Source organism: Uloborus diversus, chromosome 4 (assembly GCF_026930045.1).
Source record: "Uloborus diversus isolate 005 chromosome 4, Udiv.v.3.1, whole genome shotgun sequence".
Lineage (NCBI taxonomy): Eukaryota > Metazoa > Arthropoda > Arachnida > Araneae > Uloboridae > Uloborus > Uloborus diversus.
This window is the reverse complement of record NC_072734.1, coordinates 116,966,997-117,039,085: the sequence shown is the minus strand read 5'-3', so window position 1 is coordinate 117,039,085 and position 72,089 is coordinate 116,966,997. Positions and strand designations below refer to the sequence as shown.

Here is a 72,089-nt window from a genome sequence, read left to right as displayed (position 1 = left end):
AGTTACAGACTGCTTGGTTTACAAGCATCAGTAATGCTAAAAAAAACTCATCTTTTTTTTCTAGCACATTGCATCGGATAAAGAAAGGTTACATTATTATGTCAACATCAGAAGTTGTAACTCACTTTTTAAAGAGTATAATTATAAGGGGAACGAAACTTGCATCATGAGAATTGACCATGTCGTATCTTCGCGCAAAAAAGCAATCGTTTTTAATAGAATTTTTTTTTTCACTTTAATTTTAGTGTAATTTTTGCATAATTTTTTCGGTTTGAGGGGAAGAAATTTTCCCACGTTTGTTGATTTTCCTACAAATCGAAAGTTTTTTTTTTTCATCTTAAGATACGAACGTCATATGTTAATCGCACGTAATTACCGTTCTAAGAATTTGAAGAAACGAATATCTACAGTATTTTGTTGTTCCTCGGAAACCATTTTGGGTCTTTTTGCTCAAAAAATAAAGACAAGCTTCAGTTTTTAAACTTTTAAAAAGTATTTTAGTTAGTCCCCCTCCCCCCAATCCATGCAATTCATTAGTCATTCGCCCCTGCCAAAGAGATGGTCTGGATTCACCACTAAATGTTATCTTGACTAGTTTCATTAGGTATAAATGAACGGAGGAAGAATAAATGTGTACTGAATTACAGAAATAAAATAAATAAATAACCGTATCACTTAATATCAATATTGAGTTGGGCAAAAGCAATGTAATAGATACAGCTATGCATTAAAAATATGGGGTGAGTCAGAAGTCACACAAACCATTAAAAAATATTTCATTTAAAAGCTACAATTAATTTTGAACACAAATTATTTACCTTTGTGGCAACATTATACATTTCTGAACGACACGTCATTTTTACGTTAATTTTACAAACACATAGACAATTTCAGTAGTTTTTTGTTTGTAGCGTTGTCTAGATGGATTTTTTCCCAAGATTAAGAACTTTCACCGAATGCAAAATCTTTTCATGATTATGACGTATGGATTTGCGGTGGCCCAAATTCCAGCATTCTAACTACTAACAAAGCTTGTGATATGAAGTTTTCAGAATTAACTCAGAGTTTTTAGTTCCTTAATACTATGAACACGATCAGCGTAAAACTCGAATTTCTCTAGAGCTTACTGAGAAGTTCAAAATGATAAATCCATCAGTGATGTAAGTTTTATGAGACTCTTTGTATTCGAGCTCAACATTTTTTCTTTACATGATCCATTTCGTGCTGGTCCAGTAAAGATGGGCGTTAACTTTTCCGGTCTCAACATTTCCACTTTCCCGGAAAATAGACATTTATCGAAAGATTTTATCTTTTTAGGTGCAGATATATTCGAAAGTTGCTTTTTCAAAGCCTATGTAACAGCTTCAAACGAATGAATAGCAAAATTTTGCTCAATATTAAAAACTAGAAAATCGCCCGTTAAGATATGACGTGTGAAAATTGCTTCTACATTTGAACGAAGCCATTGCTTGTTTGATGATATTTTGATAGTTGAAATTTTAACCCTAACTCCAGTGGATGAACCCTAAACTCCAGTAGCTAGCGTTCTTCATTGTTGACCACTTTTTCGTTTCTCCCTGAATGACACGTCCTACCACTAAAACAGTCAAGTTACCGAACCCAGTTTAGTCTTGCCACAACAAAGCCTTTCCCTGCATGTTAAACCTTACCAAAACGTATTATCAAATTATAAAGTCGTGGCGCGAGTTCCATTGTTGATGACGTCAGAAGCGTTATCGATCATTGACTATTATATAGTATATGAGGATGCTTGAATCTTCAGGGGGAGCTCGATTATACGGAAAGCTTAAAATATCATTGCGTTTGGAATATGGAAATTAAAATGTGTGTAACACTGAAAAGTATAGTGCAACCAGCAAGCAAAATAATTTGCATTTAAAATTAAAACTTTGAACTCTTCCATGACAGGCATCTGTGTGACTACTGCGGTTGTTGTTCTAATGAGCTTAAAGCCGAGCAACCTTTAACTTAATAGATTTTTTTTTAAAGGTAAAACAAAACATATTTGCTAAGGTATCGAGAAAAAAATTGTTAAGTTCATGTCAGCGATTAAGTTCATTGCAAATTAGTAGAGACCGATATTGATCCTTGAATACACAAGAAAGATACTTTGTTCCGGGCGATATGGTCATGGTCATCTATCTCACGCATGAAAAGCGGGAAACCCAATAAATATTTATTATTGATATGAAGTGAATACTTTGCTCTCCCACATACGTATAATTATGGATATAAAGTCAGACCTTCACTCCAAACGTAAAAGTTATTGCTATCATTACATAAGAGTTATTGCTAAGCCTTGAGCTATTTCATTTGTGGTGTCTCTTTAGCATGGTAGTTTCATTTGCAGTTGCAATATGAGCATATATTGTGTAAATAATCAGAAACAAAAAAATAAAAAATAATAATAATAATTTGAACTTTGACATCTTGAATTCAAATTATGTTTTTCTTAATCATGAGTGAGCGAGTGTGTGTATGTAGGCGTGTGTGTTTGTGTGTTGGGGGTATGTGTATGTGTTTAGGCGTGTGTGTGGGGGATATGTGTATGTGTGGGTAGTTGTGTATATGTGTAGGTGTGTGCATGTGTTTGTGTGTATGTGTAGGTGTTTGTATGCGTGTGTGTATATGTTTGTGTGTGTAGGTGTATGTGTGTGTTGTGTGTGTATGTGTTTATCTGCGTGTATGTGTAGGTGTCTGTATGGGTGTGTATAGGTGTATGTGTGTAGGCAAGTAAGTGACGCAACCTGGAGATGGCTTTTACTAAGGAGCAGCATCGTGAGGCGGCCGGCCGACGGTGGTGCTGCAGAGGGAGGAAAGGGAAATAAAATTATAGAACTTCAAAACTGTAGAGTGAGAACAATAAGCAATCGTGATTGCTCAAAAAAACTCTCAAAATATGCTTTGATGAATATGTACTACTATTTTGGGTTTAGTTCAGTGCTATGCAAACTTTTCGCCTCCTCTCTCCGAGGAACCTTGAAGTCTTCAAAAGGGTGCCGCGAAAATTAATTACGATTTTTTTTCCTGTGTTAGCGGATGCAAGAAAAAACTCGTGATTTTCACTAATCAAACGATAATAGTGTCATGTATTAAGAGTTGTATCAGATCAATAATCAAACTGAATAATGTTAATAATGATCTGTATTCAACACATTATCCGAGGATTATACCCATCACTAATAAAATGCATTTTTTTTTTTTTTTTTTTTTGCAAGTTTTATAGAAAGCATGAAAACACAACACAATGTAACTACAAAAATAAATAAATAAGTTTCCCAATCGTCATGCTAGCCTTGTTTGTGGCAAAAAGTAAGTTTCGGAAGGTTGATTACGATAAGATGGAAGGATTTCAATATGCAAATTTTTGAAGACGTGATTAGGGGAAACCAGTGGCCTATGAGAGTGGAAAAGGTCGTCCAAACTGATAAGTTTCAGGAAGACTGTACTGTAGAACCGTCCTTTCCTGACTAAATTCTCGTATCATAATTCTTTGGAGAGTTGTGTGGATGATTTTAAAAGGTTGTGTAAGGTACAGTCACAGATTTAAAAAAAAATAATTTGAATTTTGACCTCTTGAATTCAAATTATGTTTTTCACAATCACGAGTGTATGTGTGTATGTAGGCGTGTGTGTTTATGTGTGCGTGGGGGGGGGGGGGTATGCGTATGTGTGTGTAGGCATGTGTGTTTATGTCTGTGTGCAGGTATGAGTGTGTGGGTAGTTGTGTGTATGAGTGTTTGTGTGTGGGGGTATGCGTATGTGTGTGTAGGCATTTGTGTTTATATCTGTGTGCAGGTATGAGTGTGTGGGTAGTTGTGTGTAGGTGTATGTATGTGTGTGTTTGTTTGTACGTGCGTGTATGTATGCGTGTAAGTGCAGGATATGGACGCAACCTGGAGATGGCTTTCGCTAGAGGAGCAGCATCGTGAGGAGCCGGTCGATGGTGATGCTGCAGAGGGTGCTGGCGGGAAAATAAAATGATAGTACATCAAAACAGTCAAGTGAGAACAATAAGCAATCGTGATTGCTCAAAAAAAAAAAAAAAAAAACGATAAGTTTGTAGAGCTTATTTTTTTAGGTAGCTACTAGTGAATTTTTGCTACAAGCTCTCTTTGTTCTGTGTCGCAAGCTCTGATGTTCGCGTGTTTTTGTTGTTGTAAATGTGAAAGAAATTAAGAGAATTCCAGAGTGAAAATAAAGTGGTGTTTATGCGATGTGTGCATTTTTCTTAGAAGATATAAACATACTGCAACATTTTTAATCATTCAAGTGTCATACGAAGCAGTGAGAAGCAAAGGGATGAAAGCGGACTTTTTAAAGTTTCGAGTAAAACGCGTTTAAAGTTCAGGTCCTGGGTAGGCTTTCATTGATTTTCCCCTAATTCATGCTGTATAGATTCACTGACCAGGATTACCAGTACAATCTCTTGCCCCAAAGCAGAGGAGAGGGTCCCCTATTTTTTACACTGGTTATCTCCAAAAATTTAATTTTGGCACTTACATTCCTTTGCTTCTCACTGCCCAATATTCTTCGATACACTGAACTGCCTGTGAAATCTAGTCTTGCGCTTCCCTTTTATTGCTATGTAGCAATTTTAAGCTCATTGTTGTCGGGAGGGGGGGATAGAAAAGTACTAACGCGTTGTTCAAATGTATGCTGGAATTGCTCAAAAAAAAAGTCTAATCTCAAATATTTGTTTTTCGTTTTAAAATCTTTGTTTGTGAAAATGTTAATTTTTGTGCCCCAAATAAGGAATATATCTTTCTCTAATCCCTCCCATTTTTTTTTTAAATTTACCTACAAAATGTAAAGATTTTTTTCCTCAACATCTAGGAATGTAATTGCTCCAAGTTCTTAACCTGTTGTCCATGGACTTCTGGGGATCCGTGTAGCTCCCCTTGGTTTCCAGGAACTAATTTTTATAAAGCTTCAAATTTCCCAAGGGGTCACTTTTATTGAAAAAGCTCATTTTATAAAAATTTTACATGGGCAAGATTGTTTGAGGTTATTGTAAAATATAACTAAACAATAATTTTAATACTTCTATTATTTCTATTCAACAGCTAAATCTGACTCTCGCTGATGAGATAAATTTACTTTATCTATCAATTTGTTGGCATTCTCAGCTTCAATGAGTCTGCCCCCAGATAGGTTATTCCTTATCCTAGACTGATGAGTCCATAACAAGGACAAAACTGCAGTCTCTGGTCGGGATAACCCGGCTGCTGGTTTATTGCATGCGGATTTTCTACAGTGTCACTCATGAAATTAAGTAGAGAAGTAAACTCAATGCGGAGAGTCGAATAACATTTCCCAGCATGTAGCCCAACAGTGCGATTCCGGTTTCAACACAGCAATTGGACCCACATCAATTTGTAAAAACTAATTATAGAAAACAATGTAACAAAATGTATTTTAACCAATGCTTTACCATGAAAAGTTTCTAATCATTTAATATAAATAAATTATGATTTATTCTTTTTAGTGTTAGTTTTACTCATTTTACTTTCTTTTTTCTACACTGCAATGAAAATGTCCATCTTTAAAACTGTGTAGACCTGTTACATAAAATAACCGTTGACATATTTTTACAAATATTTATCACAACGTAGTGCCTATGAGATTAATGAACCGAAAATTATATGAAATATCTTGTTTTAGAATGAAGCCTACAACAAGAAAAGGGTTTACGATTGAGTCCTCAGACTATTTAAGTTTGAAAAGCCCTCCTCTTAATATATATGGTTAAGTACTTCTCGAACTATTTTATATTATTAGAAAAATATATTTTTTTTCTCACTATCATAAAAAATTAAAAGTTTCTAAAATCTAAGTCTAGAATGTACATTAATGAAATTTTAAAGCAAAACTACTTGCACATTATGGCTCTTTGAAACTGACAAAGAGAATGCTGGTTTAAAAGAAATGGTTATATACACTACCTGTTGGTATAAAATAAACTATCTGCAAAATGATTGTCCAATACGTCTGGAATCTTGACAGGCTCCAATATGTCGCAAAAAGATAAAGCTGTCAGACGTTTGGAAATTCGATAGAAGCATCCAAACCCCTTCGCCGACATACAGCTCCAAACTGAAAGAACTACCCTGCCCCTACGACGCATTTTTTTTCCTTTTTGTGTCTCTCACTTTGCAACAAGACGATGTTGGTCAATACACACAGGCAGACGATTGCACTGCATTTTTCAGAATGATTGCACACAACTCTCATCTGTGATCGCACGGATCTCCAGGATGCAGGCCGCCAATTCACATACCTATGGGCATACATCCCAAACCTATAATTTCAAACAATAATCAAAACCTAAATAAAATTTCTACGTAATAAATAACAGCAAAATTGACAATAATTCGATGTAAGACTTACATTGAAATCACGGCTTTGTTTAATCGTTGACGAAGTCATCATTTTATGACTAGACAGGGTAGTCTAGTCATAAAATGATCACAATTTGCCACAGCAACTACTTTGAATACAGAATTCTGGCTCAAAGCATGGAAGTCAACCACAGTCACTTTAGCGACTGACATTTCCTCATCTAGACTTTGATGCATTGAAAATTATTCAAACACTTTGCAATCAAATAATTCTCAAAAATCAGCAAAATTCAAAATTTATGCATAATTTAGCATTTATTTTTCTTTTTACTCACTGATCTATCATCAAAATACTCCTTTACCTAGGACTCGTACAAGTATTTATCATATAAATAAAAAACATATTTTATTGACATTCTTCTTACTTTAAAACAGTGCCCCATTCATTACCAATAGTGACCCATTCATCCGCGTAGGTAATTCATGAATCGGACAAATGGATTCCTTAATTTTTTCCATTAATGGGCATTACAGGCGAGTTGTTTTCACGTTTTGGAAATGTTTTCTTCGTTTCTGAATGAGTATGGAGCTTATTCTGAGAATTTGAAAAAGGTCTGATTAATAGAAAAGAAATACAAAAATAAGCACAAAAAATGTCCCATTTATTACCACTCTTTCCTAAATGGCCTGAATTCCCTCTGATATGTGAAAATTCTCAATAAGTTAAAAATAAATAGAGGAGCTGTACGCCCGTTGGCTCCTATAAAAATTATTGCATATCCAAAATATCTATGCCAGGGGTTCTCAAGCTTTGCTGACTCGCGGCACCCTTTGAGGAATTAGAATTTTCTCACGGTACCCTAGTCCATCTCCATTTTTTGAGAAAAGTGCCTAAGTATGCCAAATAAGGCTATCCTAAGGTTCAAAACCTAATATATCGATCTTATACAGGGTGCGGAGAAAGTTCCCACAATTTTGTTTAACACGTTTTTTTTTTTTTTTTTTTTTTTTTTTTTATGGCGTTAAAATCGTATGTTGGCGATTTGTCTGGCACATATTGTTTATTGGCATTAAAAGTATTTGAGGTTTAATGATTTGTTCTTTATTAGTTCATTGAATTAATGAGCTATGAATCGTGAAAATGTGCGTGTTACCGTCGTTGAATTACACAAGAAGGGAATGAAAACAACCGATATTATTCGAACGACTGGATTCAAGAGTAAAACAGTCTATGACGCTGTGAAACGCTACAAGGAGACTGGAGGGACTGCCGACCGTCCACGGAGTGGTCATCCAACCACTGCAACGACTCCAGCGAATGTGCAGAAGATCCGCTGTCGCATCCGTCGCAATCCAGAGCGCTCAATGCGAAAGATGACCAAAAAACTGGAGATCAGCAAAAAAAGCGCCCGAACCACTGTGAAAAAGCAAGTTGGGACTTCGTTCTTACAAGATCAATCGCCTCCACTGCCTCAATGACACAATGAAGCAGAAAAGATTGATAAAAGCTCGACGGAGGCTTCGCTTGACCGCTGGTGATCGCCTTTCGATTTTTCTCTTTACCGATGAGAAGATCTTCACCATTGAGCTCACACATAGCCGTCAAAATCATCGCCAACTACTTAAGAAGGGTCAGAAGGAGACTGCTGCTGCAAAAATCATCGGGCACAGTCGATTTCCAGCCTCCGTAATGGTCTGGGCTGGCATTTGTGCCACTGGGAAGACGCCACTTGTTTTCATTAACAGAAACGTCAAAATTAATGCTGCGAGCTATCAGCAGCGGGTTCTATGCGATGTACTGAGGCCATGGGAAACAGAACACTTTGACCAAGATGGATTCACATTCCAACAAAGCTGGGCTCCTGCGCATTCGGCCCGATCGACGATTACCATCTGCGAAGATCTATTCCCAGGTTTTGGGGCAAGGATGTTTGGCCCCCAACTCACCGGACCTCAATCCGATGGATTACTCGGTGTGGTCCATCTTGGAGGGAAAAAATCTCGGGAAAACGATACGCCACGGTCGACATGCTCAAAACGGCTCTGAGGCGTGCCTGGAATGAGATAACAATGGATGCGTGCGCGAGCATCGTTGGCAATTTCAAACTGCGGCTCCGTAAATGACTGAAGGGCAAGGAGTCAATTTTGAACAATTGTTATAATTTTTTGTTTAATGTTATTTTTATTGTTTCAATAAAGAGTTTTTATAGCTTTAACTTGTTGATTTGTTGAATTATGTGTTAGCTACAGCCTATTGAAATATCTACTAAACTTGTGGGAATTTTCTCCGCACCCTGTATGATTGAATTGCTCCGGCTTTTGCATATTCATCTAATGAGTTATTAAAACAAAGACAAATATAAAACCAAGTGAATATTTAAGATTCAACTGTGTTTTTCAGAAGTTTTAGCAGAGAAAACGATCTACCCTTATTAGGAACACGGGCCTTAAAAAGAAAAACTCTGGGCAAAGGTTACTTCACTCAGAATTAAGGACAAAATTGGCAAAAAATACTATAAAATGAAATAAACTGAAAGAGTCATTGATATCAGTACATATATTTAACCACATTTCATAATCTGAAAAACATTATAAAAAATTTCATGTTTACTTCCCTTCCATGGAAATGAGAAAGAGCAATCGTCATATTCGGGGCAAATTTCGTTATTTTCTGGATTTTCTTTTTTTAATCCACTCATGCGTACAACTCGTCCTTATGTGTGAAACTTATGCAGCACATTATCATATCCTCCACCCGATACTACGGTGTTTCATTATAAGGACATTGGAGTGCTAAGAAAGCTAACCAATGCCTTAACGGTCACCAATATACTTTTCCAGGTTATCAAATCACAGGAAAAAATGACGGGTTGCAGTGACATTTATCTTTGTGAATTCAACAACTACATAAACTAGGCTACAAGAAAAATAAACAACATTTTTAATACTAATCACCTGCAATGAACCATGTATAAGCAAAAATCACAGCAAACTAAGATCAGGTAGTGAGTAAAAACTTTTGCCTCGTTTTTAAAACTGCTTGTTGATAACGCTTTATCATAACTTAGGATCTCTAATGACGATGAAGTCACGAACTAGCGAATTTTGCCTGATGGTTTATATGAACTTATTTGGCAAATCCACCTAGCATATATACACTCAGGATCATTGAAAATAGTTCCCCAAGAAAAAAGAAAGGTACAATCGCGAAATTTTGCACATAAGAAGAGTGACATCTGATATGCAAATGATCCAAGTTGTCAATGCGCATGACCATTTACCCTACAGTATCACGAAAATCGGGGGAAAAGTGCTATAAAAACCAGTGCATAATTTAAGATTTATGAATGTTAAAATTACATCCAGATTGTCGGAGAACCTTAATAAATGAAAGATGCCAGGTAGACGAGTTGGAAAGCGTTTCTCACAGTTAAGCAAGTTTGAGGGAGGTTTGATAATCAGCATGAAAATTGCAGGCTGGTCGACGAGCCGTGTTACATATTAGGTGAACCGTTCAGAGTGTTTGTTAGAAACTGTTGGAGGCAGTGGACATGAGATGGTACACATGTGCAAAAAAAAAACGAGTCTGGAGCGACCGGGAAGACCACGCGGAGAAAGGATGGAAGGATCGTCCGACAAGCGCTCGTGGATCCCACAGTGACTCCTTTCACCATACCAACAGACGTAGGGGTAGCAGTTGTTCCCCAAAGCATTTCTAAACGTCTTGCGGAAGTAAGTCTTCAGTCCAATCCCCCTTTTAGAGCACTCTCTTAACACCAAAACATGGTAACTCCGTCTGTAGTGCGATGCCAGAACGGTGTGGGGTGTCGCTGATTGGCAAAAGGTGGTGCTCAGTGATGAATTCCGATTCTTTTTGGGGTCAGATAGTATCCGCGCACTAATGTGGAGGCACCCTGGAGAAAGGTAACACTCCACCAATTCTATCGCACGACACACTGCTCGCACAGCTGGCATAGTGATCTTAGAGGCTATAGTTTATCATAGCCGGTCCACTCTAGTTGTGGTACGTGGAACCTTAACGGGCCGGCGTTATGTTAATGACATTCTCCAACCACATCTAGGACCGTTCCTAAATGGCCTCCCAAGAGCAATTTTCCAACAAGATAATGCTCGTCCGAATACAGCTAGAGTTGTTCAAGACTTCTTACGTCCTTTTGAAACTCTTCAATGGCCAGCCCGCTCCCCCGACTTATCCCCAAAAGAGCATATACGGAATTAGCTGAAACGCCAGATGTCGCCGTGCTACTCTGTGCAAGATTTAGAAGTGGCTGTACAAAATTTGGGGGCCCATCTGCCTCAGGACAACATCAGAAGTTTAATTAGCTCAATGTCGAGCCGTATTGCGGCATGTATTGCAGCAAAAAGTGGCCCAACACGCTATTGAGCAGTACGGTATTTAGCTCATTTCTTAGCCTGTATTTGTTTAATTGTTTAGATTTTGGGATCAAGTGTATCTCTCATCTGTATTATTCTGTACATTAAATTTCACTTCAATCCAATGCATCCTTCTTAGGGCGCTATTTTCAATGTTCCTGAGTATATTGATAACATGAACACTTCGCGTTCGTGGCACCCTTCACCTCTTTCTACACCACCACAGGGTGTCGCGGCACCAAGTTTGAGAACCTCTGATCTATGCCTATGATTGGTTGCAAATCTATCTATTACTTACTCATTACGGGTGGGTAAGAAAAACAACCACCTTAAAGGTGACCTGATTATTTTTTTTAAATGATTTTAATTTTTTAGTGCGTGACAAAAAAATACAATATTTTTCGTACGTACAGCATATTTACTTAATAATACTAATAGCAATTAGACTAAAAACGATTTCAACCCTAGTTAGGAAGAAAAAAAGCATCACGCTTTAAATATTTCCTACAAATAATTAATCATTGAAATGTTTAAAAAAAGGGGGCAAGTAGGACATTATTGGTCACAAAAACAAAGCATTTACGTATTTTATCACACACTTAAGACATTAACAAGATAACAAACATGAGCATGACTAATAATTCGAGTAACCTTACAGTCCAAACTACTCCCAATTAGTTCTTATTAAGGGTATTTTATAGTATTGGGCGCATTCTGTTAATAACATCATTTTATTCAATTTGCCCCGTATCAGATTTAAAAGAGTTACGCATAATCAGAAAATTAAAACTTATGTTTATGCATAATCAACTTTCAACGTCAACGTGCTCTGAAGAATCAGGGGATTGTTTACCGCTTACATTGGACTGAAGATATCCCAAAGAATAATTCAGTTTGAATTTACGTTCCTTGTTGATGAACATATTTTGTTTTTACCCTATTTATACTTTCTCGCTTCTAGCAGTTTCTCACAATTCTTCCAACTTAAGATATCTAGTTATCTGTGAGAAATTCCATGACTGAAAAGAACTGAATAGTCCACCTTATTCATCGACGGATTATTGCTAAAGAAGTTACGATATTAACATAGTACTAGCCGTTAAGCGTCTAGAATAGCCATCTTCGGCGGGTTGTGCAACATGCCTGCGGCAACTGGTGTACACTTCCATTTCCCCGCAGAACGGAAGTACACCGTCGGTGTACTTTGGGAGCTTCGCCCCCATCTTGCCACTTGAGGTGAACGAAAGTACGCATCTTACCGCCTGCGGTGAAGCATAACTTAATCAGGACAGGAATGCCCATTCCTCTAAAGAGCAATGGCGCACACTCCTTCAAATATCATGAAGCCCCATCCCCAAATGTGAGAGAAATATCCCAAGCAAATATCCCTTTGAGAATTTCAATGACACGCTCTGAGTCAGCTGTACATTAACTAATTACATTTTATCCACGCCCACGCGTCAAACTTATCACTTGAACCAGGAACTATTGCTTTAAGGTCGAGCATTCTGTTGGTTCATTACCTTGCATACATCTTTCTCACGATTCCAGCTGCAGACAATCGGTGATTTCAAAGCTAATGAAACGTCCGTCGCTGAGAATTGACGGTTTAATGAATATCTCCGCTAGTTAAAACGTAGAAAAGCGAAAACTGCCTAAACATGATGTATAAAAATTGCGAAGTTTAGAACACACATACATAAATGGAAAGATAGGTAGATACAAAGATGCCCTCAGTTTTTAATACATAGTATAAGATAAATGAAGTATAGTATTTCTTATAGATTTTATTTACTCTTTCAACAAATTCCTCTTCAGTTTGCAAGTGTTACTCTCATGTGTGAATTCAGGGGGTGGATCTTGGAGATTATTTCTCCAACGCTAGACAAAAATAGCATTTAAGGACGTCAGTTTTAAGAAATCACCACAGGATAGTCCCAGACCCCTTACTTGTGCCTCCGTACTGACTCAATACCCTACGATTCCTTCTTCCTATTTGTGGGCTCATATTTTAATAATTACTTTAATAATGGCCCTGTCAAGACCAGAAGCTGAATCTGCTCTTGGTTACTCAATATTGTAGAGTATTACATGATGCGTTGGGAAAAAAAAGTGCCTGTCCATTCTTCTTCGTAAATGCTGATGAGTGAATGGATTAAAAAGGTTTATTATATCTTTTTTATGCTAAAATAAATGAAAACTGTCGTAATCTGCTGAAAAAATCATTTGACACACTCAGTAACATGTTTCTTTTTTATCCATCTTGTTATAAAAGATAGAGAAATTATTCAAACTCTCCCTTTATGAAGTCCCTGCTCATTCTCCTCAACGTATACAACCCTGGCATTTCCAATCACACAACTCGCTCATAAGTGGTTAGAAGTGGTCACAAGTCGCCAGCTGGGTGTCTGCTTTCTGCCCAGGAATTCATATTTACATATAATAAGAGCTGGTTAATGACAAAGTCAACTCTGTAATGTCTTCTTCGTTGTCTTATGCTGTGCTTCGGGGCATAAAGTTGAATAACCATCTAATTCTCGTAATAGACATCTGTGCATAATATCGTCTCTAATGAAAGATGACACACAAACGGGTCATTGAAATGTGTCATAGGGTCAATTGTCGGGCAGAAGACGATGGCGAACACCATGACCATTTCGGATTTTAAGAAATACCTTCAATACTATTTCTGTAGCAGAGAAGAAAGATTTTAAAAGTTTATTATTAATCGTCTTCCGTCAAGCAGTCATGCATTTGCAAGTAAGAAGTGAAGCATTAGCAATACCCACGAAAAAAATACATCTAAAAATATTTTTATGAATAAAAACATACTCCAACGATTTCAGGATTTTTAAGTAAAAATTTTGAAGCAATTAAAATAGGTTACAATAGGAACGCCCGAGTAAAGTTTGATGACACTGGTAAGAAGTTCAATTAACAGCAACGCGTTAGCAAAAAACAAAAGAAAATAGCTTTATGAATAGTAGCATGTAAATACTTTTACGTTGCTTGAGCGGAGAATTCGAAGTAATGCAATAATGTTAAAATAGAAACAACTCAATTCAAGTTTGATGACAACAGACCGATTTCAAGTAAACGCAATGTTCATTGAAGAAATACAACAAACTACATGTTTATAAATAGCAACATATACCAACAACTTCAGGGACAGTTAAGTAAAAATTTGCTTTGTATGCTCATGATGCAAACTCATCTGGTTCTTGAACCTCGCGAGCATGTCCCTCATCTTGGTCGGTGACGTCCATGTCTCCTGCAATCGATTTATTTTTATCCTCGACTTACACAACCGTTTTTAGACAAAAACTGCGTCCAACACACAACAACCAGCATCCAGCTTCTAGCATTCGCATTCGAATACTGACCTCTTGAATTCAATTTATGTTTTTCGCAAATGTGATTGCGATAGGAGCCATTTGTAGAAACAAGAAACCCAACGAGTAGGGTCCTATCGTAGTCCGTGAATACGAAAACATAATTTGAATTCAAGACGTCAAAATTTAAATAAATGCCAGTGAATGCATTTTTTTCCCATCTTTGCTTTCTTTGATTTATTTGCATTTTTCAATGAACACAATTCTTTTTTGCAATAAAAGACATTAAAACAATAAACGAAGTTTAGCCCCGTCATGAATTTATTTCTTCGTAGTGTCCGGTGCGTCTCACACAAGCATAAATAACGTGTCTCTTTTGAAAGTCCACTTAGGTCCGAAGCACGTCATGGCGTGTGACGAAAGTGGGACGTGCCCTCGGACCTCAATACACTAAAGCACGCAAAGTCGGCTGTTCCCGGGCGAAATCTTCAATCGATATAAGTATCATCCGCTGAATATCGATTCAGCAGAGTTCCACATTCTGAAGAAAAAATTTCTATCAATAGACAATTGCAGGAAACAAGAGTTGGAATAGGACCCCCCCCCCTCCTCTCTACACACACATACACACGACAGATATATGTAAAAAAATAGAGTTCAATTACTAGAGATTAAATGTTTGGGCAAAATGCCATATTTGTCCATTTTTACCTCGCTCAGAAAAGATTTTCCTGTGATGCAGGTCTGTTATTTTGCACATTTTCCAAGAAAATGCATTTGCAATATTATCAAAAACGAAGACTTTTTTTAACGCACATCTCACCTTAAAAAATAATAAAGCACTCTTTAAACTAAGAATTCGCAGGGCACATCTAGTTTAAAAAATTACTTCGAACTATTGCTCTTTGAACTCAAAATCTTTGATTGTGAATAATTCAGTTGATGCGCGTTGATTTTTTTTCTTTGTTAAAGATAATGAAAATATGAACTGTCATTAACTTGTTTTTTTAAAGCAATACTTTAAAAAGAACATAATTTAAAAAATGTAGTTTTAGAATACTTTTTGAACACTGTTTTACAATTATGTCCTTTACACACGAAGAAAAAAAAATACTTCTCACTTTTAGAACATGTTAAACAAAATACACAAAAGAATTTTCGTGATTTTTGACGCAATTAACCTCAGAATATTTTCTATCAAATATACAAATCAAACGAAGTCGCTGATTTGCAACGTTGATTATTGTAATCATTTAGCACAAAAAGTTTTGAAAATATGTGCACAAATAAAAATAAGTCTGGATATTTTAACGAAAGAAAATTTATTTGTTTTTTTTTAACTTCAAAAAAAAGAAAAAATAGACAAAATAAATTTATTTAAAAATTTTATAAAATATATTATTTCATATAGTAATATTTGAAAGTAATTTTAATGTTTGAAATTTTAATATTTGGAAAGTAATTATTATAAATAATTGTTACAAGTGATACAACGGTTTAAAATATAATTTATTTTACTTAAATTAAAAAAAAAGTGATTAGGACAATGAGACCCATTAAGCCTGTCAGATTTGGAGTCAAATGTTAAAACTGTACTGTCAAACCATCAAAATCACCCTTGTCGTTAAAAATACATTTTTCGTATACGTTTTTTACAGAACAATATTACGAGATTTACTTTTCGTGCTATATTAATAATAAACGTATGAGTAAAAAAAGTTACGTTTTTTCTTTCAAAAATGTGCTTGAAAATATTGATTGTTTAAATTTCTAATTTATCCCGTATTATTTCTATGAATCCTACTTTCGTCTGATATTTTTAGAACACCACGGGTGAAACTTACCATCGGGTTCATTTTGTTTTGGACGCACGAATATAATTTCTAATTTTGGGAAGAAGATCTACGAAAAGCAGAAAAAATTAGCATAGGGTACGCTGAACAAAAATGTTTTGGAACCTCTGTGAAAGACGAACTTCCTGTTTAACATCAACGCATTTTCCTTTCTTGCTTTCAAACATTAAGGTTTTCCTTTTTTTTTATTTCAAGATTAACATGTTCCAATTTTTAGTAATCCAATTATTTTCCAATTATAGAGTAGGAGAATTTTATCCCAATAATTTTTTTTTTGTTATATTTATAAGCGTTTGGGCTGCAATGGAACCTCATTCATTTAATTGTATTCTTTCTTTCTTAATTTGCAAATTTTTCACATGACATAAAAACGACATATAAAGAAAAACAAATTTATGAAAAGTATTCCTTTTTGTTGACCTTGATTTGTCGGATATAGTACATTAATTAATTCTTTTAAACAAACCTGCCTGTGGCAAATTTTCAATTTTTGTTTTCCGATTTATTCTTGTTCTTCTAGAATTAGAATCGTTTTGGATAAATTTATATTTTGCACTCTGTATCAGGAACGAGTTCAATAAAGAAGATCCGGATCAAACTGTTACGGCACAGAATAATACCGAACTAAGCAGATCTTGGTGGTGGGGCGGGGGTGTGATTTTGCTTTTCCTATACGAATGTATTCTTTGTAAATAAGTAATTTTAAGACTGTTTTCCTTTTTTTTCTGGGTTGCATAAAAATTTATCTATACTTTCTTCATAAACCTATATTCAGAATCTTTTTATCCTATTATGCATTTATTCCGTCTATAAAAAGGTATTTTGTTTCTTGTTAGCCTATATTCGTGTAAAAGTTTTTAAAAATATATTTATTCAAAAGATCATTGTTCAGAAGCTCATTTTACAACACTAAAAAACTGAAAAAAGTGAAGAGGTTCCAAATATGTTTTTTTTTTTTTTTTTTTTTCAGTAAATAAAATTAATTACTTGATTTTTTTTTATAATTTGTACAGAAAACATGCTTCACATTCGTAGTCGGCTGCGTACAAAGCTGCTTGCTTACGGATACACACAGGAAAGGCTTACAACACGAGAAGAAAATAGCACTCAGAGCACCGGCGGGAATCGAACCCACGACGTTCTGTTCAGGAGACGAAACTTCTACCACAGAATCACGGAGGTTCCTTATTGAAATTTGTATTTAGTTATTTCTTTATCCAGAAGCTAAACAGTTTCACACACATAGAGGAATACGTACAAGGTGCCTTTCCTCCGAACACAAACAGGGCAGATTTACAACATAAGAGAGAGAAATAATAACCATAGCACTGATGGGAATCGAGCCCACGACCTCCGGCTTAGACGGCAAAGCCTCTACCACAGAGCCACGAAGCCCTTAATTGAAATTGAAACGCATTTTCCGTAGACTAATACATTGAAGGAAGTAAAAGAATGATCGATTGAATGTGTTAGTTCACTTAACTATTTATCTCTGCTTTAGCTACTATTATTTGAATAAATTGCTATAAAATTTATTTATCAAGTAGAATGCAAAACCTTTAGCTAGGGGTGCCCAGTCCCTAGAGTCATGCTCCTCCCCTTTTCCCGTAATTTTACGAAGCCATCCCCTCCCTTCCCTGAAATGCAACCCCCATAATGAGACTAAAATCCTTTTAAAACAACTTCTCTAAACCATTTTCTCTCTTTAAAAAAAAATCGTAAAACTAATTCTAAATTAAGTAACTTTTTCTATTTTACGATGAATTTAAAATTTTAGACAGCATATTTTAACACATGTTATACTTCCACAGCCTGAAACAATTTAGAAGCAGTTTTAGTATGTTTTTTTTTCCCTTCCGCTCATACCGTCTCACCTAGTAAACCAATTTTTTTTTTTTTTTTTTTCATAAATAGGGGATGCGCTAACTTAGTTCCCATATCTTTCATCGAAAATATTTGTCCTCCAGAAAAATAGTTATGGTCAAAATAAGTAAATTTCATGTAATTTTCCTATTAAATAATTAAATACAAAACCCAATGTTACAAAAATTCGTTCATCAATAAGCTCCAGTTTCGGTATTGTTATCTCATGCCAACAATAAATAACTGGTCAAAATTAGAAGACATGGGATTTTTATCACGAGTAACTTGTATTGCTGTGAAATATAAATTAGTTGGGGAAGTCATTCATATTTAAATGGTTTTAGATGCATCGATAATTTTTTTTTTAATATTGGGTATTTGTATGACATTTCGTGATGGTAACATCAAATTTTATTCATAGAACATCACCGACACTTTTGAACATATATTTTGAAGTCGGAGCAAAAACAATCGATAAAATCATGCGTAAGCAAAATTAAATAGCAGCTGTAAATTGTAATGGATCTAGGTTCTTCAATAGAATTCGCATGCGTTACTTTGATAATAACCTATCTGTAAAGCGGTATAATTTTTTTTTCTTAATTTTGATTGGCTTTCAAGAAAAGTGCAAATAAATTATGGTTATACATCATTTTTCCTTTCGATTTAGCGCCGAATTAAAAACAATGTTTAAAAGTAGTATTGATGGTGTTCAAAGAACAAAATTATTTTTTACCTTTTAGAGCAATTTCCAGCTACAGTTTTGAAGTCGTTTCTATTTTGTTTTTTATTTTTATTCCTTTATTTTTCAAAATTATTTTTTTTAAATGAGGAACAGTAATAAGCTAAAAACCGGTTTTTTACAGATCAGTGCTTCTTCACTGAAACAGGGCAAATAAATATCGATTGAAAACATATTTATTTCGTAACTTTGGATTTCAGAGTCTTTGCATTTTATACAAGACTATTGAAAATAAGCATTAAAGTTCATGCTATAAAATGGAAATTTCGTTGATAACTGTTTGATACCGAAAACAGCATAAAGTGAGTTCGGGGTAAGTGCATAACCTAATTTTCGAAGATCAGTTTCTGAAAGACGGTGTTCTGTTGAAAAATCTTGTACATTTATCAAATTCTCAAGGTTCATTTTCAGGGTCTGTCTGAAAGTTTTCAAACATATATTATATCAATAAAACCACTAGCAGAAGCTTTAAGATCTCTTTTAAGGCACTTCTTCTAAGTGTCGCACTTGCCCCACTTGGCTGGGTAAGTCACCACCTCCTATTTGGTTGCTTAGCGCTCTCAACACTCGCCAACATTATTTTTAGTTCTTCGAATGCACTCTCTATTTACAGATTGACTTGATATCTCTTATACATATTTTGATTTGCCCATTTTATAGAAGATATGGTTCAAATCTCCTTTCTTGATTTTGTAAATTAATTTCTTCATTTTTCTGATTTATTTAGTCAGTAAACTCATTTCTGTCAAATAATCATCGTTTTCATCTAACCCCTCTGCGATCTTTCTACCAGCTGAAGAATCGCAGTAACTCTACCAAACGAAGATATCCAACCTTGCTTAACTTTTAAATGGTTCAAAATTCTTTTCAAAGTTCTTTTAATAGTAACAAAAGTTCATTTTCGAATGCCAAATTGCTTAAATGCTGCTTTGAAATTACTTAATTAAAACTTTATTTTTCAGTTTTTACAAAGACTGACGTTACTTACAGGTTATCGTTCAAACGTGATTTGTCTTGATCCATTCATTTGACATGGGTTCTCTGAATTTTCCAAATTAAATGCGCAATTGGAATTTATTAGAAGCTGTTGAAAAAGCTAAATAAAGAGTGGAATGAAAATAGGAATTATAAGCAAAATTAAAGGAAAATTATATGGGTCGCACTTCCCCTACAATATGGAATGCATTTACCCCATCTTACGTTTAAGAAAGGGAAAGTGCGACCCCTCGTATAAACAAAGCATGTTAACAGTAAATAATCAAAACATGCCATCTATGTTCGTAGTAACCAGAGTTGGGCAAATTTTAATTGCATTGACAATTATAGATTAACAATTGATTAATTGGTAAACGTAACCACAACAACTAACAATTGATCAATTGTAGTTGTGGAAAATTACAATTAACAATTAATTAATTGTTAATTGTAGTTTACTACAGTTAACAATTAATTAATTGTTAATTGTAATTTACTACAATTAACAATTGTCGATTGTTCTGTGAATTTTAATTAAAACTAACTCATAAAAAAAATTACTGGTTTTGTACAATATATTCTACAAACGACAGGTCTACCTGGGACGTGGACGTTAGATGGGTACCACATTACTATCTAACTATTTAAATACACATGTTAGCAACAAATAAAATATCAATAAAATATCAGTAACTTTCAGTAAATTACCGCCCAATAGCCAGGGCTAAAGCAGAAACATATGAAATACTCGAGTTGAATCGAACCATTGCTTCGGTCACTCGTCTAGTCTGCGCTAATTCTATATTGGCTACCAGTTTGTTCGGCACTCTTGGCTTCCTTAAGAAGTTTTCCATCTCCACCTCATTCACTTTCTTACGCCGATCTGATGAGTGCTAATAAGCACGAAAATGCAGTTCTCGGCTGAAAATGACTGAGCTGGCGGTGTATTTCATGTATCAGTAACTTTATTACGAGCAATAAATTACTTACTTCAGCATATGACTTTTCTCAAAAAATCTTATGGCTCCAGCAAAATAACCCCCAAAAAAAGTATATTTCAATTAATTTTTTTTTCCGTACTAGTAAAAGTCTGAAGAACATCTAAGGAAAATTACAGAAATACATCTTAATTACACGATAAAAAAATAAAATAAAATAAGCAGAGCGGTCTCTGAGATCTTACGTCCTCTGTTATGTCCTTCTTTCTGATTTTCCCTGTTACAGGTTAAACTATAAAACAATGATTTGCACAATTTTAAAACACTTAATTAAAACACAAACATTTACGTGTAGAAAAAACCTGCCAAGACGAGAATAGTTCACGCGGCGAGCGAGCAATCAACACTGAACGAAAATACGAACTCGAATAATACTTTGAACTCTGTACGCTGCGCTGTACTTATTTGATACATTAAGTTAATTGTTAGTTTTAATTGTTTCATAAAACAATTAAAAAAATTAATTGCAATTATTTTAGTTGTGAAAAACGATTAACGTACATTAATCTAATTAAATTAATTGCAAAGTACAATTAATAGTTTGATTGCAATTACTTTTTTAATCAATTAACAAGGCAATTGAAAAAATAATTGATTAATATTCAGTAAATTACCACCCATTAGCCAGGGCTAAAGCAGAAATATGTGAAATACACCGCCTGCTCAGTCATTTCCAGCACACTGGTAGTAACTTTCTATTTCTATTTCTATTCAAGAGTCACAACTGACTACAACTGTATTTATGTCGAGGTCTGCATACTAGTGCCTTGCCTCCATTATTTTATATACCGATAGATGGCAGCACCATCACCGGATCGAACAGTTAATGAGAATTTAGAACTAGTCCAAGAGCTAATAGCTACCTGGTACTAGCACCCCCAGAGGTATCGTTTCACTTGGAGAACATTGAGACCACGAGCATATTTAACGTCGCCCAGTCCCCTTTAATGACGACGGTGGGTCTTCGACCAGCGGGGATCGAACCCGAGCCCCTCCGGCCCCGAGTCCAATGCCCTACCGATCAGGCTACCACGGCCCCTGGTAGTAACTTATTACTAAAAAATACAACTAACATTTACTGATTGTTGCTTGATCTGACAACAAAATAAACTCACTCTTCACATTAGAGCTCTGTACAAGACATGTAAGTCATAACTGATTGTGTTTTATGTATTCAAACCAGTGCCAATGTCTACTTATAAGAATTATCACTAGACATTCTCCCAACATGTTCAATGTATGGCAGAAGTCTCTTCAGGTCAGCATTCCCAAAATTCTCAGGCGACGCACTTACCCCGTGGACGCACTTATCCGAACTCACCTTAAGGGAAATTCATCATTTATCAATTAAACATAAGGGAAAAAAAGTTGATAATAGCCTATTTAAAATATTTTTATGGCTTTCTGAAACCACTTGAAACTTTATTGACTTGAGTGAAGGATACTTTTAACCAAACATGAAGAGTCACCGAACAGCGAGTTAAAATTTGTATCCGATACATGTAATATTCCTCAAAACACAAAAATTATTCCAGTCTGCAATTTTGGATGATACATTTTTCAATTCCCTGCACATTTGCTTACTTCCTAGATATATAATTCCAACATTTATAATATTCTTCCTGCACTTGAGGTTTTCCCCGGTCATTCGAATATTGTTTCGAAAAAAATGGGGAAATAAGTACAAAAAAGTCTAGTAGCAGGAGACACCTTTTTTTGTTTTCTTCATTATCTCAAGAAATGCTCTGAGTGGACGGTCGGGAAAAGAGAGGAAAGAATTCCGCAGAAGGCACATAAATAATCCACGGGCCGGGTCGCGATTTCGCCACGAGAATTCCGAGTTATCTCTCTGGACCGGTTAAAGCTTTCGAAACTGCCCCCCCCCCCCCCCCCCCCGAAACAGATCTATAAGCAGCGAAGGTACAGATCTTCCTGGGTCACGGCGAGGAATTGTTCGACTTTGGGGGGTGACTGTCAAGTTCGAAGTTCACTGCCCTACCAAGCGAATCGTTCCGATGGCACGAGCTGGTTTTTCGAAGCCGAACAATCGGTTATTACATAAATACTACCTTACACGTGTGTTCCCTTGAAGAGCGCAGATAGCGGAAATCAAAGCAGACACACTAGAAGTTCCATCATTGAGGTTGTTTGAAGTGACGCACCAATGCGGGAGAAAAAACGTTTGTTGTTTTCCTGGCTATATAACGCCCACACACACAGTGGCGTAGTCAAGGGAAGGGGGGTATTTGGGAATATGTACCTCCACCCCTCCCATGAAAGTACAAAATTCCCCAATTTTTGACCGTAGGAAAGGACTGAACCCTCCAAAAATATAAACTATATCCTCCTCCGGATTTTTTTTTTTTTTTTTGGCTACGTTACTGCTTACACACAGCACACACACACATACATATACATTAGAATTGATAGGTTTTCCCATGTGATGGTTTATCCATCTTAAACAATGTTTTTATGCCTTATATCAAAAATGTTTTCATCAAAGGTTTCAAAAACTTGTTCAATTAGTGTTACTTGCTATTACAATAAAATTTGGCAGCAGTAACTCATTCACTTTTGTACACTAATTATTGAACTTTCAAATATTTCTCGAAAGAAATATTTTACTATGGGCTATCTACTAATATTTAATAATTAATTTTTATATTACTAATTAGCTGTTATTTATTAATTGTTTGCTAAAGACAATCGAGTTAAATATATATTTTAATGTTTTAAACCATACTTCGTTTAAACTTTTTTTTTTTAATTCATGCTCATATATAATGTGATATAATGATTAAAAAACACATTAAAGTTTCACATTTGCAATAAAAATATTTCGTACTCATCTTTTAGAAACTTTAAATTTTTATATTGAAACTGAAAACCAATTGTGTTCTGAGATGTACTACTAATTGTACTCGACATTTAAAGTTCAATTAATAGTTACTGATTAATTTAAATGCAGTAGGCCTTAGTCCTTCAGTTATACAACTTTTTATTGCACGTCATACTTGGGCCAGTTTCCTTAACATAATGTCAGAACCAATCCGGCTCACGTTTTTCTTAACTGACTCTTATAGCTGTTGATAGCCTTCCGTGACCAAAAAAGCCGACAGACCTATAATTGATAAAGCATGCATTCGACGTAGTTTAAGAGCCAGAGTGATATTAGTTGATGAATACCCTACAGAGGGGTACCGTAGGGTTACATTAAGAATTTGTATCGCTCCTTACCTACCCGGAAAATTTTGGCTTATCATGACTCCCCATTCAACCAAGAGAAAGTTCTGGTTGTTCTAGCGGCACAACTACAATATTTGTGATGAAATAGCTGTGAGTGATCAAGATTTAGTTGATTTGTTGAAGAAAATTTCACATTTAAAATATGTAGGTGGTTATTGTATCCATTCTGTAGTGAAGAGAATAAAATGGACGTATTGATTGCGTTAAAAGACTCATTGATTACAGATCAAACTAATTCCTAATAAAAAATATAAACACATTTTCATTGCGACGCAGGTGGCTCAAAATATTGTGTCAACGTCGCTACAATGATGAGTAGTATCTTCTCTTGGATAAATAAAGTTACTTTACGAAGACCGTCTCACAGCTCCAGTATTACTCCAGAAGTTCCAGTAACAGCAAATGAAATTACTCTGAAAAAAATCAGAGACCATCGGGAAAATGTTGCTAAGCCGCAGCGCATAAAACGTACTAAACATATTGAATTCTGTAGAAGATGTTTATCTGCCGGCGCATGTTTGATGCAGAAAAAACAACCAGTCCTTGCGGAAAAATCCAGCGATCAAATTAATTAATTTCTTAGATTTCAGTAATACAATAAACTATTTAATTTCAAATTAAAAATTTTACTTTTACCAAACTGCAATCAGAAAAATAGTATTATAAATATCCTTAAAAATAGGCTGCGTACAAAAAATGCATTTTGACATTTATATCGATGGATGTAATTAGTTAACGATGCGTTTATTTAAGAAAACACAGCAAAAAAAATATGAAAATAGAGACGGATGTCGTAAAAATAACAGTAAAGTAAAAAATTCGAATAAATTAGCGATAAAGTTGATGACCCTTGTGTGAGAAGAGTAATAAAATATAAAAAAGGTTTTTTAGTTCTAAAGACTTTTTCTAAAAGCTTTGTCCGTATTAAAAATTATGAAATAAAATAAGTTAATGATTTCTTGATTAAAACACTAAAGCACGTAACACATTGCAGTTTATTTTTAATATCTTTATATTTAGGGTAATTCTACAGCAGCCAATAAAATTTAAATTAAAAATTTAAAGAAATAGAAGGCATACAGCTTTTTGCGAATAGTTTTTATTATACCGCTGCTATTTCTTCTTCTCTCAATTTTAGATTAACTTTTATATGTTGCTGAAGATTTACCCCAAATATAAAGATATTAAAGATAAACTGCAATTTTTAGTGTTTTAGTCAAGAAATCATATGCTCATTTTATTTCATACCATTTAATGCGAAACAAGCTTTTAGAAATAGTCTTTAGAACTAAAAAAAAAGTTTACATTTTATTTTAAAGTTTTTTTTTTTTTTTTTTTTTGATTTTTTTGAGGTGAAACTTTAAGGTTCACCTCAAAATATTTATACCTACCCTTATTAAAACGGGGAAAAAACGACATTGACTTTATAGTTAATATGAATGTATTAAGCTTAAAAAGAATATCTTATGTTTACCATTATTTTTTTCAGTACTAATGGCTTGTATATGCGAATTCAAAAGCAATTTTGAACAAGTTGAATGAAATAAAAAAGGTTTAAAAAACGCCTACAAGTAATGCTTGCTAAGTTCAACCTTGAAATTACTTTGTCAAAATTAATTACAATTTATTTGTTCATTTTTTTATTGTTTGTGGCAACAATTAAGTAACGGAAGTATTTTAACGTTATAATTACTATTATTTTTCATTGTTTCTGACAAAAATTTAAAACCGGAAGCAAAACGCAGAGATCATGATAGATAATGTAAGCTAAGAAATAGTTTAAATAATAATAATAGTGATAGTAGTAGTAATAATAATAATTAATAATAACCATAATAATAATGATAATAATATAATAGTAATGATAATGGCAATAATGACAATGATAGTAATAATAATTATTATAATTATTATTATTATTATTATTATTATTATTATTATTATTATATTAATAAGAATAGCAATAGTAGTTTTAGTAGTAGTAGTAGAAATAATAATAATAATCATCATCAAGTAATGTAAGAGCAATTTCTATACATTGCATTTTCAAATAAGCCTAATTTTAGCGAGGTATAATGTTAAAAATCAAATTATTTTTTTACTTTAATTTTTAAACAAAAAAAAAAAAAAAAAATAAGTGAAATATTTCATTTTCAATTCAAATAAATTCTAAGAGGCCCTGTATTATTTGACTACTGGGGTCTGAAAGAGGTAAAATAAAGACCAATCAACTTACGTCCAATGAGCTATCTGCCTTATCCGCGCATAATTGAAATGTTTAACTTTTTTGGCTATTTCTCCAATCACCGCTAAATGGCATGTTAAAACCCTAGAACTTTGAATCCTTAACGATCCCTCAAAATTTATTACGAAAACAAAGATACACGTCAGAAATGTGTAATTAACTTTTTTTTTTTCGATTCCTTGATTCAGAAACGATAAAATAATCGCAAAATTTGCAATTTTTCGAATTTTTAAAGTATAAAAAATGTTTATATTATTTAATGTTGGCGTTTTACATAAAAAGGTTTGAAATTTTCCCTTAGACATTAATGTCAAAATGTTTTTCAATTGCTCAAAATGTACTATCCAAATCAAAGTGAAGTGAATTAAAAACGTAAATAATGTTGATGTTTATATAAATGATCGATAATGTGATTTTTTTCAATTTTTATTTTTAAGTTTCAAGTTGAATTCGTTATTTTTGATAACAGAAAAGAATGGAAGTTAGAAATGCTTTATCTGTCACTCGAAAGAAAATGCTGTAAAACATTATATTTATTTATATTTATTAAGTACAGTGAAGCACCATTTATACGTTTCTCTTTCATGCGTTTTCATCAATTATACGTTTCTAAAATTGTTCCCTGCAAAGTCAAATGCACATTAACCTATACCTATTTATACGTTTTTTCGTTTGTACGCTTTTTTCATACAGTCCCTTCAAAAACGTATAAACGGTGCTTCACTGTAATTTATTTATTTGATATTTATATTCTTTTAGCAAAGGCCAAAAAATAAATTGATTAATTTAATTTAATTTAAAAAACTTTAAATCACTTAGAAAATGTTAAAGTTTTCACAATCAAGAGCTGCAACCAGGGGTTTACGCTTCAAAAAGTAAAACTTTTTCTTTTTTTCAGATATTTTATTCTTACTAAATGTGATACTGAGAAACAAAAAAAAAAAAAAAACCACATAAGAGTAAGGGTGGAGCTATGCATGATTTACTCGCCACTGACGAGTGCTTTTTCTGACTTAGCGAGTGCATTTTAAGTTAATCAGATTTTTTTTTCTATCTACACAATCAGCATACAAACTACAACTGCCATATTCGGCAGTAAGTAACAAAAATAGCGGAATTTAACCCAAACAGATTAATAAAAAGTAGAATGATGTATGATTTCCGAAAACGGAAGCAAAACTAACTTTCCGACTTTTAACTTGAAACACGAAAAATTTGATCAATGTTAGGCAGAATTAATGATTCAAAATATTTTTTAAGTAGGCAGAGTTACGGAAATGTAGACGTGGGAGGTTTTTAAAAACCTTGGTGCATCATCCATTTCAAAATTTCAGGTAAAAATGTAAAAATTTCGTCAAACTGAAAAAATTCGCAAAAAAATTAAAATTTCCATTCAATTTCAAAATATCTACTAAATCAAAACATTTAATGATAAACATTAAATTTCATTTTAAGTTCCATTGCATTGACTTCTCTAGCAACAGAAGTTACAGAAGGTTGCATTTTATTTCCAACATAACTTTTAAACCGGGTGTCCTCTAAAAGTAAAAAATAAAAAGAAAGAAAGGAGCATAAAGGGCTTTGTGCATGGTAAAAGTATCTTTAAAAATAATAAGAAGAAAAGGCGAACATGAATTAGATAATAATTACGATTGAAAAAAATAAAATTTGAAAGTAGAGTTGTCTTTTGGAAATCTCTTGGTGAGAAAAAGTGTCTGTTGGTAGGAAAAAAAGAGTCTGTGGATCTGTTCCCTGTGTGTCCCTTCTAATAACATTTGAGAGAAGATTCTGATTCGAAAAAACTTTTTTTTTTTTTTTTTTTTGGTTCTTGAAATCTCAAGCGAAAAACTTCATTCGCATATTTAATTTCTTTGTTTGAGCTTTTTTCCCTTGAATTTTGAACAGATCAAAAAAATCTTAACTTTAGGGTATACAGAGAAGTTTAAATCAAATATAAATCCCGAACTAAAAAATCACTCTTCAAAATTTGTTAGAAAAAGTTCTTTATGAAGAATATGAACAAAAAATATTTTTTGATTTGGCTATTTAGGATATTTTTTGAACAATTCAAAAGAAAAAAAGGATCATTAACGAAAACGAAGAAATCGCAGATCTTTTTATTTAAAACACCAACAACACTAAAATTTATTTTTTAGCACCAAAAAATAAAAAAAATTGTCTTAGTTCTGAATGCATTCTTACTTGTCGGTTTCAAGAAATAAGCTAGACTTACCATTATTGACTGACTGAATCAAATTGAAGTGAATTCAACTCACAAATGATTTCTTTGTGTTCATAAAAGTAATTGTTTATATGTTTTTTTTTTTTTTTCAATGTGACACTTTAATTTAACGTTTACTTTTAGCAGCGTAAAATGAAAGCAAATTATTTTTCATCCAAAAGGAAGAACTGCAAACGGTTTTTTTTTAAATAAAAGCAAATTAATTTAGATAGACTATTAATTTTCATTTTATTTTGTTCATTTTTAAATATTTATTTATGTATGTTTTGTGAGGGGGCGAGAGAGAGCAACCAAAAAAATAGAAAACCGAGTTTTTTGATATTTATTTTTTGCCCAAAAGAAAGAATTGTAAACGACGAAAAAATTTTTTAATTTGATGTACTTTTTACTTTTATGCATTTGTTTTGTTTTGCAAACAATTAAAGATTCTTTTTCAGTATTTCCTTATAGAAAATCTATCATGTTAGATGCCTTCGTGTTGTAGAAATGTATAGGGTAAATGACTGGTTATGGCTACCCAACCATCAGTATCGGACAGGTTTGTTTTGTATTATCAATATCAAGTTCATAACAGATATTCCAGGGACACCATTAATGGATTCTAAAAATAGTATCTTTCAAGAACACCCCTATCACATTTTTTTTTCTAAACATAAGTTTTTATCTACAGTGTGATTTATAATGTTAATGCTTCTCAGTCACCAATAGTGAATTTTCTTTGCATTTAAGTTTGTGAAGAATTTCTTTCTCAAGGACCTGCGATTGCTTTTTATTAGCAGATCGCAGTTTTATTGCTACATACTGATTCTTTAGCTTTTTTTGCCATCATATAGGTTTATTTTTACCATTAATTTAGGCATTTAATATCCTTTTCAGCTAATGTGTCCAAGTGGTCGGAGAAGTCTGACTGCACATGGTGAGGTTCTGGATTCGAACCCCTGCTCGGGAATGGATGTACTTTCTATCTTGTCCTTGTCCGTTCTTTGTGTGAATGTGTTGTTATGATGTGAATAGATGCGTACCCTGTAAACGGGTCCGTATGGCATGGGTGTTCTGTGGAAGTTGGACTTCACACCAAATAACCGTACAATTGGAAAAGTGAAGTAGTGAACCCCAAATTGCCAGCCTAACAGGCACAAGACAAACACAACGAAAATTTAGTTAAAAGTAAGTATTTCACTTAAGGGTACATTATCTTTTGGACATTTTTACCTCAAATAATTATTTAGAATCGATGATAAGACAAAAGCATTGCTAGTTTTTAGTATTCCGACAACAATGCGAGTGTGACCATAACTGGTCAAACCAGTGTATTCTAATTTATATCTAAAACTGAATATCTAGAACTGAACCTTGATGAAAATTGATGAAAATTTCACAGCTGCAAAAGTGCAAAAATTCAAACACCGCACCGTGAGAATTAGTTTTTTCCATGAACTACGAGTATAACTAACTCATGAACTATAACAACAAAACACATTTGAAAACCTCTTTACCAGGCCCATAATAGGGAAGTTGCAACCTATTAAATGTTCATATTTTGGCTATTGGATATTGTTAATTGACCCTCAAAACTAAAAAATTCACCATCGCCGAATTTTAAAACACCGTGGTTGATTTTTAATGAATTTTTAAAAATCCACGCGCAAAAGTGCGCGCTTCTGAAACGTCAAGAGCCTACGTCACAGGGCGCGAATGGGCAGCCTTCCGCCGAAGATCCCTTGCTTTCGCTAGGAACATTTTGAGCGCGCTGATATTTTTATTTTTTAGAAATTCAATAATCCTTTTGAACACACTATGGAGGCCGGATTCGTTAAAGCACAATCTAAATAATCTTCCTAAGTAACACCGATGAGATATTCGAATATTTTCGAGAGGATGAGAGGTTTAATGTTCCAGAAACACGAGGAGTTAAATGCGAGGAGAAAGCCTTTTACGTTTCGTCTTCGAAGTCGAATGCGTGACCTTCGCTTCTCCTCTATCGGAAGAGGGGATGACGTCACTTCCTATGCCTTTTGACGTCACAAGAGCTTGAACTTTAAAAATTAATTTAGAAAAGACTACTTATCGTATCGCAAAATTTTTTTCACCTATGATGTTCATACATGTTACTCTATCATATAAAAATAAAATTGAAAAATCGAAAACTTCCCTATTAGTCATTTACCCTACTTAATTTATTCGATTATTTATTTGTTTTTTACTTGTTCAAATTCGAAATTGCATGTTGTGAGAAAATTTTTTTGTGTATTTCTTTTCTTCAGTTTGACTTTGATAAAATCGAGTGCTTAAATATTAAGACAAAATTGCAGAATTTAAAATCTTCATAAAAGAAAGATCATGAATGAGAGAAATTTAGCAAAAAATGATGGTAAGTAGTGAAACCCCGATTTTACGCTCTCTGAATCTATCTATTTTCCGCATTGCACGTTTTTTCCATCTAGTCCCAGTTTTTCCGTTTACTAATAACGTTAATTTAACCCGGATGAAAAGTTTGTTACTTATATAAAGAAACAAAAAATGTTCTAAAATAAGCAATATGTTTCCTTTGTGCTTTTGTAAAGATAAACCACATTGTTGAAAGTTAATCTATGGAAGCATAAATGCTACTGCTCTATCCGTAGCCGTCTTTATTTACTCTTTGTCCATCAATGAAAACAAGAAGAACTGGAAGCACAGCTCATCCCTTCTTTCAATATAGCGTTTAAGAGGTTACAAATAGTGAAAGGCTTTTCGTTCTCATTAATATTAGGAAAAAACTTGCTAACTACTTCAACCCTGGAAGATGCTGCGTTTAATTTTAACTCAATGACTGAAAAACAATCCACTATTACTTACTATTTTCAACCTAAATACCCGGATTCGCAACTAAATGTGTCAAAATGATCTAAAATTTCGTGTGTAATAATGTTCACTTCGTAAAATGTAGATATTATACTTTAGTAGTAAACTACGTTACTACCTTTAGTTTTTTGAGCAATCACGATTGCTTATTGTTCTCATTTGACTGTTTTGAATTCCTATCATTTTATTTTCCCGCCAGTCCCCTCTGCCAGCACCACCGTCGCGTTTATCGGCCTCACGATGCTGCTCCTCTCGCGAAAATCGTCTCCAGGTTACGTCCATATCCAACACACACACACGCATACACACACTCATGCCTGCGCACAGACACAAACATACACTCCTACACACACACATACTCATGCCTGCACACAGTCACAAACACTTATGCCTACATACACAAGCATGAACGCCTACACACACAGCACTGCATACACAACACGCACACATATGCATACATACACACACACATGCACCCACACACAAGCACATACACAAACATACACGCGCATTCATACACACACACACTCGTGGTTGCGAAGAACATAATTTGAATTTAAGATGCCAAAAATTCAAATTAAATATTTCTTTCTTCTTTTTTTTTTTTTCTATTTCACTTTTGTTTTCTATGTAGTATTTTGTATATTCGTATTTTACTTTTTTTTTAACCTGGTCCTTTGAGAAACGTAAAATTGGGGTTTTACTATATTTTTGCCAAAAGAAAACTTTTTTGTTGTTTTGTTTCGAATAAAAAATAAAGCATTTCGAATTTACGTTTTTTTTTTTTCGTTGCCGAAAACAAAATTAATTAATTACATATTTAGAAGGAGATTTTGACAAAAATCATCTCAGAAACAATAAAATCACTTGCGCTTCATTTCATTTTGAATTGATCAATCAGTAACTTATGTAATGTAAACGTTAAGTCGATGAGAAATGGTATTTTGATTCTTATTAATAATTTTTTCCTGTATCTTCACACCAAAGGGCACAATTTTCTCAATTTTTGGTATCAATCAAAATGTTTTACTGTTGCTGGTACTTCAAATGAAAAGGTTTGAAATTCTCTTGCAAGGATTCATTCTAAAAACTTTTTTAATTGTTCAAAAAATATCACAAAAGTAGCCAAAGCAAAACTTTTTTGTACATGTTCTTCATCAAGAGCTTTCTTCCAACAAATCTTTTTGGTAGCAAAACCGACTTAATATTTCTTTAAATTTCTCCGTGTGTTGTTGAAAATTAAATAAAAAATTGATCAAATCAAAAAATGAAATACGAGAATAAAGTGTCCAACTAACTTGTGCGAAAACAAGTAATGTTCCTCAAAAGCTATCGGGGAATTTTTGAGTTTCAAAGAACTTTTGTGTGATCTTATTTTGATTAAAAGTCATCCGACAAGAAAAGTCAGATGGCTTTTATGGTTGGCTGAGTTCTCAGAAATCAGTGATTATAAACTTTAATGAAAAAATCGGATTCAGGCGAAAAACTATGGGATTCTAGTTAATCTCAAGAATGAAAGGAAAAATCATAAAAAAACTTTTTAAGTTTGTCACGTGTACTTAGGAGGATGGTTACCTGCCAAGTCAGATACCTTTTGAAACAATAAAGAATAATATACTACTACAATTCTACTTTTAGAAACGTTTTCTTTGTTCTCTCGATTTTCCGCCTTCGTTAACATGTTTTGCATATTTATTTAAATATAAATCAATTTTTGTCATTTATGTGCCTAAATTTTCAAAGCTTTTATTTTCTCGTTCCGATTTCTTACAAAGTTCGTAGCTCACACCCTCAAATTCAACGAAGCAGAAACCTAAAAACGAGAGTCTAAAAGAAGGGATAAAAACCCTTTGAAGCAAAAACCCCTAAAAACTTCAATAGTGCAGCTAGTGACAGAAACTCTCTTTCTTTGTGGGCACCCTGTTTTTCTTAAAGTTTTTTTGAGCGAAACTAAGAAACAAAAATAGTTAATACTTTCAGTCTTAAACTGTGTTAAATTTGAAGAATAATCATCATCACTTATCAGAAAAAAAGTTTCATAAATTCAATACGTATAAGGTTACCTATACATTCGAAATTTTGAAGGTGAAAAAGATATATTTGATTCAGTCAAATTTATTTCTATATTTTTTATGCATATAAGGATGTATGTTTGCACAAATGTATTTCTGCATAAACAATTTTGTCTACGTTAAGTTACACACTAACCCGTCCTGGAAATATAAGCTCTAACTGCGTGAGGTATTGCTTAATAATTACAGGATTCAAAATATAAAATCAGAATTTCTATTTTTACTCATTTCCTAAAATAGAAAGAAACAAAAACCAAACATTACGAGTGTCTGAAATGAGAGAGACAGCGAAAAAAGAAATCTTTTGCGCAACAAACCCGCAAATTCATCCCCAGTATCCAGATCGCACACACTTCAAAGACAACCGTCACGCAAAGGTCGACCGCCAGGCGGCGCTCCGTCCAGGACCGCGGGCGGGAGTGGAAAAGGGGGAGGAGATCGAAGGGTATGAGAACCCCCGCACCGCGCGCTGAGCCCTCAAACTCCTCTCTTCATCTGATCCGTTTGCATCATCCGAAATTTTCCGTCCAAACTCAGAGAAAGATGAAGTTCGTAGCTATATGCTTTCTTGCCGTGGCCGTGACTGGGGCTTTCGCAGCGCCCCGGCACCTCAGGAGGAGAGAAGTCAAATCGGAAGAGGTGCTGGCCGAAAAGGCGCAGGAGGCCGTGCCCCAGGTGCCCCAAGATGCGAAGGCCGAAGAGCCATCCTCAACTGTCGTAGCTGCCGTTGAAGAAGACAAACCTGCTCCTGGTCAGTTCAATACTTTATTTTTCTGTCTTAAAATATTTTCCCCATTCGTTGTTAAACTCCTAGGCGTAAAATATAAAATGCCTTTTATATGAAAACTTCTAAAGCATTTCAAATTTTTTTTTTTACTACTAGCAGTCGTTCTACATGAACTAAAAATTATTTCATTGATTTTAAATGAAATTTTAACTACGAAAAATTTATGGATAGTTCTATTTTAGTCATACGTTTTATTTTGAAAAATTTAATCGAAGCTTTTGATCAGTTGTGATTGGGAACATTTTTTAGTGAGTGACATTGTGAACAATTATTTTTTCAGTAACATTATGAACATTAGTTCAACGTTAGTTCAATTACGTTATGAGCACTTGTTCAGTTATGAGTAAAAATGCTATGAAAAGATGCAATTCTCTGTCACACTCAGCAAAATATTTCGGACATCAAAATTGTTGATTTTGAAATGTTTTCTCTGTTTTAATATTTTTCAAATATCACGTTAATAATTATTTTATAACAGAAATGTGTCGACCGTGAGGAAATTTGTACGTCTATGACGTAAATATGTCGTTCTTCATTGAAATTAATTTCATGCATACATTTTAATGCTTACTAAAAGGGTTGGTTTGTCATAAAATGTTTTTTAAAACAATGTAAAATCATATTATTTTTTTCAATCCCAACGAATGGGTATATGATGGTCGTTCTTTTACTATTTTAAATAGAATTTATTTATATAAAAGAACAACATTAGAGAATTTAATGAATTTTTATTTATTAAAATTATTTTCAACCCAATTTGAATAAATGGTTCGCAATTGAAAAGTGTTTTTGAGATACAATTTTTGCTAAGATATTTTCCTTCAAGAAACAGTTTCTTTTCTATGCGTCACCCAATTATTAGCAAGTGAATTGCAGCACACAAATATAATCAATTATATTAAGTTTAAAGACATTAAGAAATAAAAAACGTGAGTTAAAATGGCTTTCTTTCCTTAATTTTTTGAAAATAAAAATATCTCAAAAGTTTTAACATAAGTTTCCCATGAGGCTAAAGACTCCTATCTTTATGTGCAATACGCGCAATGTTTTGCGCATAAATTTCAATTCGAGACTTTTTTCTTTTTCTGGTAAGATATTATGTAGCTTTAATCTTCAGGTTATGTCTCGCTTAAACTAAAACCATCTACCGGCATCTAGTCATCTCTTGAAAGGCGCTGAATTAGATGTTTCAGGTTCTTATCAAATATGCTTTGTGTGTGTGTGTGAATTTTTTCCTGAACCTGAATAATTAAAATTAATCTAATTCATACTTCCAAAACATCAAAATTTAGTTTTTAATTAAAATTTCCCCAATTTGAATGAACCGTAGGAACAACATTTGTTTAAAATAACATCGTCAAATTATATTCTTAATGGATTGTTCTGGTACTTTTTTTTTGCAAGCGAAATAACCACCCATCTTGTACAAGTGTATTGGCCAAACAGGGAATACAGAGGGGCCCTATAAATCTTCGTGGGACACTAGTTCTAGCTGGTAGGATATAATAGAAAGATATTGAGGATTGATTACATCTACATATTTTTCAGCAGATGAACCCTGGTCCCCGGGTATTGGTAAAGCCTCCTGCTCTGCCTATTACGCTACTAAATGATCAACAGTTCTCCTTTTAAATAAAATTAGTGTATCATCTAACATTTTAAGTACATCTTCAAGCAATAGCGAAGCCATTCTGCTTCCCTAGATTAGTAACATTACCTTACATAATTTAATATGCAGAAATACCTTATCACATTATTTCATTCATTTAATGATAGCAAAAAATATTTTCTCACAGAAAAAGAGTTCAGACCTTTGCAATAATTGAACCTTGTAAAAAAAATATCATTTGCCACAAAAAAGGGTTCCAAAAATAATGACGCCGACTTGAAGAATAACTAACCTTGACGATCTATTGTAGCGAAATTTCTTTTTCCCCTCAAGATAATTGTATTCTTCATAGATAAACCAGAACGAATGTATTTGAATTTAGTTCTCGGCCAAACGAAAGTTTTCTCTGCACTATCAGTTCAATGTAATGCACATTATCAGTTTCAGTAAAGTTAGATTTTATTTTCCGAACTATATCATGATCAATTATTTTTCACAAGTGGTTTTGTAGCTACAGCAATCAATTTTTCAGCCAAACCGTGTGAATTTTATCACTTGCTTTCCATTGAACTTACTCTGTTGAAGCTATTTTTGAGAAGCTACCTGTCCTTCACTGTAATTATAGTATTGTAATCGATCCTGTTTTGCTGCAGAATTTGATTTAGCGCCATATTTCAGTGGATTTTCTAGCAACATTTTTTTTCTTTATCAATAAGCTCTTGACAACTTTTATGAAAATAGATAGCATTTCTGAATCTTTAAAGCAGTGATCGATAAGCTAATCTAAATTGAAAAGAAAAAAAAATACTTGCTTTTATAAATGCGAATGTCTTATAGTTTAAATAGTTACTTGGTATTTTTTGAGGAATTTTCATCATCTATATGAGGTCCTGGAAACAAAACTAGCTTTTTTACTTTAAATACCAATTACTCAAATGACAAGCAAAATATATCAGTTCATAAGAAAAGACGTGCCCAATAAAATTGCATTAATATATATATATTAGAAGTTATCTTTATGTGAGGACATGAGCCTTAACTTTTAAATTTCCAATAACAACGATACATTTTAATCTCAGCACCAAAATTCACAGTATGTCAATTTTCGTTTACGTTGACTCAACAGATGATTAGTTATTAAACTGAAAATAATTATTTTTAAGACTTTTTTTGCATGATATTAAATTACCGTATGGCGCGATTGATGTTTTTTATTTTGACCCATGAACAAACCCAAAAATGAAAACGTGATTTAAATAGTTTAAACTACAAATGTAATTTCTTTTTTTCAAGTTTAAGAAAATAAAACCTAAAAAAAATATGATCTCCAACCATCATAATATCTTTCGACAGTTATTTCTTTTATGTGGATGCCCCAAATTTGCTCAAATCATTCAATAGATCTATGGTAATTCTCAGAAATACATTTGACTGCGGTTTAATAAGCCGTATAGCAATGTTAAATCAAATAACGATGGCAAGTTTTACTACATAGAATTGAACTTAAAAAATACAATAAGTAGCGCAAAATTTATCTTTTTCCTAAATTACTTTGAAACGTTGCATTACGAATGAAATATAAAACTCACATTTTGAAGTAATACTTTTCTCAAAAAGAAACCTCATTTAGAACCACAAGCAGAATATTTCTAAATTTATTTCCTTGTATATAAGGAGAGAAAATTCGCGATCAATACTAAAGAAGTTGCATGAATCTAATTAAGATGTTCTATTAAAAAACCTTTATTTCTGTTTCTTTAATTCTTAAAAATATTGCTTTTAAATAAGCAAAACAAAATAATTTAAAATTAGGAAAATGAAAAATATTTTGCAAATCATCTAATTTCGTTTTTATAAATAACGTTTGTTTAAAAAGGGCATTATTAGTAGAACATTTTTCTGAACTTTAAAAATATGTAATCAGTCTTCTAATATTTGTACCTCAGAGCCAGATTTAGTCGAAAATTTTCAATTTTCTGATTTGTATGTAGAATCTTATCACGCGTTGATCCATAACAATGTCATTCCGTTAAAAAAAAAAATCCTTCTCAATTATTTACCAGTGTTAAAAAATCGTGAATCCCAGCCTTTGTTTGCACCAGACAAATGTTTTTACTCTCACCTGCCAAGTGGTGATAATTTGACTTATGTTATTTTGATTCTGTAGAACAGATATATGCATTTAATATTATTCATTTGGTTGATTGTCAAGAAAACGAAATGTTTAGATGAAAGATGGAAATGTAGGCTAACTGACAATCAGTCTTTCTCTTTATTCCAATGTATCTTGAAGGACTAAGAGTTACAAGAAATAAGTTTCAAAATAACAACCTTGAACACGAACAAGAAGGAACTTTTATTTTAAAAAAATATTCACTGATCTTTTCTGCTTCATTGACAGCATTTGCACTCTTAATATCCTAAAAGGCGCGTTTTAAATGCAAACATATTCAATTAAGAATACAGGGAAGCCAGATAAAAGATGTTACAAGTTTGAGATGCGTAAAATAATGAATTATTTATGTAAGCGTCAAAACTTTCTGAAACAAATTTCATAAATATGTATTTAAATGAAAGTTTTAATGCTGAAAATGGGTAGTTACGTCATGACATAGAACCAAGTCTCTCTCTCTCTCTCTCTTTTCTGAGGCTGCACTGGAAAGCGCTTTCCTCACTTGAAAGCTTATTCATTGATGCTGAACTTATTGTTGTTTTTATTGAATAAGATATCTTATAACGCTTGAAAAGAGAGGAGAAATTCTTGGAAGAGATTAAGCTTATTTTACGCGAAAAAAATATGAATTCTACTAAGCATTTTTCAATATTTTGCTTTTTGAATATTTCTACAAATTCTTTTAAAAGGTAACAGCTCGTACATACAATGCACTAATAAACGAAAAATCGCAATTTTTGGACTTAGTCAGTCTATCTCTGGGGTACAGAAAGTGGTCAATTTTCCGTTCGGCAGAAAAATGCGCGATCGCATGACCTGCCTCCGACAAACCCGGGCGCCGGGACGACAAAAACTATTTCTTTGGTGACTAATTTGACGTTATCAATCTTCGTATAGCTTTTATGACTTTTGAGATGATTTAATTTTTAACGATGAAACTTATTTTTAAAAATGGGATCGTTCAAGTCCATAATGGTCATGGACAGTTACTGAGAAAAGTTTTTAAAAAATCTTAGGATCCTTTTTTTTTTTTTTTTTTTTTGCTAAAGATAAGTTGCTCCTCAGAACCAAGAAAAAAACTCGGTGTAGCATCGGCTTCTGAAGGACTCTAGTCCTGAAAAAATTAGTCACCAAGGAAATAGTTTTAGTCGTCCCGGCGCCCGGGTTGTAGGTCGCTGGTCATGAAATTGCTCATTTTTCTGCCAAACGGAAAGTAGTACATTTTTATTCTTTTTCAAAAAATCCTTTTCAATTTTTTACCAGGGTTAAAAGAGCGTACGTTCTATCCCTTGCGATGCGCCAGAAAAATATTTTTCCACCCTCCTGTAAAATAACCATAATGTGACTTACTTACTTCTAGTTCTGAGGTACAGATGTGTCAGTTACATTTTTGAAATCACTGAAATAAAATTTTACAAAAACTACTTAAGTGAGAAAAAAATATTTTTATTTTCGTTTGATATTGTTTGGTTGAAAATGTTTTTCAGACGCTAAAATAACATTGCAAGAAGAAATCCATTTTGTACTTTCTTGAAAAAAAAAAAAAAAAGAAAACAATTTCCTGCAATTTATTAATTTTTCATCAGCAAAAATTCTGCTTAATACCAGTTAAAGTTTTGAAAAAATCAATAAAACAATTGCTTACTAAATTATATGCTTGAATGAAAAATATTTCTAATAACTGTTAGTGTTTTTAAAAAATTCAAAGTCCGAAAAATATGCAAAATATGCGTTTGGAAATAATGCTTTAAAATCACTAAACAAATTTGCATAAATTTTTACCCACCAATTTTTAATCATTGTTTTCTAAGTCAGCATTTTAACTAAAACTAATCAAATAATAAATTAAATTTTCATAAACTAAATTATTCATATATAAAGGCCACCCTCAAAAGTATTTGTTGAAAATAAGTCTGTCAGTCAATGTTAATAAATGCTACTTATCTGTCTGAGACAAGAATAACTTCTTAGTTATTACTTTCGTCCTCTCATTTCTATATGTAAAACATTTCTCAAAATGCTTAGTTACCGTTGCTTATAAAAAGCCGTTTTCTCTCCATCATTGGTAACCGAAACTTTTTTCTTTTTTTTTTATAAGCAGGTGAATCCACCTGAAACTTGTTTTTTGTATTATCAACCAAATGAGATTTAAAACCTGCAATAACCTTGTCTGGGTTTCAGTGTTTTTATTACCATTTCCATAATGAGATTTTTTTTTTACGTCTCATTTCGGCAAAACTTAAGAGGTTTCGATCATGTCATCCGTAAACGTGAGTCTTTTTATTTAGTGGATGGTTTATTTATTTCCTGTCACAGATGAACGGTTCGTAGAAATCACTTGGTTATCAGATACAAGGAATAAGATTAGTTTCAAGTACAAGAAATATTTTTATAAAAATGGGATTTATGATTTGGTATCAAAGATTTTGGGGGGGAAAAACTAGTTAAAAGTAGGAAAATGAACTAAAATCAGCCATGAAAGCAGAAGAACATTTTTCAAAATACGTATTCTCAGTACGTTGAAACGGGCATCAATTTTTCAATTTTGCAAAATATGACCAATTTTTACAGCGAAATAATCTTATTTTTACTACAAATTTGTTGAAAAATTGTTGTGTTTCTTTCGGTTCTCGACAGAAAGTATTTTTTCAATTCTAGTGTCTTTTGGATTGATCAATCTCAGAGAAGAACAGTTTAATTCAAAATAAGGTGCTTTAATGGCTGGAGAGTATGTTAAATGTAACTTTTGGAAAGGATATTTTTACGAAACGAGATTATTGAAGAGCAATTCATATGCAATGTTTCCTTGGTTGCTTTAATTTCCTTTTGCAGAGGGGTATTTTTAATGTGAACGCAAGCACATTGTTTCTTCCGCTTTTCTTCAATCATTTTTTTCCATGGGCTATTTTCTGCAGCAGCAAATCCCTTTTGATTAATACAGGAAAACTAAACATTAGTTTCAAACTAAATTGTTAGTTACAATCGTTACTAAGATAAACATGTTCTCTTTTTTTTAAAGTAAATAAAAGTATTACAATTTGAGTAAATTAATTTATCTTGATTCCTATGAACAGCAAGTTACGTTTTCGTACTTTTTGTCAGAAATATTATTTGCAGCAATTTCCTTTTAATGTATGCTCTGGCCATCAACCTTCAAGGTATTTTAATAGACTTTTAATCTTAAAAACATAGTTTATTACTTGCAATAAAATATTCAAGTGTTAAAAAACTCTCAGTTAATTTCTTCACCACCATTGGTATTATTTTTCTGGAAGGAAATTGATAAAATTGTATGGCACAAGGTATTTTTTTAGTTTATTTGCGGATTACTCATTGTAAGCCTGAAGAGCAGAATCTAAAACAGGCTACAGCATCCCTAAAATTGGCAACCTGCTCTTAAATTTGCATGGTATGCATTCTTGAACAAGAATGCAAAATTTCTTTCCGTAACCACTCGTAAAATGCTTGCACAAGTATCACTTTTGCGTATGATATTGGTTTCAGGTGATAGATTGCCTTGGAAAATGTCAATTAAAATAAAAACTTGTGCGGTTAAAAATAGTTTCTGCTTCTTGCAGAATATTTTCAGTGGATTGTAAAAAAATAATTTGAATGGGCAACACGTATATTTTGTTTTGAGAAACGAAAGAATTTTTGTTTGTACAAGCATGCACAACCTTGCCACACTCCCACTGTGTTGTTTTTGCATGATTAAAATTTAATCTATCTTCAAACTTCTTGGATAAGCATCTTACTTGAGCAAAGGTATCTTGCAGGTGCAAGCATGCACATCGTGTGACTTAAATGTGTTTTGAAAGCTTTGAAGGGAGTTTCGTGAATCAGATGTAATTAAAACAAACCGGTGATTTAACTAAATGATGTGAAAGAGATAGAAAGAAATCGTGTTTTTTTAATAGCAAATATCACGCTGAGTATTACGCAAACACCTCTCTCTTTTTTTTTAACGCTATTAAACTAGAAGAAAAATTGAAATACTTAGTTTCTCCCTATCGCCACTGAAATCTTTCTTTTTAAATGAAATCATTCAAATGCAGTCATACAAGGCTATTTCGTTGCTTGTTTTCCGATTATGCCTCATAAGCAGGGTTGGCCGGATTGGACCCAATTGGGTTGGACCCAATGGGTTTTTTTGAAAAAACCCATTTAAAAAAACCCATTATTTAACCCACTTTTGGGTTTTTTAAAAATTTTCTGAGAAGTTTCTTAAAAAAATTAATTAATTTAAATACTTTCACAATTTAAACTTTTTTATTTGTTCTTACCACAGACAATGGACATAAAAAATGAATTTTGAGCTTGAATAGTATTTCTTAACTCTTAACGGCATTAAAAAATAATTCAAAGATTTTAAACAAATATGTTTTAACTTTTTTTCTTTAACTGGTCAATAAATAACTCAAATTATCTTGACTAAGTCCTGTCACGTCTGATTTTCTCAATATTTGTAGAGGGTACAGAGGAAACTACTCTAGCTAATAGGTTTTCATGTGAATTATTTTCTGCAAATCAACACATCACAAATCTCGAATAAACAAGGTATATTTTTTAGACATTAACAGGTTTTACAAACGGCAGGACAGAAAACAGAATAAGATGTACAGTATTTTCATTATCTTACGACGAAAAAATTCAATATTTCTCTCTATACACAGAAATAGAAAAACAGGCAACATAAAATTCAAAGAAATGTCTTGATTAAGCTGGAATTCAGTAAAAAAGGGATTTAAACTACTTGAGGTTCTACAGTAGTTTTGCATGACAAAATGAAATACAATAATGTAAAATGCAAAAAAAAAAAGAAAAGAAAAATGTAATTAAAAACGAACAAACGAACAATAGATTTTATCACTCGAGGAGTAACTTTGCCCTAACTGTTGGTAATCATGGAAACTAAAAAATCTGAAACTTCACCATTCTTGGGTTTCGTCCTCTTTTTTACTTTTCTTCAGAAAACGCTGGATTTTCCAGCTTTTTTTACCCCAAAACAATTTTTGTGCTTTGTCCATAAACTTACGCTACAGTATGCTCCAGCACCCCACATTTTCCATAAAAAAAGACAAAAAAAAACCAACATTTCTTTTAAAAAACCCAGCTTTAGTTGGGTTTTTTTGGGTTTTATTTAAAAAAACCCAAAAAAACCCTGGGTCCATGGGCTTTTTTAAAAAAACCCGGGTTTTGGCCAACCCTGCTCATAAGTCTTCTGAACATTTTTCGAGCAGACCATAGCATCATTTAAGGGAGATGAAGGGTGACAAAATAAAAATTAAGCGGCAGTTTTAAAATGATAAGAGAGAGAACTCAATTTTTAAAAACATAATACTTTAATGAGTATCAAGAAGAGGTGGATTTTAAACTTTACTCGTAGATTTATAAATTAAAATCAAACTTTAAATTATCACTTAATTTCTCTACACCCACTGATGTGGTACCTTTGAATAACATTGATCATATCCGCTAACATAAAGTAACTTCTTTTGGTTCTTTTCCCACACTACGTTGCTTAAGACTCACGAGCAGGATCTGACGCAGACTATATCACCTCTTAAAGAGTGTTCGAAGAATCAAAAGACACGCTTTAACACTCAACAACGATGAGATTGAGAATTCAGATCTCTAAATATCCGTAACATATTCAGACACATCCCATGATTTTTATGAAGCAAAAGTCTAATATTTTATGCATGGTTCTTTTACCTTGATTTGTTTGCTAATGAATTAAAATACACCTTGTGTTTTATCCTGATTTTTTCGTTGAAATTTTAATTATAGTTTTACAATTTGTCAAAAGACAGGAAATGAGAAACCGGGGGAGGGATGGAAGTTTGAAAGTATCATTTAATAAAATTCTATTGTGTTTCTTATAACTTCCTTTTCCGAATCTGGCATTAAACTGAAGTCTTTCACAGAAGAAGGAATTACCCGCTCAGAGGATTGTTAGTTGCAGTTAGTTATTTCGCACTTTTAAGACAGTTAAAAATTGCAGAATTATTGATACTCGTTCAATACCATGATTTTGTTATTCCGTCACTGTAATTTTTATAAAGAATTCTTTAATGTGCTGTCTAGAAAGCGTTGACACCGATTTAAGAATAACTCTATTTTTGTTAAAGAAAAGTGATTTTGTTTACTATTAGTAAAAGAAATAATTTGAAATTAATAAGCAGTCAAGGTCATTAAAAAATGCATTAAAAATGCATTAACTCAACTTAAGCTCACCAATGTGAAAACTGTCGATGGAAATCGTTTGAAAACTATCGATGTATTTCTAAAGTATCGATATCGATAAAACTATTGATGCCTTTCATCGTTGTGATTTACAGTACAAACTTTATGAGTGTAAGAGCGTGACACTTTTAAACTCATTTAAAGATGAAGAAAACCATACATTGAAGAATAAAAACATTTTTCGCGCAAGGACGATGTGCAATGTATAAGTTTTTAAAATAGTAGTTTTATAACGTTTTTTGTAACTGTTTCATTAAATGTTTCAAAATATACATAAGCTTTCTTTTTCTTGCTTTCTTCTATCAGATTAATTCTCTATGCATGCTTTTGTCATGAAACTAATTGTTCACTTAAAGATGACTAACGTCATTTACTACTGCATTCCGTGCAGACATTTTATACCTTTTTCTTATTTATACGCATTTGAAATAGAATCAATAAAACGCTTAGAATTTTATTTTCCAACCCTCTTAACTATCGAAAAAGCAGCATTCAGAACTTATTATGCATTGAGCACAAATCCTTGTCAAGGACGTCCCGACGAAGATTTTCGTAAACAACTGCGAACCTTTCACAAAATGAAACTTTTCGAATGATGTAATGGAATGACAGCACTTGGATCATAAGGGATGTAATCAAATATTCATAATTATTTCGAAAATCCGTTGCCGGCTTTAGTTTTATTTTTCGCCAAGCCGGGTATCGTGACTGATGCCGAAGGTCGTTGGATGTAATAAATATTACCCCTTAAAAAAGATACTCCCTACTTTCATTTCAAGCCTTTTTCAAACCTTGACCCACCCTCACCTTTTGTATGAAAAGAACATTCCAGGAAAGACCAGACCGCTTGATCTTTCAACCTCCACCTCTTATTTATTCTCATGTGATGTCATCCACAGACAAGAAACATTCGACCTTCGAGCTGATGATCATAATTAAGAATGGCTTATTACTTAGGGGTTTTTCTTAAGGTCCCATAATCGTGCAGCATCGTGTAAAAAGTTTGTTTTCGTACATTTCCGTGTTGTTTTCTTTTCCACTTTTCGTGTGGAAGGTCCTTTCTTCGTTATGACTAAAATACCATCAAACCACATGTGTATTTTTCAAAAACCAAATTTTTCGCTCAGGCAATTACGTTTTTTATTATTTACCGCAAATGACAGCAAATATACATTGTTTTCCTAGATCATTCAACTAGCAATCAAGAAGGTCGTTAGGTTTTCAATTGCTATTGCAACTTTAATAGTTTGCTGTTGCAACTTCAATAGTTACGTATAAATTGTAATTATAGGCAAAGGAAAAATCTTTTCTTTAATTTAAAATTATCTTATATATTTGGGATCAGACAAGACGTAAGGGGGGGGGGGGGGTTAGATTGGCTTAAATCTGGGCTTTAACTCTTAAAACTGAACTTCTTTCAAAAAATTGCTCAAAATTATTGGTATTAAACGTCATTGTTGATTGAATGATCTTCTCAAAAAAAGAGAAAAGTGCCAAAAGTAGACTTCCTCCTACCCCCCCCCCCCCCATTCAAAGTTCCATTTTTATTTATATGGAAATAATAACGTGAAAAAATATAAAAACACACAATTATTAAGTCAACTCTCTGTTTAAACACGTCAATCCATCAATACTAGCATTAATTGATCGATCGATAATTTCGAAAGAAAAGTAGAGAAGTGAGACCCATTTGCTTTGAAAAGTGAGGGGTAAGTCACCTATCTTGCTCCCTCCCGCTCCCTTTTACGAGCCGCCTATGATCGGATGAGAATTTAGTGACTCTAACAAATATCTCGTCAAGGAAATTGTGACTCGGTTGTTTAAAACTTCTTTGTCGCAACTGGAGCTTCATGGAGGAGGTGTTGATCTTTGGTTAGTACCAAAAAATATATGTATACAACAGTTGCCGCAGAGTGTCTCAAATCATGCAAACTCTGGAAATTTCAAACATATTTACACATTTTTCGAAAGTTGATTTCGCAGATTGCGCTTAAACACAAAGTTAATATTTTTTAAGTATAATTACAGTACAACTTATGGTGCAGAGTTCAGTACCAGATTCTGCTTCGAAAATGCAAGCGCATTGCATTATCGTCACCAAAAATATAAGTGATTTTTGGAAGATATCATGCTGACAATTTATTACAATAAAGATGACCCGTGCTATGAGTATCACTCACCATTTTGGAAATTTTCATCGACTCAACGTGGTTAGCGATATTTTCTTCAGTAGTTTCTCTTTATCTTTATACATACTATCATCCCTCTGAATTTTTCACTTCCAAATCGAACTTCTTGCAAAATATTTGAAAGAGAGGTCATGTAAATGGTTTTTTTTTTGGGGGGGGGGGATTTCAAGTACTTTCTGGAATTGTAGATGTTTATTTTCAGATCATTGAGGCAATGATAGCACATTTTTCCAACTGAAGTCCTAATTAGATTCATTTTTTCTTTCACAGAGCTGATAAAAGAAGAATCATCTGTTCGTCAAGATGATCCTCAAGAAGTATCTAAACAAGAAGAGCCGAAGAAAGAAGAGGTTAAGCCTCAAGAACAACCCGAGGAGAAACCAGTGGAAAAGGAAGAGGTAAAAGTAGAGCAACCACAAGAAACTGCAGCCGAACATAAGCAAGATGCTGAACCTAAAACTGAAGTAAAAGAAGAAATCAAAGAAGTTAAAGCTGAACCTCAGGTAAGAAAAATATAACTGCTAGTTTCAAAATCTTCATACTTTTCCTTGATTACTATTTATTGTTAAACCTCGCAATACACCAATATGTATGTAGCAAAGCAAAAATGGCAGCATTGACTATGATTAGACATTTGTTATTTATATTGCTTCCAAACAAGTGTCTTCTATGAGATTCAATAGTGTTGAATTGGAATATAAATGATGTTTTTAAGCATACTTTGTTCAAAAGCTATTTTACAATATGATATTTTTCAATTCCTGCAAACATGAGTTTTTTCCATCCTCAGTTTAATTCTTCTTAGCTTAGATAAAAAAAATCTTCTATTTTTATATTTTCCTTGATTGTAAACTATTGTAAATTTCAAACTCTTCCGAAATAATCGTAAATTAGTTATTTCGGGACAATAATTCTTAGCTACCCATCGAAATGCGCTCTTTGAATACCCAACAATGATTAAGCCCTCTAAAAACGCTGCCAATGCACCAGCGAGATTTTTATTTAAAATTAAATTTTATGGTAGCTCTAATACAGCTAATATTCGACAATGCAACTTTTGTGATGCGATTGAAACATATCTAATTTTTAAAAAAAATCTATGTGTTATAGAATAGTTGTCTCCAGCATGAAATTTTCTCTCAAAATTCTAATGATCATCCTTTCACATGATGAAAGGTGCATCCATTGTCTTATTTACGACAAGCATATATTCACATGTCGTGGGAATTTGAATCTTCCATAAATTATATTTTGACGTATGCAGTTTATGTACCGTGAACAAAATTACCCTTTAGTGCATGGATGTTCGCGTACGGTTGCACATATTCAAGTATTAGTTATGTCAGAAGTGGAATTGTTTTCGTTTATGTAGTTTGTGATTTTCAAAGTGTAGGAATATTTTCAGAGTTTAACCGTATCAAAGCTTTGAGCTTAGGATCGTCTGTACGTGGAGAATATTTCATGAATATTTGTTAGTGCTCTTTTATTTGTTTTAAACATCGTGCATTAATTCTTACATAAGATTTTGGGGTTTTCTTCTGAATGTTTTATTTTTCGTGTTGAAGCTAGACGTAAAATAAGAACGAGTTGTGACGATATACACGAGAAATAGCTTTGAAATAAAATACTTTCTGAATATCAAATGTTTTATGAAAAGTGGAACCTTTGCTCACTTGGCAAATACAGTTAGAATTTCAAAATTAAGAACTTTAAATTTCTAAATTATGAAACTGAAATTGATGATATAGGAGCATATTGAACAGAACCCAATCTTATTGTTTTATTTGTTGAGACCATCATGTTACGCCCCTTGTTGAATTGACATGGATTCTACCATAAACATTTTCATGCTTCATTTATTTCTTTCAAACTTTGAATAAAGTGATAATATCTTTACTTCAAAGAACACTTAACTAATTGTGTTTTTCAAGTGTTCAAAAACTGAGGGAAACTCCATACAAAAGGGAAACTACTTCCTATGTGTTTAGTTTTTCGTATGAGTAAGCTTTTAAAGAAACCTTTTCTTTAGGCAACTTCTTTTATTCCAACATCTCTATAGGGCTACTCCAATGTTTAGACCAGAATCACTGTAGAACCCCTATAACTATAGGGGCCTTAATTCAGTGGTGAGTCATTGTTGATTATCACCTTCTTTGGCTCGAAATTCCAAAAAAAATTTTTGTATTTTAAAACCATGATATTTTTTTAACAAGCGCAAAATATACAGTAGCATAACCGTACACTCTGTCTTGCAATTATTTTGGTTAGCGATAATAACAAAATTCGTGCCAATTTTCGGAAACAGTTGTTTGAAAAGTGGTAAATCTTCTTAAAGCATATGATTAAAACAAACCAAATGGTTAATCGAGAAGTTGCTCCAAGGCCTTTTTTGTGTCTTAGTAGTAGTTTTACTTTTCTAATCTGAGACGCTAAACCAGAGAATGCTCCAATCAAGCGCTAATCCAAAAAGGGTTAATTAACTGAAACTTGTTATGAGTGACATCGTTTTTCTCATTAAAAAAAAAAATGCTCATTCTATAAAAAAAAAAAAAAAAAAAAAAAGTTAAAAACTTCGTGTTTTATCATTTATTTTGCAATTTTTTTTTAGAACTTTCTCACTAGAAATAAATTGCTGGCATTTTGTGAATTTCAATATCTAAATCAAAGATCGCTTCAATTCTATGTTCGCTCATTTTGTGTCAATTCTCCGTTTGTTCGTTTCAATTCTCTGATCGTTCATCTTCTCGTTAGAATCCTCTTCTCTGAGCTGCAAATCTAGTGACATTCTTAGGCATAATAAGTACAGAAGGAGTAATATAATCTCTTTTAATGTGGGCGGAAATGAGACTGAAGTTTTAATGTTTTTGGCCAAAGATTTTCAATCTGGCTCTATTGGCTGCCTTGCTAAAACCCCTTTCTTTGAGGTATAGAGATGAAAAGCTATCGAAAAATTTCTTGCGTGACAAGTACGTCTGTGTGAAACTGTAATTACTGATATCTCTTTCTAAACTGCACCTCGATTTTTTTTTTCGGGGATAAGAAAAGGTACTCGAGAATCTCGAGTACCGTTGTACCTTTTCTAATCAGTTCTCCTTGTTGCATAACATACGATTCCTCGACGTCACTGTCTGCATTAATAAATTTCCATAATCGAAACATCTTCAAACCCAGTTTCAAAGTCTGCGTGTCCAGCATTTAAATGTTTAATGTGCATCGAAACGTCATCCTGCTGGAAGTTTGTAACAAATTGGTAAAATTCCCGCAGACTTGTTTTATCAAATTAATTCTGAAAAGAAAAGCTGCAATGGTGACCTTGCTTTTTACTTAATTTAGATATTCTCCTTGCTACTTAACTTCACTAAGATTAGTTAACAAATATGTTAACGAGGCAATGTCTCGTTTCGAGGTGTTTAAATGCTTCTTTAAACTGCGTAAAATTTCACTTTCTACAAAGGGGATATTTTGCAGTAGGGGAGGGGGTGCCTGAGTAGGCTCCGTTCTAAGTACTGTAACAAAAAGCAATTTAACACTTGTTTACAAATTGTTATGCAATATACTTAATTAATGTAGCATTAGGCTACTTATAGGCTTATTAATAAACAGATAATATAAAGTACTGAATCGGTTAGATACATTATGACATTTTCAGTTTGCCTAAATTTGGGTGACAACCTATTTAAATGGGGTTAAACCCTCTATTTACATCTTATACATTCCCATTTCTTAACATTTTGCAAGGATTCTTTACAGTCGAGAAAAACTCTTGCTAGTTCATGTGGAACACTTTGGGAAAAACTGGCTTATTGTTATGGAGTTATTATATATATATATATATATATATATACTCTAAGAAACGATTTTGTGATTGAAAATAAGCACTATGCTATGAAATGTTAACCTCATCTAACATTGCTTTATTTACAAGTCTTGATATTTTATTACACATAGTCACCACACACATGGTAGCTGATATTGCACCTGAAACTTTGAAATGAATGGAAGACATTTACGAAATTGCACATCACATGTGAAACTAAATTTTAACCAAATTAAAATAGTTTCCCCTGCACCGATTCACTTTTAATTAAAGTTTCGTGCATTCTAGGAACAAGATAAGAAAGAAGAAGTTGCTGCCGAAGCTGAACCAGAGAAGGCAGCCGTAGAATCATCTGACGAGAAACCAAAAGAAGTCGCAGCAGAAGACGTCATCCAGAGTCGAAGCGACGAGACAGTTGCAGAAGCCATCGCCAAAGAACCCGTTCCAGAAACTTCTTCTGAAGAAGTCAAGTCCGAAGAAGTCAAGACCGAAGAAGTCAAGTCCGAAGAAGTCAAATCCGAAGAAGTCAAATCCGAAGAAGCCAAATCCGAAGAAGCCAAATCCGAAGAAGTAAAAGCCGAAGAAGTTAAGTCCGAAGAAGTCAAATCTGAAGAGAAGAAAGAGGAAAAACTCTCAGCCGAGAGTTCAGAGGAAGTTAAACCAGAAGAGGACAAATCCGAGGCACCCAAACCCACTGATGTCATAGTCAAATCTTCCGACTCGCTTACTGGAGAAGAGAAAGAAAAAGGTTAGACCCCTTTTTGAATATTGAGGCCCCTAGTTTCAAAACCGGATACTTGTAGAAAACCAAATTTTACAAGAGACGTAAAAGTCCAGTTTTGAAACTGAGGCAGACCTTCCCGCCCCATTTTAAGGGGGAAAGAAGCGGTTTTTGAACCTAATATTGAGCAGGCAAATAGGCCTTATGATTCTCTACAAGATTAACAAAGAAAAAAAAGAAAATCGAATTTTTTGCAAGTATCCGGTTTTGAAACTAGGGGCCTCATTATAATCCTTATATTCTTCGGAACTTAATTCTGAAAAGATAAACTTTCACTTTATTCTAAAAGGGTTTCAAGTGAAACTAAGTTGCCTCACTCGAATTTTTGTAGCATAAAAACCCCAGTCACACCATCAAATTTCTGACCTTTGTAGAACATACTGTGACTAATGTTACATGGTATTTTTAGAGCTTGTTAACAAAAATGTATTTAAAATCAGTCTCATTACTTGAAACTGTAGTTTATTTTACATTGATGAATATATTATCATCATCTTATCAAATCACCTATAAAAAGAAGTGAGCAAATATTATTAGAGAAGTAATGTTTACTACAAATCCCACATTTTTATAATTAGAATGTAACAAGTTTCACGACAAATAAAATGTATAAGGGAGCGTACTTTTAAACAAGAGCTTGTAAAGAACACTGGTTCAAAACACTTTCGACACTATGACATTCAAACAAATGCGTTTTAAATTAATGAAAAGTTTAAGAGCAAGGAGAAAGAAAAGAAATCCTGTTGATAAAAATGTACAAAGAATAACTCTGTTACACAAACAGATTTCTAAATCAAAAATAACCAAAATCTCCGTTAAAACTTTTTTTTAACCCTCCCAGTGAAATAAATAAATTTATTAAATTTGTAATGCAATAATCGCAACTAAACTGTTACTCAAAAACATCAATACTAAAAACGGAGCAAACTTAACCAAGCAGCATTGTGAAAGCTGTATCTTAGTCACAGCATTTCGACGCTGCCAGGTTAGGTTTGCCCCAACTATAGATAGCATTAGCCACTTTAAAATAATATTTCATTTTAATGAACTCATTTTTTTTTCCTTACAAAGCATATCCTTTGCATAGAGGATTTTTATAATCTAGCTTGAAACATTCTTTCAGGGAGCAATAAAACTTTAACTAAAAAGAAAAAGCATAAACACTTTCTAATGTCTCGAAAATGAACAACTTTTCTATCCTGACACATTTATTATTAAGAAGTAGGAAAATTTTTGTAAGGCAAAACCCTTTAAGGTTGTCGAATTAACTAACAAGGCGGAATTAATTGAATACTTGCATTCAATTATCCCATTTATGAAGTCTTTTGAAGATATGAGTAGAATATAATTAGATTAACTTATTTTGCATCAGAAAACGAAAATGATCTCATTGATATGAATTCTTTTATAATCAATAAAAGTTGCCCACCTGAGTTTTATTTTAAAACCAGTTCTATCGAGTTACTTGTGTTGTATATTAAGTTTCTAGCGATCGAAAATTCGATGCGACCCTCTTTTTCAACTTTAGAGAACAGATGCTCAGTACTCTCGGACTTCAGCATCAATGCTTGGAGCGTTCCTTCTCTTCATTTCACTTCACTATGTCAAACACGTTTTCCCACTTCCCGAAAGTTCAGCGACCGATGATAAAACTAAGACGCAAGTTTTCAATTAAACGCTCAAAAGAAAATCTGCCAAGCCAATCCTAAACAAGTCTTTTAACCAGTACCGAAGCAGCTTGATTAACCACCGTTTTTTAAAGGTGCATCGAAGGTTAAACGTATGATTGTGCGGACGAAAAAAAAGAACTTCTCTTTTTCATGTGATTCGCATGCTCCTTCTTTTGTGAACCGATAATTTACACTGATCACTTTTCGCTGTTATGTGTGTTCCGGAAACAAAGAAAGAAATATTGTCAGCTAATTCTAAAGATAATTGCCATCCATTCGTAGCGAAGTAATTAAAAAGAAGAATCCTTTTTGTTTGTAAAATTAGAAATTTTGTCACGTGTGTTTGCAGTTCTAGAAGCTCATGGCGGCAATAATTCAATAATTGAAATTCAAAGAAGTGTAGAACTGGTTCTATTCAACTAAGTTCCATGAGAACGTGTTATGCTTGCAAACTACTTGTAACATGAAGAATCAGATTCAAGAAAAAGTAAAATTGTAATATTGCATCCGGGGCCATAATGTCACATTGAATTGAAATATTCGACGAAACGTTTTTTAAAAATGCAGAAGAAAAGAAATATGTCGCCTATTGATAAAACGGGTAATGTCCAGTAAGCCGGGGCTTTAGGCCCTTCCCTCAGAACTCTTGGATCTAAACCACACTGCCAATCCCCATACGTTAACTCACAAACATGTAAGAACGGTTTGTCCAAAAAAAAATCTCGCCCAGAGTAAGTTTTGACTTGTTATACCCCTCCCCCCTCCCTTCTCGGGAAATGTCCTGCTTGTGCTAATGCTGAGTATACTATACTGAACTTTAGTCCTCCACGTTACATTCGGAGAACGGAATCCATGTATTTTTTCTTTGAAACAGTTTATACGTAATTGTTATATTGGTGTATTACAATTTGGTGAGGAGCTGCAGAGTTGCAATAAAAATTGTAATCCAATTTTAAAAGGAATGAGTTGGTTTTCTCCATGAAAAACCTGTGAAGAAATTTAATTCTTCTTATGAATTCCTACAGCATTATTCCACTCTTGATTTCTTCTCCACTTAGCTACCAGAAACTATAGTTTTCTTTAGAGTATGTTGACATGTATACATGAATGAAATGTTGGAGTTATACTTTCGTAAGTAATAGATAGTTAGTAACACATTTCAAGAAGATTTCTGTGCAGGTAGACCTGTAAATATACCGTTAGAACTTCTTACTTCTTTTTTCTCCCATTAATTAATGAGGCATGTTTTAAAGAGAACATCACCATCACAATATGTCATGGCTAATATGGAGCATTGTTTCATGTTGAAACTCAAATCTATTGAACACAATCAGTTTAAAATTTCATCCATCTGACAAGAGAAATGTCGGAATTAAACACGGAAAAGCGCTTGAAGCTTTGTTTTTCAGGAGATGTTGAAGTTAAGGATGTTGAATTCAGTAATGATGATTATCTTTTCACGAACCACAGCATCCAGGAAATTGTGATCCGTTACTAACCATCTCAAAATTCCCACACTCACTACTGTTTTTACTTGTTTCTGGTTAATCAATATAACAAAACAGAGCAGATAGGTAAATATGAAAATGAAATTAATAAAGCTTGGTTTCAGAAAGGAAGGAACAATTTGAATCGTGAGACTTTTAAAAGTTCACCAACTCCATTTTTGACATTTATCACGCCAAGCAACCACGTTACCAAAGGGCAGTCCATGAGCACGAAAAGTGAGTTACAGTCATGAAATGATCCGATGCAGTTCTGGGGCTAGTTGTTAGATGCCAAAATTTTCAGTGTAAAAATCACTTGAACTCTAAACTAATCGGGGCACATTAATGTTACTGATCATAGTTATAAGTTATCTTGGAAACAATAAAGTAGTAAAAAAAAGGTAAACAGTTAAAAAGCAATGCAAATCGCAGAATTATGAGGTGGGTAGTGAAGGATCACTATTAGGCAAGCGCTGTTTTCGAGAAAACGTAACGGAACTTTTTTCTCCACACTAGTAAGATCTGACATACAGGAAAATATGCTGTAGAACATAGTTGAGAGCTCTGGATTCAGTTGGTGTTTACTTAACTTAATTCGGCGTCCTCATCTGAGTCAGTCCAATTTTTCCAGTGTCACTCGTGTTAAGGATCGGAATTTCTGTCCCAAGTCATGTGTCTGACATTTCTATAGTAAATAAAAATTCCATTCTGGAAAGTTTCTACGTTGTGTCTTACGTTTTATTCTCAGGATAGGGCTGTCAATAAAGATTCCATGTTTAAGTAGCAGAAGAAATTCCGTGTCAGCCCATGTTTTTTAGTTTCACGATTCTACGATTCTACAATAGTTTACGGGTCCAGGAAACGTAACTTTTGAACGCAAATATTTTTCAATTTCGAAACCTTTTGTTTTCTTCTTTTTTCATTCTTACATGAAAGTGTTACCTACTAGAAATAAATATAAGCAACGGCCCAGCTAAGTTCCAATTATTTTACTCATAAGTAAAAAAGTAAAAAAATGCCTTGTTCACGAAAATGAAAAAAAAAGAAAGAAAAGAACTTTTAATCTTTAGAAATCGAAGCCAATTTAATATCAAAGTAGTAATTTTGTTAATTGTGCTAACAATCAGCTATTTTAATGATTAGTGGGAATATAATATTAAGCTCTCTTAATTAAAGTACGGCTTAATTGGTAGTTTCAAATGTATGTTAAATAAAAAGATTTTAGTAAATTTGAAGATATACTGGCAATTTACAATTTTGGTACAATGCTTATTATTGATGTATTTACCTTTCATCATTCTTTTTAACCTCAGAAATAATGACATTGATAAGGTCTGTCTCGGAGGTGAGGAATTTTCCATTAATATAGGCGTAATAGATTCATTTTTCAGGGAATTTTTTTTTCTTCGTTGCTACATCTGCACGTGTTAAGCATATGAAAACATGTAAATTAATGCAAAAAAAGAAGTGAACATCTCTGAAAATCAAGTTCACGGAGGTGAGAAGTCAGAATAACCACACTAAGTTTTTAAAGCAAAATCTATTTTCTTGTTTTCTGACAAAACTCTCACAGCTTCAACTATGGCTGAAAAAAAAAACAAGAAGGCTGCCTTGTATCATGGAAAATAAAATTTAATGTCATTACTGCCACGTGTTAATGAGGAATTGCATTTTATGTTTAGGTAACGGAGGTGAGAGTTAATTGTGTGACATGACTCCTTGTCCTACCAAAACACAATTTTAAAAAATTAAATATACTTAAACAATTAGTACTTGAGACACTAGTGAAAGGAATAATAAATAAGTAGTATATACTTTTAATTAATCAAGCTATTAAGCAACATAAACAGTCACACCAGGTGTGTGACATGCCACGGATGTGAGAATTCACATGTTGTGAACCAAAAATATACTAAAATAAAAATTATTAAAAATTTTTTGGCAGGTTTAAAGAGAGATATTTTTGATGAAATTAAAAATCATTGTTAAATGAATTAGTCCTTAAAGGTTTTGCTGTAAAAGGCGTGTGACAGAAAAGTTACACTTTTTGAAGAATGACCCTTACGTAATTTGAATGTCGGTTTTAATCTGAAATATTGGTAGCGAAAATATTCGTTTTAATTCGGATAGGGACACATTGGATTGGAGTTAATATAGTGAGCCTTTTTTAGAGCTAGAATACGTATGTTTTCCCGTCAAACATTTAAAGAGAATACATATCATATTCTTCAGAAAGAGTATTTCGTTCGGAACAAAAATAAGCTCGTAAACCTTTTGGGACACGGGACTTCAGAAAAGAAAACAGAGCTAGTTTGTTCAGAAATTTTATTGCGTTTAAACTAAAACAAAAATGGTGTATTACATGGTGCATTAGCATGTCGACACTTTCCAACACATGTGAATATATAACATTGATGGTATTACCAGCTGCACTTTACATTAGAGAAAATATAAACCTGTGCACATGTAGCTATGCAATATTTCTAGACGAATCTAAAAATGTCTCGCCATGCCTTATTGTGCATTAAAAAGGTGGGACGTTTTGCATCCCACAATGCCCCAAAAAGTTAACCCAAAAAAGGCATAATTATACGTTCCAAGATGAAAATTTTCATTCATTTCTAATGTATAGTTATAATTTAATTATATTCGATTATTCTACAAATGCAATAATTTTAGCCAACATTAACGTATCTGTGTCTCTCTTTGCTTTTCTTTTTTTCGTTAATATAAAATCCTTCTTGTTTCCTTTTAGTACATGTTGAAGCCTCTCCAGAAAAACCGTCTGAAGTGGAAGCCGAAAAGCCCGTAGAAGTTGCCGCCCCAGTCGAGGCCCCTTCATCGGAAGCCCCAAAGACGGAAGTTCCAAGCTCTCCCTCAAGTCCAGTGGTCGAACCCGTCGCTGCCACCGAAGTCTCCAAGAAGGAATAAGACCTGAACTTCGCATCACATTCCCTTCAAAAGGGACGAATCATCATCAACTCGAGATCGAAAAATCCTACTATTATTTATGATTAAAAAAATGAACTTTTTGCTCATCGATTTCTGCCGAAATTTCCTGCTGTATAGGTCGACGTTGGAACAGTTTTTTGCCAATCTCGTTAGTTTTTACCCCATCAGAGGATTTTGCCTCTTTTTAACAGATTTTAGTTTCTATGAAACTTCTACCATCCTTCTTTTTGAAAAGGTCCTGAAACATCAGTTTCAAGTACACTTCTGCTGAATGTATTTATGATTGAAATTTCCTCGCATACCCTTCCAGGAAGGTAGCCAAGGAAAGCTTTCTTTCTGGTAAATTTCATTGAATAATTGTCTGATACATTTCGTTGAATAATAAAATGTAAATAGCCTTTTAAGCACACTTGCTACGAATGCACATTGAATAGATTTAGTTGCATGTGTTTCCTAAGGTACACTTTGTGGATGCATCTTGAACGCAATTAGCTGTTAATGATTTGAATATTTTTCAATGAATTTAGTCGGAGTACACTTTGACAAATGTATCTTGACCATATTTCATTGAATACATTTGTAGTCTTTCTTCGAAAGTTTTTTACGCACTGAATTCTGCTCTTCTGAACACATGACTTTCTATGAAAAGCAATTCTTAATTACAAAACATTTAACAACTTTTCCAAGCAACCCTAGAATTATTGGTTGTCTGCTGAATCATTGATAGCCCTCCGTCCATCTCTTTCCAACTTAGACCGCGAGAAACGCGAAAACTCTTACCAATGTCGGCCTAGGTACAAGGAAATTTCGAGAAAGAAACTAGGAGTGAGACTCAGCCGTGGAGCATTTTGAGAAACAAAAACCGTTTTCAGTGTGCTTGAAACGGGGGCTGTCGTCTATCTGAGAATCTGTGGAATGACCGAGCTGGCTCTGTTGTCGTTTCAAAGATTTACCGACTGCAACACCCCGAAAAGTGTTGGGGAACACGCCGGGAGAAAGGATCCTCTATTTTTATGAGGTATCGGTGTTTTATTGTTGTATGCATTAGAATGAAATTAATAAAGTTTCTCTTTCTAATTTATGAATAATTCTGTTTACTGTTTTTATTTCTGTTTGAAACATTAATGCACAATGATGCATGATGTTCATTTACTAAAGAATAAATTGAATGTTCAAGAAAAGGTAGCTCTTTGAATTGGCTGTTAGTAGTTATCAACAGCTAACATACCTTGTGTCTTCATTCATTTACAATTTGGATGGGATTTCTTCTCCATACTTTCTAATGGATTCGATGGAAAAAGGGAAATCTGTAGCCATAAAACACACAATGGGGAAATGTCTGAAAGATAGAGACTGCAGTAAATACACAACGGAGATTGTTTGAATTAACAATTTTATAAAACTACATTTTACTGTTGTTAAACAATTCTATTCTTTCAAATTTAGACATGATTTTTTTTTTTTTTTTTTTTTTTTTTTTTAGTACTACGGCAAACCACCAAATTTGAAAAACGGGGTTCGCGATTTTTCACATTCGTTTGTTTAAGCATGGTGCCGTTGATATAAACGACATTTTTTCTGATATCAACAAGCGAACCGTGAAATCGTATTCATTCTTTCAACCTATTTTAAAGGCAACCAACCTCAAAATTGAGCCTTAAATAAGCTTTAAAGAAATTTTCTACCATTTCATTTTTTTTTCAGGGGTTTATTTTTTTTATTTATTTATTTATTTAATTTTGGGAATAATATATTCGTGTAAATAATGCATCAAGAATTTTCGAAGGGCACAGCCCTGAGTCAAAAAACGAAACACTTCTAATTACTCAGCCGTCATGCACAGTAGGAAAACAAGTAAGGGGTTAATCGAGATCAATTCAAGTCTTCTTTCAAGTTTTTGAAATGAAATTCTGTGCTAAAAGGTCATATTCACATTAGATCTAACATTATTTACAAAATTTTGATTTAAATGCCCACATTAACAAGAAAAAATGAGCGCTAAAATAAGCCTATATAACGAATTTGATTGCACTCTATAAGAACAAAATGTATTTGCAAAGGGACCGTGTAAATTTTTAAAATTTTAGTCTACACGTCGTCGTTCATGAAGCAATAAAAAAAAGTTGTTTAAAAGAAAAAATATCAGTAAAATAAGAAAGTTTTAAGTAATTCCTCACGAAATAACGTTAAATTTGCTACTGTTTCTCACTTTTTCCTGAGAGATAAAAACTTATACATTCAGTAATGAGGTTCGGCCCAAGAAACAGCAGTCGATTATATTTCTAATCATAGCAAAAAGACTTGAATATTTTCAAAATTTGAATGTCCCAAGAAAAGCTCGTCAACATGAATTTAGACATTTCACCCCAATGTGGAAAAACTTCAGAGATCATATATTTTTAACATCAATTTTATAATTCACAACAAAAATGAACTGAATTAGCATTTTCAGCTCAGCAGACCATATTTTTGTTGCTTTCCGATTCGTGGTTTTACGTAGAAAATAACACAGTATCTTAGATGATAGTTAAGGTACAGAAAGCAAAAATACTGAAAAACGTTTGAAAGTTTATTGCATTTTTCTTCCCTTCGTTTCTTTTGACTTGAAGTTTGAAAACCTTCTTCATCAGTTGCTTCAGTTGTTGCCGCTGAAGGTATTGACCAATAAAAATTATTTGTTTTACTAAAGTTATGGTCACACACACAGTAGGGAACCTTACCATTAAATCAGACGGATAGTGTAATAATGAAAAAAGTTTAAATAGGTGGTGTTCGAAAGAGCATATTGAGACTTTTTTGACGCAAAAGTTTTCAAGTCCATTGAAATGTTAAGAAAAGTGCCAAATTTAAAGAGTTGGCGAGAAATTGGGAGTACCACGCGATTTCATTTTCAGCATGTGTCAGGACATCTATCTGCAAAGTTTGTGAAAAATGTCTTCCATTACCCACCGAGCCTCTCTAAATTTGGCGACTTTTCTTAAAATTTCGGCAGGCTTTAAAACCTAATATTTCGATAGCGGGGACAAGAGGGCAAATGATTTAGGCATTCATAAACATATCTTGCTTTGCTCTTTCGATTGCTATTTGTTTATTTATTTATTTATTTATTTTTCATTATAGATCTATCGAACTGTTTCCTGATTAATATCTTTAAAAACGCCAACGCTTTTTATGTGCAAGCAATATCACGTCACCCTTTGGCAAATGCCATGCTATTTTTCATGAACATATTCTTATAAAAATGGGTGATGTCACACTTCTTATTACCCCCTCTCTACTCGCTGTCACAAACTGTCGCAATTGCTTGAACCCCCTCCCCTCTAAACGTACGACATCATTTGTAGACGTGGACAGCTCCCATTTTGTCTGCCGTGGACAGGGGCGTGCACGGGGGGGAGAAGGGACACCTGTTAGTCCGGGCCCGTGCCTGAAGGGGCCCCAATATTTTTAAAACCAGGCCTGGAATACAGGATTAAGCTACATGGAGGGGGCCCGGAAAAGTCATTTGTGACGGGCCCCAAAATTTCTGTGTACGCACCTGGCCGCGGATGTCTACAGATTTTTCTAGAATTGGGACAGCACTTTTTGAAAACTACAAATTAAACTTTTGCTTAAATTTTCGTACAACCTCAAAGACTGAATAAATATTAAAATAATAATTTTAATGATAATAATGCTTATTATTATCATTTTTATCATGATTATTATCGACATTTTGTCGTTTATTGATTATTATTTTATTTCCTCACGCTTTTTTTTTTTAAGAGTAAGTATCTAATGCTGGTTCATTGAGCTTAGGGATTGCAATACAGGAACAAAAATTCAATACCGGTATTCGGTATTTTTAAAACGTGATACCGGAATACCGGTATTTGAAATTTCTCAAAAAAAATGCTTGAAAGCATGGTTTCGTTGCCACTTTTCATAATTTTGTGCAAAAATTGTATTATTTATGAAAACGTATTGTGAACAAATATAAAATAAAGGAACAAATGTCATAGTAAAAAATCAATAATAGTAAAAAACATAATGCATCTATTGAATTGTCTCTGAGCCTGGAATCCATTTCAGTGCTTAACTTTCCTACAGTTGAAAATACTCTTTCTAACCTCACGCAGGTAGGTGGTACTGTTAACAATTCGCGATACATCCCCTCTAATTGTCTGGAAGTCCTTCATCTTCAAATTCTTTGGTCTCTTGCGTGTTGGGTTTGGATGAATCATTTTTATGTGTATGTTTGTATTTTGTGTATTATTGCTGTTATTTTTTTCAATGTTTTGCTAGTTGTAACTTATTTTCAAGATACGATACTTTTCCAATATTAACATTATTTTTTCTTGAGCAGGAGAGGTTAGCGTTTGTTTTTTTATTAGCCCTTTAGTTTGAAATTTACGGTAAGTTTTACTAAACTATGATTTACCTCTATGCAAATTTTCAAGGCACTGTATAATTTCCAAATATTATTTTGCCAAAAATAAAGCCAAATACTGAGACAGGACAACAAACCAATACTGGTTAGAAAAAATTACCATTTGTTAATAACAAGAAAACTTTTTGTCAAAATTTAGTACAGTTGAGACAATCAATTAAAAATGAAATCATATAGTGTTATTACAATTGATGGTTGGAATATATTGTTCAAAGAAGAATTGCATTCAAAATTGCACTCGAAATTAACTTTCGCAAATGAGAAAGTGAGTGATTAGAGAAATAGAAAAATAGACACAATGCACAAAAGTGCACGAAAATGCGATTTTTCTCACCATCTAGTAATGACAGTATGATTTTGTAATCTTTCCGCTACTTTCTTTTAATAATATTCCATTAGTTTGTGCTTTTGAAGGCTAATTTTTACATCAATGGATTGATTTTGGTTCTGTATCAATGAAAAAATAAGTAAATTTAAAAAATATAAGTAGATATTTAATAAGTTACATTGAAAATCCTTTAATTGAAACTATTTATAATAATTTTCAACTAATACCGAAAATACCGGTATTCTACCTCAGCAAATACTGGTATTACAAAATTACAAAGTTGCTCGAAATACCGTTATTCGGTATACCGGTATTGCAATCACGGATTGAGCTCTTCGAAAAGTATTGTTTGACATTAATTTGGTCAAAAGGGCCAACTATCCTTAGCCTTGATGGTTGGTGAAGCCTCTTTTTAAGAACGATGTTGCCGTCTATGGGGGTATAAATGATAAAGATACTTTTGTGAGAATGTTAGTGAGAGTTTTCTGTTAGCAACAACAGACCAAGGAACAGTTTTAATAGAAAGAAAAGTTTCTTGTAAATTGGAAATCGTCTCCATTATTTACTATTTTCGGGTCATACAATATTCCAATTCCAGAAACAAAAGGAGGGGGATATAGAACTCAGATAGATCTTAAAGATTCAGACGTATGCAGAGCTCAGGCAAGAAGAAGGCTAAAATAAAGTCAAATAAAACGAAGAAATTAAAATATATTGTTGACTTGTTCCAAAAACGGATTATTGTTTTTTTTTTTTTTTTTTCTTTGTTGCGAGGATTAAAGCAAGAAAAGTTTTGTTCTGAGATTTGGTATTAAATAACAAATGAAATGAGCTTATGAATGAGAAATGGTTATTTAACCTTCGGGTGGTGCAGAAACTTGAAGCGGCATAACAACGAAAAGATTAATTACAAAGCAGTTAATAAGGGAAAAAATTAGATAAAGTAATAGTATTGCACTCCATGTAGAAGACATTTCGATGTTTTAGCGATGTTTTGCCACAAAATATCGCACCACCAACCCGATAATTTCATATAACAGTGCCGCTAGATGACTTGATCACGTGATTACAGAGAAATGTTCTGGAAAACGAAAGTTATAAAATATTCACCACCTTTTCTGGAATCGGGTGAGTCACGTGTCCTTAAATCCATTAGCAGATTATGTTGTTGAATCCCTCTTGCGGTTAAAGGTGTCATTTAACCTTTTATCCTTATTCAAGGTCATCTGTGAAAGTTACATCATTATTTATCGACTCGTTCTTGGAGTGTTTTTGATTTTGGAAATCATTTCTACTCATCTCGCAATTATATGCGGTTTGTTGTCAGTATCCCACCGGATATAATTCCGCTTGAGCGGTTTATAAATGTTCTACTAGAAACTTAAAGATACCTACAGCTTTCTTTTTCGCTTTATTGCAGCGTACAAGGAAAACTGATAGGAATTACAATTGAAAAATCTCGAAGCAAATAATTTCAAAATCAAGAAAAGAATGCTAAAACTTCCTAGACATCAGTTATCGTTTGTTCAGTTATCTAAAAAGTTGCTTATATGCAGCTTGTTGGAATAGAATATTCATAGATGAATTTTACTAGCAATCTCCCAGTAATTGTACTGAGACTAATGTTCTATTCAATAATACTATTTACCTCAAAGATTAACTGTGTAGTTTTTCGCTTTGATCCAAGGGTGGATCCAGCTTCTGATTTTGGAAGCTAAATGACCACACTAGTTAAAAAGGGGACCATAAGTGAGTAAGTGGAGATCAAAAGGAATTTCATCTCATACCTAACAATTTTTAGGGGAAAAAAATTCCCGATACGCTGCACGAAAAAGCAGCAAATGAATTTTTTTTCTAATTCATTTTTGTTCAAGTAATAAGATTTCTCAAAAATTTCTGCTAAACTATTTGCAATAAGTAAATTATTTAACTTCAAATGCTTTCGAATAAGTTGCGTTTGATCGTCTAGTTAGGATTAAATTCCATTTGATAGGACTAACTATGTTTCAAGTTTTATGTTCCTGACTATCTTTTTGATTAAAGAAATAGCTTTGAAAAGTTTGCATTAAAAATCGCGAGAGAGGTATATTTAAGATATTTTACTTTTTCATCAATAATAAAGCTCAAAGTCTCTCTGTCTGGATGTCTGTAGAATGTCTGGATGTCTGGATCTCTGTGACGCGCATAGCGCCTAGACCGTTCGGCCGATTTTCATGAAATTTGGCACAAAGTTAGTTTGTAGCATGGGGTATGCACCTCGAAGCGATTTTTCGAAAATTCGATTTTGTTCTTTTTCTATTTCAATTTTAAGAACATTTGCCGCAGCAAAATTATTATAAGATAATTAATTAAGTAAATTACGAAATTATCATGACGTGGAATGGGAGAGCGAATGAACATAGCCAATTCGCGAGAAATTCGTCACCCATTATTTGTAAATATACAGGCGAACCGAATGACCTTTTAATTTTCAACTACGGGCAAAGCCGTTCGGGTACCACTAGTTGAACATTAAAATTGAAATTTCTAAAATAAATTAAGATTTATTACTCAAGAGCGGAAAGCACACAGCACTTCTGTATCCAAACTCAAACGAAAATAAATTGATATTACAAATATTGTTTAAATATTTAGAAAAAAATACAGGGTGTTTCTGAGCTCTTGAACAAATCTTTCAGGGTGATAGTACTTATCAGGACAAAAATATAATTGCAAAAATAAGGGTCCCAAACGTCTTCTGAAAGAAGATAGGCGCCATTCAAGTTTAGGGTCCAAAATTTCAAATGATCGGGAAAAATGGTATATTCGTTTCGGGTTTTCACTAAAATTATTCTTTTTATTAGTATTTTCTTGAATATAAATTTTGAAGGTGTAGTTTAAAAAATACCGATAGAGGGCGCTTTAGACTTTGGAGTTACGAACAACTATTTTTCACCACTATTTTTGAAACTCATTGGATTTTTTCTAATGATTGGACTTAAACTCAAATTTGCAGCTCAAAATTAGAATCATTGGACGTGATTAAGTCGCGCAAACTGAACTGCGTTCAGAAGTTGAAATACACTCTCAGAAAAAAAAAAAAAAAACATTAACCCAGAAGGAAGCTAGCGATCTTCACGAAACTTGACATAGATGTGGCCTATGACAAGATAAGACAATGATTAAATATTCAGAACAAAATATTGTTTTATTAAGAAGTTATGACAGAATAAAGGTTGCAAAACCGTAAGTTGTATAGCCTCCGCTAGCAGCTATACAAGACAAAACACGGCATGGTATGGAGTGAAATAGATTGACCCTGACCACTGGGATTAAACAGGGATTTATTGTTGAAGATAACATGTCTCCTGTCTGTAATAACCCAGTTAATCAAGTGCAGCAAAAATCCAATCGACGAAAGTCCGATCAATCGCAATGGACGCCGCGTCGGTTCGAGATACCAGTGTCTTTCAGTCTACTCAGGATTGTTTTTCTTGAAACCGTCAGTTCCTTGGAAGGTGTTAAATGGCATGGACTAATGTTAGCGACCTTGTTGATGCGGTAGAAGCCACTCTTATGATGTGCTATCTTCGCGCTCATTTCTGTTTCTAGAATGCCTTACCGACCGCAATGGAGAGATTCATTTATTTTTACCTACACTAAGCTACTACCATATTGCTCCGACCGAAGTAGCGGCAGATACACGCGTACAACCAACATGCTTTTCTAAAACCTATTGTACGTTCCCTTAAAAAATCCAACAATTGTTCACATACCTCTAAAAGGTCATCGTAGTCACAAAAGCGTCCTTACAACTCGACAGTTTCGTTTGAAGTGACCTTTGACACAAGCTTTCACACTTTCAATCGTACCTATCTGCGCATCTTGTATGCGCATAGCGCACTTACCCTTTCATCACTGGCGACGAAATTTAAATCATCTCTTACCAAAGTATATTCCTGCCGAGTTTGTTGGTTGCAGCTCAATTTATTCTTGATGCATACATTTTTTGTGACAAAGTATTTCAACCTTTGAAGACAGTTCAGTTTTCGCTCCTTAATCACTCCCATCAATTCAGATTTTGAGCTCAAAATTTAAGTTTAAGTCCAAGCATTAGAAAACATTTAATGTGATTCAAAATTAGCGGTAAAAAATAGTTGTTCGTTACTCCAAAGTCTAAAGCGCCCTCTATCGGCATTTTTTAAACTACATCTTCAAAATTTATCTTTAAGAAAATACTGGTAAATAGAATAATTTTAGCGAAAACCACAAACGATTCGACCCATTTTTCCGTTTTTTATGATCATTTGAAGTTTTGGACTCTAAACTTTAATGGCGCCTATCTTCTTCGCAAGACGTTTTGGATCCTTATTTTTGCTATAAAATTGTTTGTCCAGATGTGTACTATCCTATCTTAAAGTTTTGCCCAAGAGTTCAGAAACACTTTGTATTGAGAAATTATAAAACATATGTGTGCTTCAAGGGCGCTCATATGGGGGCAAGTGGGGGATTAAGCCCCCCGCCCTTTGAAATTCGAACTTTCTTGCTTATAGAATTTTTTCTTTGCAAAAATGTAAAAACATTTCTTCGCCAGCAATTAATGAATAAGTTATTAAAAATGTCAACTTTTAATAACTCTAATTTGTACTGAAGTCGGTTTCTATGGGGAAAAATATCCTGCTAAACCACAGGGAAAATATATGAGCTTCCCCCCCCCCCTCCCTTTAAATTTTCATATGGGCGTCCTTGATGTGCTTTTAAAAAGGAAATAGAAATTTTATTCTCGTTCTTTGCAAGGTAAGCAAGATTTTTAATCATTTTCAAAAGGTAAAATGCAAACTATCGATTTTTTTTGAGAGAAAACAGAAAAGTAGCCACATGACACAATATTTCATTTTTTGCTATACATATCTCTAGCACTTTGAATATTTAAATTACAAATCATCAAATAAATGCTCATTATGAAGAGAAAATACAGTTTATCCCCAGCTTCACCGACATTTCAAATTTCTTCCCCTTTAATATATCAAAAAGTATGATTGAAACTGCAAAACAAGAGGAGGGGGAATTTCGTTTGGGAAAAACTGCGGAAACACCCAAAATATGAAGTAAATGAGAAAAATTAAAGAGAGATTTCCCAAACAACTGCAGCATTACATTTTTACGAAATATTTTCTCTTTTACAATACCCGGTTTTCAAACGTTATACTTCCCTTACTAAGTGACATAATTTTCCAAATTTATGCGTCTATTGATTGCAGCTCTCAGACTGTTAGATGTCCTAATCTCTGCCATCCATCGCGATAAATCAACGTCTCCGAGAATCGAAAATGTTTGCATTCGTTTAGCCCAGTTTATTTGCATTTTGAGGCAGTTCCTGACGGAGTAATCGGAAATCATTAATAATGCCAAAATTAAAAGATAGGTCAACCGGTAAGTGCGATAAGAAGTCGTAGAATGGCGGAAAACAGCATCAAACAGACGACTACTATGAGAAACATTGAAACGTTTCGAAATGAATAAAAAGTTAAACATGTGAATGATCCTAAATTGTGATATGACTTTAATTCAAACCGTGAAAACATAAATACGAAATTTCATGCATTCAACACACACATGACTACATTTTAAATTTTTTTGAAGTAAATAAAAAATTATATGTGAGTAAGTGCATAACCCTAAAATATTTACTGATTCGCAAATACCTAAAACGTAAAAACATGAATAAGAAATTTTAAATGTACCACAAAAAGACGACTACAGAATTTTTCAAACTTATAAGATATGAATAAAATACCAAATATAAGTAAACTAGACGCCAGGGCTAGTGTTGGATTTATCTATAAGCTAAAGCTAAACAAGTTACAGTGACGGACAAAAAAACTGCAACACTTGCAAAAAAAAAAAAAAAAAATCACATTTTAAAGAATTTAATTGTTCTAAGAGAAAAAGAAATGTTGAAAAATAATTTATTTGTAACTTTTTTCACATATATATAAAAAGTATGCTCTACCTGTCATCTGTCATTTTTTAATAAAAATTATATCACCCATTCATTTAGGGGACTAGTAACAAGTTGAGGAAAACATTAAAAGAAAATTTGTTATCCTTCCTCGTAAATATTACGGAATAAGCTGCAAAGTTCAGAAATTATTTTGCTTACAATTTACAACTATTTTATAGATTTTCGAGAAAGTATCACTTTTATTCACAAAGATATGAGCATTTTTTTTTCAAAATGTCAATTCTGTTCGTATGTTTTTAGCTCATAACCAGGGTTGCCAGAATTAAGAACAGTAAATACGGGACAGAAGTGAAAATGGGGGGGGGGGGGCAGGGGTATTTTTAAGACGTCTATGCATGATAAATCTGAAAAATTCAATCGCAATAAAGCATTAAACCTCACAAAATGTAGCTTATTAAAGTATAATAAAATAAAATAATAGTTTAAAAAACTAAAAAAACACGCTTTCGTAGCAAAATGAACTAAAAAGTGAAAAATAATCTTAGGATGATAGTAGTTGACCAATCACTTAATTTTAATGTAATACAAAAAACACTGTGGGGGGCTTCTTATCTGTTGTCTTAAATTTCTTCCATTTGTTGCCCAAGCAAAAATGTAAATAGACAGCACCCCACGCTTTTTTGTATTACATTAAAATTAAGTGATTGGTCAACTACTATCATCCAAAGATTATTTTTCACTTTTTAGTTCAGTTTGCTACGAAAGCGTGTTTTTTTAGTTTTTTAAACTATTATTTATTTTATTTTATTTATATTTATTTATTTTATTTCTTTTTTGTGCGGTACATGAAAATTTGAATCAGATTGGGACTTAATTGACGAAATCTCTACATAGTATAAAATGACGTCTCCAAAAAGCGTATGTGTGTTTGAACTCGCAAAACTTGAGAACTACGCGGCCGATTTTGCTGAAATTTTCTCAGTTTGTTCCTTAAAGTCCTGAAAAGGTTTGCAGACCAGTTTGAAAACAATTCGATGAACAGTTCTTTTTTTATTCCAATTTAGGCCCAATTTTCACATAAATTCCCAAATATGGGGGGGGGGGGGGGGAATTACTCGCAAATAGTAATATTATATATCGTTGGAAAGGGAAGAATTTTCCGCGTTCTACGCAATTTGTTCTAATGCTCTAACTTAATTGCGGAGGGAGTTTTTTACGTTTTTAGCTCGAATTTTTTTAGGCTTAGTTGAAATTTAGGCACTACTTTCTTCAGTAAATCCATCAATAAAAAGTGAAGGAATTGTCCCAGTTTTCTTTTTGACAGCATTGGAAAGAGCTGCTTTTTAAACTCCAGATCTAACCCGACCTAAGGTCGAAAATTTAACCCTCTATCTCCATTAGAAAAAAAGTTATAAGCGAATTAAATGAAGTTCAAAAATCTGTTCTCTATTCAAGTTTTTAACCATTTTATTTTGCGTTTCCACGGTAACGCTTTTTGAATCCTCTGTTTATTTCCATCTTTCTCATTTTCAATTCTTAAACTTATTTTATTTTGTGTTTCCATGGTTACGCCTTTTAAATCCATCTTTCTCGTTTTATTTTAATTTCTTAAAAGTATTTTAGTATCTGTCGACATTGTTCGGCGAGAAAATGTAGCATGATGGTTTATTTTCTTTCATTTAATTCTGGTTATTGAAGATACTTCACTTGACGCAATGGTTTTTTTTCAATTGAGACCGGGCAAAGCCGGGCAACGCAGCTAGTTATTTATAAAACGAGTGCGAGATAATATCTTAAGGTTAAGACAAGGGTACCCCGATGGGAAGCTGCTGTGAGTCATCGATGTATGTTTGCGGAAATCTTTATCTTTGCTAATAATAAAGCTGAAAGTCTCTCTGTCTGTCTGGATGTCTGTGACGCGCATAACACCTAGACCGTTCGGCCGATTTTCATGAAATTTGGCACGAAGTTAGTTAGTAGCATGAGAGTGTGTACCTCGAAGCGATTTTTCGAGAATTCGATTTTGTTCTTCCTTTATTTCAATTTTAAGAAAATTTTACCGAGCAAATTATCACAACGTGGAATAGTAAATTGCGAAATTATCATAACATGGAACCATAACATGGGCGATCCATTTAACATAGCAAATTGGCGAGACATTCATCATCCATTATTTGTAAATATAGAGGCGAACCAAATCACCTTTTAATTTTCTACTACGGGCAAAGCCGTGCGGGTACCACACTAATCATATTTATATTACTTTGAAAATTTGAGATGCATTTGAATAAAAGTTTTGTTCAACAATGGTCTAATCAGCAATGAATTTCCAATTGAAGGCTCACCTAAATTTTGGCATGAAATTAGTTAAAAACAATTACATTTCATGTTCTAATTACCTTGGAACATTGGAACAAATTTTGTCTAATGCAGAAAAATTAAAGGTTTTTGTAGATATTTTTAAATAATTTTTACGAGCATTTTTAATGTATTTTTTAAAAAATTTCCTTTTTTACATTGTTAGTTTTATGCCAAAATATTGATTAAAATTGGAGGAAACTAACAATTAAAAGAGTTAATTAATTTGATTATAGAATATTGCATTGTCATCGGGTCTGAGGTCGAGTGCCAAATTTCAAAAGAATCCGATCGCAGGAAGTGGTGCGAAATTTGAGCTGCAAGATTCCGTTACAAGATACATAATACAGGTGAAGCTAATAAAAGCGTGTTAAAAATCGTTTTCATTGCGATTGACAATGCATGCGCAGAGATATATTTCCGACACTAGTCAATGAGCAAAGAAGAAGCAACCATTCGATGCCTCATGGTCAGCCACCAAAACAAAAACATACAAACCAAATTAAAAGGAGAATAACTTTTGCGTTTGCTGCCACATGATTTTCTTATTGCTCATTATTTCACATTTTTTGTTTTACTTTATTTTTTCCCTTAAAATAACGTCTCGTTCTGTAAAACATTGCTATCAGCTAGAATACGGGACTTTAGCCGTCCCGTATGGAAGTTCCCCCGGACGCGGGACAATTTCTCAAAATACGGGACTGTCCCTTGAAATCCGGGACGTCTGGCAACCCTGCTCATAACACGCAAAGTTTTCCGTCTAGAGCAGCGTTTCTTAAATTTTGTTCCGCGGAACCCCAGGGTTCCACGAAGCTCTCTCAGGGGTTCCATGAGACTTGAAAGTTTTCATTCCACATCTTTCAAATTTGTTACTTAAAACATCGGTAAAAACGCTTTCTCAAAATTAAAAATAAATTTATTTTACTTTCGTATATTAATCTGAGCTTTATTACCCATCTCGGTTGGCCACAAAAGGAATAATTTTATTTGTCGCCTGAAATTGTGCCTTTAGGATTCAACTTCAAAATTTTTCAAAGATCAGTCATAAAGCACCTCTTTCTCACTTTTAAACACTTCAATTTCGAAAAAATTCCGGAAGAAGCTACTGATCCCCTAACATCACCAAAGATAGTTTAAAAGTGACTTCAATGTTGAAAAACTTATGCAAGGACACCCCAAATTCCCTTTCCTGCATCATTACCAAATATTGCCTAAGTTAACGATTTTTGACGCAAATTTCAAATATTCTACTATTAATATCAGCCACTCTCCCAGTATCTATGAAAGCCAGTTGAAAGCACAATTTTAACATTTAACGAGTGAAGACCAATTTAAGTCCACATAACATACAGGGACACCAAAGTCTCTGATTTATAAATAAGTTTAAAAAGTGTTGTAAAATAAGAGACATTTTAGTTTTTAAGTTTGAGGAGCAAACATTCAAACCATGTTTTCTCCTTCGGATACAGTTTTTCAGGAAACACAAAAAACTAATATATTTAAAAAAAACTCGTATTAGACCCCAATTATCATTTTTTTAGTTGTATTACTGATTACTAGTAAGACTTGTAGGCGTACTTTACCTAATAAACTTAAAATGAATTAGAAAAATGCATTTGAAATTTGGAGAAATCATGTTTTGACCGAACTCAAAGGAGGAAACGTGTTTTGAATGTTTTCAATGTGGATAAAACACTTTTTGAATGAAAAAGATAGTAACTTAAATTGCTACGATTACATTTTTTAATGGAATAAAACTAATTAATGACATAATAAAACTGATTGTTATAAAATAAAGCTAGAAATTTATATGTGAAAAAAAATTGTCCTGCATAATCCTCATCCAAACAATCGCACACTACTTCCTCCGTTTCATCATTGCGTGCAGGTAAATTATAAATAATGTCTTTGTACCAATTAAAATCAGGTTGATTTTGCCACCTTCGCCATACATTAAGTTTAAAAGTTTATCTACGTCTCTTTTCTTTTCAACTGATATTCCATGGCTAAGAGGAAGAGATTGTAAGACAACACTTTTCACAATGTGCATCTATTATTTCTTCCATCCCTAAATTAATAATAAAAATTTAGGTAAAAGCACACCGCTCTAAAATAAACAAACAAACCCCCCCCCCCCCCCAACATAGCAC

General features: G+C 33.3%; 1 protein-coding gene across 1 annotated transcript; it reads left to right on the top strand.

Annotated features, from left to right (window-relative positions):
- The first annotated feature begins 33,624 nt into the window (after positions 1 to 33,624).
- On the top strand, positions 33,625 to 57,968 carry LOC129219755 (probable serine/threonine-protein kinase kinX). The gene is made up of 4 exons (XM_054854049.1): positions 33,625 to 33,920; positions 46,444 to 46,676; positions 50,279 to 50,738; positions 56,684 to 57,968. The coding sequence occupies exons 1-4, from the start codon at positions 33,713 to 33,715 to the stop codon at positions 56,857 to 56,859; spliced, it is 1,077 nt and encodes a 358-aa protein (XP_054710024.1). The 5' UTR covers positions 33,625 to 33,712; the 3' UTR covers positions 56,860 to 57,968.
- The last annotated feature ends 14,121 nt before the right edge of the window (positions 57,969 to 72,089 follow it).

Coding starts and splice junctions, on each gene's coding strand:
- LOC129219755 (XM_054854049.1), top strand. CDS start 33,713: ATGAAGTTCGTAGCTATATGCTTTCTTGCCGTGGCCGTGACTGGGGCT. Junction 46,677..50,278: donor AAGTTAAAGCTGAACCTCAG/GTAAGAAAAATA, acceptor CGTGCATTCTAG/GAACAAGATAAGAAAGAAGA. Junction 50,739..56,683: donor TGGAGAAGAGAAAGAAAAAG/GTTAGACCCCTT, acceptor GTTTCCTTTTAG/TACATGTTGAAGCCTCTCCA.